Below are 72,089 nucleotides of genomic sequence, written 5' to 3' on the forward strand. Positions count from 1 at the left end.
GTATTACCTATTTTTATTTGCTACTGCTGACCGCCCAAACTTCAACGTTCTTGATTTCCATGTTTTATGATTTATGTTCTTAGTAGATAATCATTTCAAAAGTTCTCAACCAATACCTTCCATATGTCAGGCTTGATGATAAGGAGCATGATGATAAAGAGTCAGATCACCTTGTGTTTAAATTCTGACTCTCCCAATGTATAGGAGTGTCTTCAGGGAAATTCCTGATTGACTTTAAATTTCAATTTTATCATCTGTATAAAAGGACAAAAGATATAATACTGAAAGATGAGCCCCCCAGGTCAGGATGTGTGCAATATGCTACTGGGGAAGAAGAGCGGAGGACAACTACAAATAGTTTCAGAAAGAATGAAATGGCTGGACCTAAATGGAAGTGCTGCACTCAATATGCCAGCAAATTTGCAAAACTCAGCAGTGGCCACAGGACTGGGAAATAGATGAGGAAACAGTGGAAACAGTGTCAGACTTTATTTTTTTGGGCTCCAAAGTCACTGCAAATGGTGACTGCAGCCATGAAATTAAAAGATGCTTACTCCTTGGAAGGAAAGTTATGACCAACCTAGATAGTATATTTAAAAGCAGAGACATTTACTTTGCCAACAAAGGTCCGTCCGGTCAAGGCTATGGTTTTTCCAGTGGTCATGTGTGGATGTGAGAGTTGGACTGTGAAGAAAGCTGAGCACCGAAGCATTGATGCTTTTGAACTGTGGTGTTGGAGAAGACTCCTGAGGGTCCCTTGGGCTGCAAGGAGATCCAACCAGTCCATTCTAGAGGAGATCAGCCCTGGATGTTCTTTGGAAGGAATGATGCTAAAGCTCAAACTCCTGTACTTTGGCCACCTCATTTGAAGAGTTGACTCTTTGGAAAAGACTCTGATGCTAGGAGGGATTAGGGGCAGGAGGAGAAGGGGACGACAGAGGATGAGATTGCTGGATGGCATCTGATGGACGATGGACATGAGTTTGAGTGAACTCCGGGAGGAGTTGGACAGGATGGACAGGGAGGCCTGGCGTGCTGCGATTCATGGAGTCACTAAGAGTCGGACATGACTGAGTGACTGAACTGAACTAAACTGAAATGAACTGAATTGGAAATGATGCTCAGTTGTGGATGTGTCTGGTAATGAAAATAAATTCCATTGCTGTAAATTGGAATAGTAGTAGTACTACATAGGAACCTGGAATATTAGGCCCATGAATCAAGGTACATTGGACGTGGTTAAGTAGGAGATGGGAAAAGTGAACATCAACATCTCAGGAATCAGGGAACTAAAATGGATGGGAATTTTTGAATTTTATGACCATTATATATATTACTTTAGGCAAGAATCCTATGAAAGAAATGAAGTAGCCCTCATAATCAACAAAAGAGTCTGAAATGCAGTACTTGGGTGTAACCTCAAAAATGACAGTGATCTCAGTTCATTTCCAAAGCAAACCATTCAATATCACAGTAATTCAAGCCTATTCCCCAACTACTGATGCGAAATAAACTGAAGTTGATCAGTTGTGTGAAGACCTACAAGACCTAGAACTAATGCAAAAAAAAAAAAAAAAATCATCATAGGGGATTGGAATGCAAAAGTAGGAAGTCAAGAAATATCTGGAGTAACAAAGAAGTTTTGCCTTGGAGTAAAAAATGAGGCAGAGCAAAGGCTAACAGAATTCTGCCAAGAGAATGCACTGTTTATAGCAAACACCTCTTTTCAACAACACAAGGGGTGACTTTACACATGGACATCACCAGATGGTCAATATCGAAATCAGATAGATTTTATTGCTTGCAGCTGGAGGTGGAGAACCTCTGTACAGTCAGGAAAAACAAGACCTGAAGTTGAATGTGGCTCATATCATCAGATCCTTGTAGCAAAATTCAAACTTAAACTAAAAAACTTGGGGAAAACAGCTTAAATAAAATGCACTATGAATATAGAGTGGAGATGATATATAGGTTTAAGGGATTATATCTAGCAAATAGAGTGCCTGAAGAACTATGGACAGAGGTTCATAATATTGTACAGGAGGCAGTAAATAAAGCCATCTCAAAGAAAAGAAATGCAAGAATGCAAAGTGGTTGTCTGAGGAGTCTTTACAAATAGTTGAGGAAAGAAGAGAAGTAAAAAGCAAGGGAGAAAGGAAAAGGTACACCCAACTAAATGCAGAATTCCAGAGACTAGCAAGGAGAGACAAGGAGGCCTTCTTCAAAGAACAATACAAATAAATAGAGGAAAACAACAGAAGGGGAAAGACTAGAGATCTCTTCAAGAAAATTGGAAATATCAAGGGAACATTTCACCCATACACAAGCACAATAAAATACAGAAACATTCTAAACCTTACAGAAACAGAAGAGCTGGTAGGAATACACAAAACTGTACAAAAAGAGATCTTAGTGACTCAGATAACCATGATGATGTAGTCACTCAACCAGAACCACACATTCTGGAGTGTGAAGTCAAGTGGGCCTTAGGAAGCATGGCTGCCGATAAAGTTAGTGGAGGTGATAGATTACCAGTAGAACCATTTAAAATCCTAAAACATGGTGCTATTAAAGTGCTTCACTCAATATTTCAGCAAATTTGGAAAACCCAGCAGTGGCTACAGGGCTAGAAAAGGTCAATCTTCATCCCCATTCCCAAGAAAGTGAAAGTGAAGTCACTCAGTCATGTCCGACTCTTTGCAGTCCCATGGACTGTATGTAGCCCACCAGGCTCCTCGGTCCATGGGATTTTCCAAGGCATGAATACTGAAGTGGGTTGCCATTTCCTTCTCCAGGGGATCTTCCTGACCCAGGGATCAAACCCAGGTCTCCTACATTGTAGGAAGACGCTTTACCATCCAAGCTACCAGGGAAGCCAAGAAGGGTAGTTATAAAGAATGTTCAAACTACTGGACAATTGCACTCATTTCCCACACTAGTAAGATTATGCTCAAAATCCTTCAAGCTAGGCTTCAGCATTATGTGAAACAAGAACTTCCAGATATACAAGCTGGGTTTAAAAAAGGCAGCGGAACCAGAGTTCAAATTGCCAAAATTCACTGGATCATAGAAAAAGCACATGAATTTCAGAAAAACATCTATCTCTGTTTCATTTACTACATTAAAGCCTTTGATGGTGTGGATCATAACAAACTGTGGAAAATTGTTAAAGAGATGGGAATACCAGACCATCTTGCCTGTTTCCTGAGAAACCTGTATATGGGTCAAGAAGCAACAGTTATAACGTTATATGGAACAACTGACTCGCTCAAAAATGGAAAGGACTACAACAAAGCTGTTTACTGTCATCCTGTTTATTTAGTTTATACGCAGAGCACATCATGCGAAATGCCAGGCTGGATGAGTTACAAGCTTGAATTAAGATTTCTGGGAGAAATATCAACAACCTCAGAAATGCAGATGATACCATTTTAATGAAAGAAACTGAAGAGGAACTAAATAGCTTCTTGATGAGGATCAAAGAGGACAGTGAAAAAGCTGGCTTAAAACTCAATATTATTGAAAAAAAAAGCTAAGATCATTGCATCCGGTCCCCTCACTCCCTGGCAAATAGAAAGGGAAAAGGTGGACAGATTTCCTCTTTGTTGGCTCTAAAATCACTGAGAAATGTGACTACAGCCATGAAATTAGATGACTGCTTCTTGGCAGGAAAGCTATGACAAACCTAGACAGTGTGTTAAAAAGCAAAGACAAAGATGGACACAACTTTTGCTAACAAAAGTCCATATAGTTAAGGCTATGTTTTCTCCAGTATGTATGGATGTGAGAGTTGGGCCATAAAGTATCAGCACGCTGAAGAACTGATACTTTTGAAATGAGGTACTGGAGAAGACTCTTGACAGTCCATGGGACAGCAAGTAAATCAAACCAGTCAATCATAAAGGAAATCGATACTGATTATTCATTGAAAGGACTGATGCTGAAGCTGAAGCTCCAATACTTTGGCCACCTGATGCAAGCAGTCGACTCATTGGAAAAGAACCTGATGCTGGAAAAGATTGGAGGCAGAAGGAGAAGGGGGTGACACAGGATGAGATAATTGGGTGATATCACTGATTCAATGGACATGAACTTGGGAAAACTCCAGGAGATTGTGAGGGACAGGAAAGCCTGGCATGTTACAGTTAATGGGGTTGCAAAAAGTTGGACACGACTTGGTGACTGAACAACTACCCTTGATGTTGTAAGGAACTTTTTAAAACATACCCTGCTTCTTCACGTCTTTGCTGGAATACTGTTTAGAATGCCATCCTGAACTGGACAAATGTAGTTTAGTGCAAGATTTTGTATTTGAACTAAATCTTAGCTTTGACCACAGTTTAGCAATCCTATTTTACATACCTCATCTTCTCAAAGATTTATGTTCCTCATGAGCATAGAATCTTTTCCCCCTTAAATTCCATTTCCTTACCTCATCCTTTAAGCTGATGACTTCAAGTTTTTCTTTATTAAGTACATAGAAAACTGAATCTTATCTTCCCTATCTTCATCTAAAAATGTTATTTATGTTTATAATTTTCACTCCTTCCTTTTCACTCCTTCCTCTTTAATCTGTGTACATTATTTTTCTTGAGCCCCAATAATCTTCCTACACTTATTCCCTGATTCTTTATCCAGATCAATATTTCCTTTCCCCTTAGCTCCTTCTTTATATTCTGCTTTATGAAAGCACATATTTTCCTATTTCAAATAATCTGTTTGATTTTTGCCACTGTTGTTAATTACTGCTCTATTTGTCATATTTTAGCTGCCAAGCATCTTTGATTGAGCTATTTGTACACAACACCTTTCTTTCATTGCTATTGACTATTTCTAAATCTAGTTTCCTTTTCCTGTTTTTCAAGGAAGTGGCCTTCCCTCTAGCCAAAGCTAACGTTCAGGTGTTTCATACTTTTATTTATTATTTTCTTAGTATCTGAATAGATAATGGAGACATACATGCCAAAAATCAAAACATTGTAAAAATAAATATGTAAAGAGTTCTGGTTCCCCAACTCTATTCACATCCACTGTGTTTTACCATCCTCACACACGAAATAGGACATTATTTTCTTCCATCTTTTTTGAGGTATACTTAACAGTTAATATTATATATATTTAAAGTTAATAACATGTACACATTATGAACTATTAACCACAATCATTCTAATTAACATACAATCAAATCACATGGTTATCTTTTGTGTGTACCTGTGCATCCAATGATAAAATTTAGAAACAACCCTCTTAGCAGATTTCAAGTGTACAATATTAATTATTGTCACATTGTTGGACATTAGATATCTAGAACTTATTCATCTTACAAAACTGAAACTTTGTACAACATGAATGTTACCCCACTTCTTCCTCCTTTGGTGAGCATTATTCTACTCTCTGTTTCAGTGAATTTAACTAATTTAGATACAATATATAAGTGAGATCATGTTGTATTTGTATTTCTGTGTATGACTTGTTTCACTTAACATAATGTCCTCTAGATTTATCCATGTTTTCATAAATGGCAGAATTTACTTATTTTTAAGGCTGAATAATATTCCATTATATATATTCATCCACTTACTGAAATTTAGATTATTTCTCTCACTTGGCTATATTGAAAATGCTGAAATTGACATGGAAATGCAGGTGCAAGCATATCTTGAAGATTCTGATTTCATTTCCTTTGGTCTTATACATAGATTGATGAATTATAAGGGACTTATATTTTTAATGTTTTGAGAAACTTTCCTTTTCATGTTTGATTTTTCTGACTTTTAATATGCTTTTAAATTTGGATTTCTAGTATAACTCACCTGTGAAGTCATCTGTCCTAGGCTTTTCTTCATTGGGAAGGTTTTGGTTGCTGATTGAATCCTTATTTGTTTATTGGTCAGTTCAGGATTTGTATTTATTCTTGATTCAATTATTGCAGATTCTATGTTTCTAGGAATTCATAAATTTATTTTCAGTTATCCAACCTGTTGGTATATAATTGTTCATGGTGATCTGAATGAACCTTTTTATTTCTGAGGTATTAAATATATCATTTATCATGAGTCTATATTTTACCTTTAAAAAAACAAACTAAGTTTTGATACTTTTTAATTTTAAATCTCTATTTGATTTATCATTGCTATAATTTTTAGTATTTCTTTATTTCTGCTAACTTGGCATTCAACTTATTAATTTTTAGGTTCTTCAGATGAACAATTACATTGTTGCAGTTCAGTTCAGTCACTCAGTTGTGTCCAACAGTTTGTAACATCATGAATCACAGCACGCCAGGCCTCCCTGTCCATCACCAACTCCCGGAGTTCACTCAGACTCACGTCCATCGAGACAGTGATGCCATCCAGCCATCTCATTCTCTGTTATCCCCTTCTCCTCCTGCCCCCAATCCCTCCCAGCATCAGAGTCTTTTCGAATGAGTCAACTCTTCACATCAGGTGGCCAAAGTACTGGAGTTTCAGCTTTAGCATCATTTCTTCCAAAGAAATCCCAGGGCTGATCTCCTTCAGAATGGACTGGTTGGATCTCCTTGCAGTCCAAGGGACTCTCAAGAGTCTTTTTCAACACCACAGTTCAAAAGCATCAATTCTTTGGTGCTCAGCCTTCTTCACAGTCCAAATCTCACATCCATACATGACCACTGGAAAAACCACAGCCTTGACTAGACGGACCTTAGTCAGCAAAGTAATGTCTCTGCTTTTGAATATGCTATCTAGGTTGGTCATAACTTTTCTTCCAAGGAGTAAGCGTCTTTTAATTTCATGGCTGCAGTCACCATTTGCAGTGATTTCAGAGCCCCCTAAAATAAAGTCTGACACTGTTTCCACTGTTTCCCCATCTATTTCCCATGAAGTGATGGGACCGGATTCCATGATCTTCATTTTCTGAATGTTGAGCTTTAGGCCAACTTTTTCACTCTCCTCTTTCACATTCACCAAGAGACTTTTTTGTTCCTATTCACTTTCTTCCATAAAGGTGGTGTCATCTGCCTACTGAGGTTATTGATATTTCTCCCGACAATCTTGATTCGAGCTTGTGTTTCTTCCAGTCCCGCATTTCTCATGATATACTCTGCATATCAGTTAAATAAGCAGAGTGACAATATACAGCCTTGACGTACTCCTTTTCCTATTTGGAACCAGTCTGTTGTTGCATGTCCAGTTCTAACTGTTGCTTCCTGACTTGCATATAGGTTTCTCAGGAGGCAGGTCAGGTGGTCTGGTATTCCCATCTCTTTCAGAATTTTCCACAGTTGATTGTGATCCACACAGTCAAAGGCTTTGGCATAATCAATAAAGCAGAAATAGATGTTTTTCTGGAACTCTCTTGCTTTTTCCATGATCCAGCAGATGACGGCAATTTGATCTCTGGTTCCTCTGCCTTTTCTAAAACCAGCTGGAACATCTGGAAGTTCACGGTTCATGTATTGCTGAAGCCTGGATTGGAGAATTTTGAGCATTACTTGACTAGCATGTGAGATGAGTGCAATTGTCCAGTAGTTTGGTCATTCTTTGGCATTGCCTTTCTTTGGGATTGGAATGAAAACTGACTTTTTCCAATCCTGTGACCACTGCTAAGTTTTCCAAATTTGCTGGAATATTGAGTGTAACTCTTTCACAGCATCATCTCTCAGGATTTGAAACAGCTCAACTGGAATTCCATCACCTCCACTAGCTTCGTTCATAGTGATGCTTTCTAAGGCCCACTTGACTTCACATTCCAGGATGTCTGGCTCTACGTGAGTGAACACACCATCGTGATTATCTGGGTCATGAAGATCTTTTTTGTACAGTTCTTCTGAGTATTCTTGCCACCTCTTCTTAATATCTTCTGCTTCTGTTAGGTCCAGACCATTTCTGTCCTTTATCGAGCCCATCTTTGCATGAAATATTCCCTTGGTATTGCTAATTTTCTTGAAGAGATCTCTAGTCTTTCCCATTCAGTTCTTTTCCTCTATTTCTTTGCATTGATCGCTGAGGAAGACTTTCTTATCTCTTCTTGCTATTCTTTGGAACTCTGCATTCAGATGCTTATATTTTCCTTTTCTTCTTTGCTTTTTGCTTCTCTTCTTTTCGCAGCTATTTGTAAGGCCTCCCCAGACAGCCATTTTGCTTTTTTGCAATTCTTTTCCATGGGGATGGTCTTGATCCCTGTCTCCTGTACAATGTCACGAACCTCCTTCCATAGTTCATCAGGCACTCTGTCTATCAGATCTAGGCCCTTAAATCTATTTCTCACTTCCACTGTATAATCATAAGGTGTTTGATTTAGGTCATACCTGAATGGTCTAGTGGTTTTCCCTGCTTTCTTCAATTTAAGTCTGAATTTGGTAATAAGGAGTTCATGATCTGAGCCACAGTCAGCTCCTGGTCTTTTTTTTTTTGTTGACTGTATAGAGCTTCTCTATCTTTGGCTGCAAAGAATATAATCAGTCTGATTTCGGTGTTGACCATCTGGTGATGTGCATGTGTAGGGTATTCTCTTGTGTTGTTGGAAGAGGGTGTTTGCTATGACCAGTGCATTTTCTTGGCAAAACTCTATTAGTCTTTACCCTGCTTCATTCCACATTCCAAGGCCAAATTTGTCTGTTACTCCAGCTGTTTCTTGACTTCCTACTTTTGCATTCCAGTCCCCTGTAATGTGGATAAGGCAACGGCACCCTAGTGCCGGCACCCTAGATCACTCTAGTACTCTTGCCTGGAAAATCCCATGGATGGAGGAGCCTGGTAGGCTGCAGTCCATGGGGTCGCTAACAGTTGGACACGACTTAGTGGCTTCCCTTTCACTTTTCACTTCATGCACTGGAAAAGGAAATGGCAACCCACTCTAATATTCTTGCCTGGAGAATCCCAGAGACGGGGGAGCCTGGTGGGCTGCAGTCTATGGGGTCGCACACAGTCAGACACGACTGAAGCGACTTAGCAGCAGTGCCAGTAGCCCCTATAATGAAAAGGACATCTTTTTTTTGTGTTAGTTCTAAAAAGTCTTGTAGGTATTCATAGAACCTTTCAACTTTAAGTTCTTCAGCATTACTGGTTGGGGGATAGACTTGGATTACCATGATATTGAATGGTTTGCCTTGGAGACGAACAGAGATCATTCTGTCGTTTTTGAGATTGCATCCAAGTACTGCATTTTGGACTCTTTTGTTGACCATGATGGCTACTCCATTTCTTCTAAGGGATTCCTGCCCACAGTAATAGATATAATGGTCATCTGAGTTAAATTCACCCATTCCAGTCCATTTTAGTTTGCTGATTCCTAGAGTGTCGATGTTCACTTTTGCCATCTCCTGTTTGACCACTTCCAATTTGCCTTGATTCATGGACCTGACATTCCAGGTTCCTATGCTATATTGCTCTTTACAGCATCGGACCTTGCTTCTATCACCAGTCACATCCACAGCTGGGTATTGTTTTTGCTTTGGCTCCATCCCTTCATTCTTTCTGGAGTTATTTCTCCACTGATCTCCAGTAGCATATTGGGCACCTACTGACCTGGGGAGTTCCTCTTTCAGTATCCTATTATTTTGCCTTTTCATACTGTTAGGGCTGCTCCAGCAAAGCACAGCCACTGTTCCTTACCTTGGCAGGGGTATCTCCTCACCGCCGCCTTTCCTGACCTTCAACGTGGGATGGCTCCTCTAGGCCCTCCTGTGCCCATGAAGGCATTGCCCTTGGACGTGGGGTTGCTCCTCCCAGCGGCTGCCCCTGGCCTCGGGAGCAGGGTGGCTCCTCCCTGCAGCCACCCCTGGCCTCCGGAGCAGGGTGGCTCCTCCCGGCTGCTGCCCCTGACCTCAGACGCAGGGAAACTCCTCTTGGCCTTTCCTGTGGCGTGGCAGCCTGGCACTCTTGGCCGCTGCCCCTACCCTCGGACGTGGGGTAACTCCTCTTGGCCACTGCCCTTCGGGCATGGGGTCCTCCCGGCTTCTGCCCCTGACCTCGGACGTGGGGAAGCTCATCTCCATCGCACTTAGTGCACTGGTCGCAGCCACTTACGCTTAGTGCCATTACATTCTTTACTTGAGATCTTTCTTCTTTCTCAATGTAGGTATTTATTGCTACAAACATCTGTCTCACTACTTCTTTTATTACACACCATAAGTTTCTGTATGTTATGTTTTTGTTTTCATTTGTCTCAAAACAGGTCTTAATTCCCTTTTGATTTCTTCTCTGATGCAATGTTATTTCTATGTATTTGTGCATTTTTAAAGTTTCTGGCTGTTATCGACGTCTAGTTTATTCCAGTGTGGTCAGAAAAGATACTTGGAATGATTTTGGTGTTCTTAAATCTGTTCAGACTCTTTTGTGGCCTAACATTTGATTTTTCCTGAAGAATGTTCTGTGTGTGTTTGAGAAGAATGAGTATTTTGCTATTGGTGGTAATTTCTTCTTTTAGGTATGCAAATGAAAGGGCTCTGTCTGTCCGACTTTTTGAGACACCATGAACTATACAGTCCATGGAATTGTACAGGTCAGAATACTGGAGTAGGTAGACTTTCCGTTCTCCAAGGTATCTTCCCAACCCAGGGATCAAACCAGGATCTCCTGAATTGCAGACAGATTCTTTACCAGCTGACATATCAGGGAATCCAAAGAGTACCTATGCTGTTAGGTATATTTGATCTACAGTGTTCTTCAAGCCAGTTGGGATTTAAAAATTGATTTTCAGTCTAAATGTTCCATTATTTTAAGTGCAATATTTGATATATCCTTCTCTTACTGTTCAATAAAGTTCAGTCACTCAGTCGTGTCCGACTCTTTGGGACCTCATGAATTGCAGCAGACCAGGCCTCCCTGTCCATCACCAATTCCAGGAGTTCACCCAAACTCTTGTCCATCGAGTCGGTGATACCATCCAGCCAACTCATCCTCTGTCGTCCCCTTCTCCTCCTGCCCCCAATCCTTCCCAGCATTAGAGTCTTTTCCATTGAGACAACTTCGCATGAGATGGCCAAAGTATTGGAGTTTCAGCTTTGGCATCAGTCCTTCCAATGAACACCCAGGACTGATTTCCTTTAGAATGGACTGGATGGATCTCCTTGCAGTCCAAAGGACTCTCAAGAGTCTTCTCCAACACCACAGTTCAAAAGCATCAATTCTTCGACACTCAGGTTTCTTCACAGTCCAACTTTCACATCCATACATAACCACTAGAAAAACCATTGCCTTGACTAGATGGGCCTTTGTTGGCAAAGTAATATCTCTGCTTTTGAATATGCTATCTAGGTTGGTCATAAATTTTCTTCCAAGGAGTAAGCGTCTTTTAATTTCATGGCTGCAATCACCATCTGCAGTGATTTGCCCCCCCCCCCCAAAAAATAAAGGCTGACACTGTTTCCACTGTTTCCCCATCTACTTCCCATGAAATGATGGGACCAGATGCCATGATCTTCATTTTCTGAATGTTGAGCTTTAAGCCAACTTTTTTGCTCTCCTATTTCAATTTCATCAAGAGGCTTTTTAGTTCCTCTTCACTTTCTGCCATAAGGGTGGTGTCATCTGCATATCTGAGATTTTTTATATTTCTCCTGGCAATCTTGATTCCAGCTTGTGCTTCTTCCAGCCCAGCATTTCTCATGATGTACTCTGCATATCAGTTAAATAAGCAGGGTGACAATATACAGCCTTGATGTACTCCTTTTCCTATTTGGAACCAGTCTGTTGTTCCATGTCCAGTTCTAACTGTTGCTTCCTGACCTGCATACAGATTTCTCAAGAGGCAGGTTAGGTGGTCTGTTATTCCCATCTCTTTTAAGATTTTCCACAGTTTATTGTGATCCACACAGTGAAAGGCTTTGGTACAGTCAATAAAGCAGAAATAGATGTTTTTCTGGAACTCTCTTCCTTTTTCCATGATCCAGCAGATGACGGCAATATGATCTCTGGTTCCTCTGCCATTTCTAAAACTAGATTGAACATCTGGTATTTCATGGTTCATGTATTGCTGAAGCCTGGCTTGGAAAATTTTGAGCATTACTTTACTAGCGTGTGATATGAGGGCAATTGTGTGGTAGTTTCAGCATTCTTTGGCATTGCCTTTCTTTGGGATTGGAATGAAAACTGACCTTTTCCAGTCCTGTGTCCTCTGCTGAGTTTTTCACATTTGCTGGCATATTGAGTGCAGCACTTTGACAGCATCATCTTTCATGATTTGAAACAGCTCAACTGGAATTCTATCACCTCCACTAGCTTTGTTTGTAGTGATACTTTCTAAAGCCCACTTGACTTCACATTCCAGGATATCTGGATCTAGGTGAGTGATCACACCATCGTGATTATCTTGTTCATGAATATCTTTTTTTGTACAGTTCTTCTGTGTATTCCTGCCACTTCTTCTTAATATCTTCTGCTTTTGTTAGGTCCATACCATTTCTGTCCTTTATCGAGCCCATCTTTGCATGAAATGTACCCTTGGCATCTCTAATTTTCCTTAAGTGGTCTTTAGTCTTTCCCATTCTGTTGTTTTCCTCTATTTCTTTGCATTGATCGCTGAGGAAGGCTTTCTTACCCCTCATTGCTATTCTTTGGAACTCTGGTTTCAGATGCTTATATCTTTCCTTTTGTCCTTTTTTTTTTTTTTTTTTCTTCTCTTCTTTTCACAGCTATTTGTAAAGCCTCCCCAGAAAGCCATTTTGATTTTTGCATTTCTTTTCCATGGGAATGGTCTTGATCCCTGTCTCCTGTACAATGTCAGGAACCTCATTCCATAGTTCTTCAGGCACTCTATCTATCAGATCTAGGCCCTTAAATCTGTTTCTCACTTCCACTGTATAGTCATAAGCAATTTGATTTAGGTCATACCTGATTGGTCTAGTGGTTTTCTCTACTTTCTTCAATTTCAGTATGAATTTGTCAATAAGGTGTTCCTGATCTGAGCCAGTCAGCTCCCAGTCTTGTTTTTCCTGACTGTATAGCACTTCTCTATCTTTGGCTGCAAAGAATATAATCAATCTGATTTTGGGGTTGACCATCTGATGATGTCCATGTGTAGAGTCTTCTCTTGTGTTATTGGAAGAGGTTGTTTGCTATGACCAGTGAGTTCTCTTGGCAAAACTCTTTTATTCTTTGCTCTGCTTTATTCTGTATTCAAAGGCCAAATTTGCCTATTACCCTAGGTGTTTCTTGACTTCTGACTTTTGCATTCCAGTCCCCTATAATGAAAAGGACATCTGTTTTGGGTGTTAGTTCTAAAAGGTCTTGTAGGTCTTCACAGAACAGTTCAACTTCAGCTTCTTCAGCGTTACTGGTTGGGGCATAGACTTGGATTACTGTGATATTGAATGATTTGCCTTGGAGACGAACAGAGATCATTCTGTCGTTTTTGAGATTGCATCCAAGTACTGCATTTTGCACTCTTTTGTTGACCATGATGGCTACTCCATTTCTTCTAAGGGATTCCTGCCCACAGTAATAGATATAATGGTCATCTGAGTTAAATTCACCCATTCCAGTCCATTTTAGTTTGCTGATTCCTAGAGTGTCGATGTTCACTTTTGCCATCTCCTGTTTGACCACTTCCAATTTGCCTAGATTCATGGACCTGACATTCCAGGTTCCTATGCTATATTGCTCTTTACAACATTGGACCTTGCTTCTATCACCAGTCACATCCACAGCTGGGTATTGTTTTTGCTTTGGCTCCATCCCTTCATTCTTTCTGGAGTTATTTCTCCACTGACCTCTAGCAGCATATTGGGCACCTACTGACCTGGGGAGTTCCTCTTTCAGTATCCTATCATTTTTCCTTTTCATACTGTTCATGGGGTTCTCAAGGCAAGAATACTGAAATGGTTTGCCATTCCCTTCTCCATTGGACCACATTCTGTCAGACCTCTCCAATATGACCCACCCATCTTGGAGGCCCCACAAGTCATGGCTTAGTTTCATTGAGTTAGAAGGCTGTGGTCCGTGTGATTAGATTGACTAGTTTTCTGTGATTATGGTTTTTGCGTATGCCCTCTGATGCCTCTTTTTTTTTATAGATCTTTTTTAAAATATAACTTTATTTCTTTAATTAGAGGTTAATTACTTTACAATATTGTAGTGGTTTTGCCATGCATTGATATGGATCTGCCACATGTGTACATATGTTCCCCATCCTGAATTCCCCCTTCCACTTCCCTCCCCATCCCATACCTCTGGATCATCCCAGTACACCAGCCCCGAGAACCCTGTCTCATGCATCGAAGGTGGACTGGAGCTCCATTCCAAATATGATAATATACATGTTTCAATGTTATTCTCCCATATCATCCCACCCTCACCCACTCCCACAGAGTCCAAAAGACTATACTATACATATGTGTCTCTTTTGCTGTCTTGCATACAGTATTATCATTAATATGTTACTAAATTCCATATATATCCGTTAGTATACTGTACTAGTGTTTTTCTTTCTGGCTTATTTCACTCTGTATAATCGGCTCCAGTTTCATCCACCTCGTTAGAACTATTTCAAATGTATTCTTTTTAACAGCTGAGTAATATTCCTTTGTGTATATGTACCAAAGCTCTCTTATCCATTCATCTGCTGATGGACATCTAGGTTGCTTCCATGTCCTGGCTATTATAAAGTGTGCTGCGATGAACATTAGGGTACAAGTGTCTCTTTCAATTCTGGTTTCCTCGGTGTGTATGCCCAGCAGTGGGATTTCTGTGTCATAAGGCAGTTCTACTTCCAGTTTTTTAAGGAATCTTTACACTGTTCTCCATACTGGCTCTATTTATTTGCATTCCCACCAATAGTGAAAGAGGATTCCCTTTTCTCCAACCCTCTCCAGCATTTACTCGTTGTAGACTTTTGGATAGCAGCCATTCAGACTGGTGTGAAATGGCACCTAATTGTGAGTTTGATTTGTATTTCTCTGATAATGAGTGATGTTGAGCATCTTTTCATGTGTTTGTTAGCGACCTGTATGTCTTCTTTGGAGAAATGTCTGTTTAGTTTTTTGGCCCATTTTTTATTGGGTCGTTTATTTTTCTGAAATTGAGCTGCAGGAGTTGCCTGTATATTTTTGAGATTAATGCTTTGTCTGTTGCTTCATTTGCTATTATTTTCTCCCATTCTGAAGTCTGTCTTCTCACCTTACTTACAGTTTCTTTCGTTGTGCAAAATCTTTTAAGTTTAATTAGGTCCCATTTGTTTATTTTTGCTTTTATTTCCATTACTCTTGAAGGTGGATCATAGAGGATTCTGCTGTGATTTATTTCTGAGAGTGTTTTGCCTATGTTTTCTTCCAGGAGTTTTATAATTTCTGATCTTATGTTTACATCTTTAATCAATTTTGAGTTTGTTTTTGTGTACGGTGTTAGAAAGTGTTCTTGCTTCATTCTTTCACAGTTGTTGACCAGTTTTCCCAGCACCACTTGTTAAAGAGATTGTCTTTTCTCCACTTCCTCCTTTGTCAAAGATAAGGTGTCCATAGGTGCATGGATTTATCTCTGGTCTTTCTATTTTTTTTCCATTGATTGATATCTCTGTCTTTGTGCCAGTACCAAACTGTCCTGATGAATGTAGCTTTCTAGTAGATCCTGAAGGTTGATTCCCTCCTGTTTCATTCTTTTTTTTATCAAGATTGCTTTGCTATTCCAGGTTTTTTTGTATTTCCATACAAATTGTGAAATTGTAGTTCTGTCAATAATATCATTGGCAGTTTGATAGGGATTGCATTGAATCTATAGATTGCTTTGGATAGTATACTCATTTTCATTATAATGATTCTTCCAATCCATGAACATGGTATATTTCTCCATCTATTTGTGTCCTCTTTTATTTCTTTCATCAGTGTTTTATAGTTTTCTATATAGGAATCTTCTGTTGCTTTAGGTAGACATACTCCCAAGTAATCTATCCTTTTCGTTGCAATGGTGGAATGAATTGATTCCTTAATTTCTTTCTTTTTTTGCATTGTTAGTGCATAGGAATGCAAGGGATTTATGTGTGTTGATTTTTATCCTACAACTTTATTATATTAATTGATGACCTCTAGTAATTTCTGGTGGAGTCTTTAGGGTTTTCTATGTAAAGGATCATATTATCTGAAAACAGTGAGTTTTATTTCTTCTTTTCCAATCTGTATTCATTTTGTTTCTTTTTCTGCTCTGATTGCTGTAGCAAAAACTTCCAAAACTATGTAAAACAGTAGTGGTGAGAGTGTGCACCCTTGTCTTGTTCCTGACTTTAGGGGAAATGCTTTCAATTTTTCACCATTGAGGATAATGTTTGCTGTGGGTTTATAATACATGACTTTTATTATGTTGAGGTAGGTTCCTTCTATGCCTGCTTTCTGGAGGGTTTTTTGTTTTTTTTTTTTTTTTATCATAAATGGATGTTGAATTTGGCAAAGGTTTTCTCAGCACCTATTAAGATAATCATATGGTTTTTATCTTTCAATTTGTTAATGTGGACTATCACATTGATTGATTTGCAAATATTGAAGAATCCTTGCATCCCTGGGATAAAGCCCACTTGGTCATGATGTGTGATCTTTTTAATATGTTGTTGGATTCTGTTTGCTAGAATTTTGTTAAGGATTGTTGCATCTATGTTCATCTGTGTTACTGGCCTGTAGTTTTCTTTTTTTGTGGCATTGTTGTCAGGTTTTGGTATTAGGGTGATGTTGGCCTCATAGAATGGGTTTGAAATTTTACCTTCCTCTGTCATTTTCTGGAAGAGTTAGAGGAGGATAGGTGTTAGCTCTTCTCTAAATTTTTGGTAGAATTCAGCTGTGAAGCCATCTGTTCCTGGGCTTTTGTTTGCTGGAAGATTTCTGATTACAGCTTCAATTTCTGTGCTTGTGATGGGTCTGCTAAGATTTTCTATTTCTTCCTGCTTCAGTTTTGGAAAGTTGTATTTTTCTAAGAATTTGTCCATTTCTTCCAAGTTGTCCATTCTGTTCACATATAATTGCTGATAGTAGTCTCTTATGATCCTTTGTATTTCATGTTGTCTGTTGTGATTTCTCCATTTTCATTTCTAATTTTGTTGATTTGATTATTCTCCCTTTGTTTCTTGTCATGTTTGGATAATAGTTTTTCTATTTTATTTATCTTATCAAAAAAACAGATTTTAGCTTTGTTGATCTTTGCTATGTTCTTTTTAGCATTTATTTCTGCCCTAGTTTTCAAGATTTCTTTCCTTCTAATAACCCCAGGATTCTTCAATTCTTCCTTTTCTAGTTGCTTTAGGTGTAGAGTTAGGTTCTTTATTTGACTTCTTTCTTGTTTCTTGAGGTAAGCCTGTATTTCTATGAACCTTCCCCTCAGCACTGTTTTTACAGTGTCCCATAGGTTTTGTCATGAACTTCCAGATGTTCAAGCTGGTTTTAGAAAAGGCAGAGGAACCGGAGATCAAATTGCCAACATCTGCTGGATCATGGAAAAAGCCAAAGAGTTCCAGAAAAACATCTATTTCTTCTTTATTGACTGTGCCAAAGCCTTTGACTGTGTGGATCACAATAAACTGTGGACAATTCTGAAAGAGATGGGAATACCAGGCCACATAACCTGCCTCTTGAGAAATCTGTATGCAGGTCAGGAAGCAACACTTAGAACTGGACATGGAACAACAGACTGGATCCAAATAGGAAAAGGAGTACATCAAGGCTGTATATTGTCACCCTGCTTATTTAACTTATATGCAGAGTATATAATGAGAAATGCTGGACTGGAAGAAACACAAGCTGGAATCAAGATTGCCGGGACAAATATCAATCACCTCAGATAGGCAGATGACACCACCCTTATGGCAGAAAGTGAAGAGGAGCTAAAAACCCTCTTGATGAACGTGAAAGAGGAGAATGAAAAAGTTGGCTTAAAGCTCAACATTCAGAAAACGAAGATCATGGCATCTGGTCCCATCACTTCATGGGAAATAGATGGGGAAACATTGGAAACAGTGTCAGACTTTATTTTGCGGGGCTCGAAAGTCACTGCAGATTGTGACTGCAGCCATGAAATTAAAAGACGCTTACTCCTTGGAAGAAAAGTTATGACCAACCTAGATAGTATATTCAAAAGCAGAGACATTACTTTACCGACTAAGGTCTGTCTAGTCAAGGCTATGGTTTTTACTGTGGTTGTGTATGGATGTGAGAGTTGGACTGTGAAGAAGACTGTGAGCTGAAGAATTGATGTTTTTGAACTGTGGTGTTGGAAAAGACTCTTGAGAGTCCCTTGGACTGCAAGGAGATCCAACCAGTCCATTCTGAAGATCAACCCTGGGATTTCTTTGCAAGGACTGATGCTAAAGCTGAAACTCCAGTACTTTGGCCACCTCATGTGAAGCGTTGACTCATTGGAAAAGACTCTGATGCTGGGAGGGACTGGGGGCAGGAGGAGAAGGGGACAACTGATGATGAGATGGGTGGATGGCATCACTGACTCGATGGACGTGAGTCTGAGTGAACTCCTTGAGTTGGTGATGGCATGCTTTTATTCATGGGGTTGCAAAGAGTTGGACATGACTGAGCGACTGAACTGAACTGAACTACACCAGGCACCACTGAAATCCTTGAAAAGAAACTGAGCTACACCCTAGCACAATCTTACAATGCCCTCAGGCAGGGGGCCCACCACCCCCATTGGAATAGGAGTAACTGGCACGTCAGGGGTTAATATTATTGCACTGGTGGAACTGAGGTCCGGTCTTGAGCTACCTGCGCTTGATTGGCATGGCTTGTTGTCTCTGTTTAGCAAGACATTGCTGGCTAAAATGTTCCATGTGTCTATAAGAGAAACATTTTTTATTCATAGAATCCTTTTTATTACGATTATTTTTCTTTCTTTTTTCTTTTTCTTTCTCTCTCTCTCTCTCTTTTTTTTTTTTTTGCTTGGATGAGGCCCCCCTGAGGGGGGTTTCTGCAAGGAGTAGGCTCTGCATATTGTGTATGCCTCTGCTTTAAAAGCTCCTTTGTTTAAAAAAATTCTCTTTATCTTTTTGAGCCTTAGGCAATGTTCTGGGAGGCTTTGGAGGCAAGGTGGGGAATTCCTGGGCCCTGGGGAGGCACAGTGGAGGTGGCGGTCATTGCCTTAAATCAGATATATTTTTAAAGGTTTGCATAGAGGGGGAGGGGGCTTCCCAGGGCGCCTGGCTGCAGCGTCCTGTAAGCCCTCCTCTTCTTCGGAAGGTAGAACACAGTCTTCCTCCTTTTCTTCATCAATGGCAGAAAATATGATCTGCATAGAAGGTGGAGACCCACCACCATCCACCACTATAGCCTTTCCCATAAGCTATCTAACAGTTTCATGACAGAGGTCCAGAACATTTCTAATCATATCCCACAGAGCAAAAGCATTTACAGGAACATTTTCTGGCCCATGTAAAGTAAAATAAGTTTTAGCTGTTTTTCTACCTCCACCCAAGTATCTAAATTAACAGTGCCTTCTTCTGAAAACCAAGGACATTGTTCTTATACACATTTAAAAAAGGATTGAACACTAGCCTTTTTAACTTTAATTCTTCTTTTGTTTAACAGTTGTAAAATTACTTCTATAAAGAGTTGTCATTCTTTTAACTCATTGTTACCTGTGTCAGAGATTTTTATAGAGAAAGAAAGATTTCTGTCTTGTAAAGAAGGTTTTGTTTCAACCTTTGTAAGGAGGGGTTTCTTTTCAACCCTTAGAAAGCCGGCTTCTTTCAACCTTTAAAACACTTCCCACTCCTACTCACCCTACCCATTTTATGCAGGGTGTCCTAGGCACACTGAGTGGGGTCCTATTCATCCCCAAAACTGAGCATTTCTGAGACCTACCTTTGAATAGCTTGTTCCAGGCACCACTTGCTGGGGTCCAGACCTGGTGGATGCAGGGTAATTCGATGAGGTGATGGAGTTGGTGATTAGGAAATAATTATTTAATTAGAGATATGAAGGGAGATTAGGGAAGACTAGTGTATTGAGAGAGAGGAGACAAAATAGAGGAGAAAAAGAGGCTGTATTCCTTGGTTTACATAGAAAGCCAATAAAGCCCCAAGACAAGGGACTTGCACCGTCTATGCAAGGCCACAGGTGCCCACTTGAATAGCAGAGGGTGCCCCACCTTGGGCTCCCTCTCTCGTGGATCTTAGAAGCCCAGGCAATAAGTATACATGGTGAGCCTCTATGCTCCAGACGGGAATCAGCCAGAAAATAGAGTAAGAAAGAAAAGAAGACACAGGGGCAGCCAGATTTCCAAGAAACTGGTCCGTCTCTTTATTTTCCAGGAAAGCTTTTATACTTTAAGTTGTACATAGAAATCAATGGATAATACAAATTCATGCAGGGTCAGCAGTCCTGATCCTTCTCGAGACCAGGCTTTCTCTCTGCATATCTAGCTGTATACACAGGTCTTAGGTGATTTACATCATCTTCTCGCCAGGAGGCCTATTAACATTTCATGGCCCTTTTCTGATAAGGGTCCATCAACCAGAAAACTTATTTTCCCTAAAAGTGTTGTTCTTACTAAAGTCTGGTGCCACTCTCAGAAAGCACTGATTAAGGTTACATTCTTACATAGCAAGGAAACAACAAGTTATAACAAGGAAAGAGGAGTACAGTGATTTATAACAAAGAGAAAATTCATTAACTCAAAAGTCTAGTATTGCTAACATCAAAAATACTATATTCTTTTTTCTACATCCCAATTACATTGATTAATATCCTCCCAGGTGCCTAAAAGATGAAGGATATGGAGACCTGGCGGCAGTCATTAACTCAACAATGAAACCCTTGACTAATATAATTCTTAGCTCTTTAAAAAGGCTCTATATCTTTAAGATGTTTTAAGCTTCATGCCTCTCACGGTTGGGGGGCTGTAAACAATCACATGCATAGTTGTAAACATCCGGGTAAACCTGTCAGGCAAGTTAGCCATCAGAGGGGTCTGAGCTGACACATTCCTTTTATATGCAGGAAACTGTTAACTGGAGCTCTAAGTTAACTTTTTCCAGAGAAAGGTAGTCGGGGATAGCCCCCTGTTAGTGTCAGAGGAGTTGGTGAAAGTCACAAAATAATAAGACAGACAGATTCTGATTTGAGGGTAGATGCTTGAGAAGTTCCAAGGGGGCCCCATGAGGCTTGATCCCGCCTTTACATGTCAGGCCCCTTCCTCATGACCTTTGCTATGGGCAGGATTCCCCATGCTGGCTCCCGGCAGAGGACAGCCAAAGAGACACAACTGTAAAGAACAGAATTTTGGACTATGTGGGAGAAGGTGAGGGTGGGATGATTTGACAGAATAGCTTTAAAAATGCATATTACCATACATAAAATAGATGACCAGTCTAAGTTCGATGAATGAAGCAGGGCACTCAAAACTCTTTCTCTGGAACAACACAGAGGGATCAGGAAGGGAGGGATGTGGAAGGGGGATTCTGGGTGGGAGGACACATGTGCACCCGTGGCTGATTCGTGTCAATGTATAGCAAAAAACTAAAACAATGCTGTGTTTAGCCTCTAATTAAAATAAGTAAATTAATTTTTTTTTAAGAAGTATGGACCTGGCAAACTGTTCAAGATCTCCATATCGTAAATGAGGCTGTAGTTCCCTGTATCCCACAGTTCACAACTCTTATGTAATCTTAGGAGAAATCCTGTCCAATGTAGAATGGTTACTGTCCTGGAAATTAAGGATGTATTATTTTGCATACCACTGGCTGAGGAATCCCCAAACCTTTTTTGCCTTCAAATGGAAGGCTCCAGGAGAAAAACACCAACAAATGATCTGGACAGTTTTGCCTCATGGATTTAGGGATAGTGCCCACTTTTTTGGACAGTCCCTTATCCAGGATCTCCTAGATATGGACATGAGACTTAATGGGAAAATATTTCAGTATTTAGATGACCTACTAATCTACTCCACAGATGAGGCAGCAGGTTACACTAAAACAGGCCTTGATCCAGGCACCTGGTTTGAGGTTGCCAAATTTAGAGAAAGCATCCCATCCATATGTCCATGAGAAGGAAGATATAACCTTGGGAATGTTAACTCAAATGTTGGGACCTGAACCCCAGCCAGTGGCTTACTCATCCAAGCAGCTAGACCCAGTTCCCAAGGTTGGCCTCCCTGTCTTCGAAACTTTGAAGCCATTACAATCCTGATAGAAGATGCCTTAAAAATCTGTCTTGGAGGCAAGCCAACTATTTTTACCAGCCACCAAGTGAAAATCTCCTGAATGGGAGAGGCCACTTCTGGATGTCTGATCAAGGATCCTCAGATATCAAGTAGTGCTGATGGAAAATCTTGGACTGGCTATATCTCCTTGGGAGGTTCTTAACCCAGCTACCCTCCTGCCTACCCCTGATAGCTTTCTTCCCTTCCACTCTTGTCTAAAAACTGTAAATCTTTGAATAAAGCCTCAAGATTGATTTTCAGAGGATCCCCTGATCAAGCCTGAGGAAATTTGCTACACTGACAGGAGCAGCTCTGTCTTAGATGGAAAAAGGAAAGCAGGATATGCCGTGGTCTTCAATTTTGAGACCATAGAGGCTAAACCTTTACCACCAGGAACTTCAGCCCAATTCAGTTCAGTTCAGTCATTCAGTCATATCCAAATCTGTAACCCCACGGACTTCAGCACACCAGGCTTCCTTGTCCATCACCAACTTCAGAAGTTTGCTTAAACTCATGTCCATCGAGTCAGCGATGCCATCCAACCATCTCATCCTCTGACATCCCCTTCTCCTCCTGCCTTCAATCTTTCCCAGCATGAGGGTCTTTTCCAGTGAGTCAGTTCTTCTCATCAGGTTAGCAAAGTATTGGAGTTTCAGCTTCAACATAAGTTTTCCCAATGAATATTCAGGACCAATTTCCTTTATGATTTACTGGTTTGATCTCTTTGCAGTCCAAGGGACTCTCAAAAGTCTTCTCCAACACCACAGTTCAAAATCATCAATACTTTGGTGCTCAGCTTTCTTTATATTCCAATTCTCACATCCATACATGCTCACTGGAAAAACCATATCTTTGACTAGACAGACCTTTGCCCAATTGTCTGAGCTCATAGCTCTGACCCAAGTTTTAGAGCTGGGAAAAAGAAAAAGAGTGGCTATTTACATTGACTTTGAGTATGCTTTTCTGTTGATAAACACACACACTGCTACTTGGAAAGAGAGGGTCCACCTGGCTGCCTGAGGGTCCCCAGTCAAATAGGGTGACTAAATTTTTAGGCTCCTGGAAGCAGTTCATCTGCCCATTGGAGTTTCAGTTTCCCATTGCAGGTGCATCAAAAAGAAAGTACAGAGGTTGCATGAGGAAACCAGGCTGCCAATCAGGCAACTAAGAAAGCAGCATTACAAAACAGTGACCTAATAGGGGTTGCCACTCTAGTTCCACAATTTACCTTGCCAGAAACTCTTTCATATACTGAAGATGAGACCCTTAAAGTGAACAATGAGGGCTCTCAACAAGATAGCATTGGGTAGTTCCAAAAGAAGGGATTCTTAGTTTTGCCCAAGAACCTCCAATGGAAATTGGTCAGCTCCTTGCATGCCACCACTCATTTAGGGGAATAAGACCTCCAGAGATTACTCAAAAGATCCTACAGAGGAATAAGCTTCCTAATGAGCATAAGGCAAGAGGGCTCCTGTTGGGAGCCACGTTAGGCATTACTGAAAAAATGGATGCATGGCCCCAACCCCCTCTCTTTTTCCCACAGGCACAGACCCGGGATGAAAGAGTTAGGCCCTGTGATTCTGACTGTTCTATTCTTCTCCTCAGCTGACTTGACTGAAAAGGAATATTAAAGTGCTTATTGTTCTTGAGAGGAGCATGAGAAGGCACAAAGCCTTCTGCAGGTGTGCTCAGAGAATAATTAATAAAGTTAATCATTGACATTTCTTCAAGGACTTTTACAAAAGAGTGTTCCAAGATGAGCACATAGGCCTCAGCTTGAAGCCATGGGAGGGGTTGCTATCTGAAGACTATTTGTGAGGAAAATGTTTATGGAAAAGGAGTTTACTGAATTTAAGGCTTAGAAATCATTAAAATAGTTAGAAGTTAAAGATTTAAGGAATGTTGTAATGTTAGCATATTTTACTATAGCTTATAGAGGTCAGGAAGCAACAGTTAGAACTGGACATGGAACAACAGACTGGTTCCAAATAGGAAAAGGAGTACGTCAAGGCTGTATATTGTCACCCTGCTTATTTAACTGATATGCAGAGTACATCATGAGAAACGCTGGACTGGAAGAAACACAAGCTGGAATCAAGATTGCCGGGACAAGTACCAATCACCTCAGATATGCAGATGACACCACCTTTATGGCAGAAAGTGAAGAGGAACTAAAAAGCCTGTTGATGAAAGTGAAAGTGGAGAGTGAAAAAGTTGGCCTAAAGCTCAACATTCAGAAAACGAAGATCATGGCTTCCAGTCCCATCACTTCATGGGAAATAGATGGGGAAACAGTGGAAACAGTGTCAGACTTTATTTTTTTGGTCTCCAAAATCACTGCAGATGGTGATTGCAGCCATGAAATTAAAAGACGCTTACTCCTTGGAAGGAAAGTTATGACCAACCTAGATAGCATATTCAAAAGCAGAGACATTACTTTGCCGACTAAGGTCCATCTGGTCAAGGCTATGTTTTTTCCAGTGGTCAAGTATGGATGTGAGAGTTGGACTGTGAAGAAGGCTGAGCGCCAAAGAATTGATGCTTTTGAACTGTGGTGTTGGAGAAGACTCTTGAGAGTCCCTTGGACTGCAAGGAGATCCAACCAGTCCATTCTGAAGGAGATCAGCCCTGGGATTTCTTTGGAAGGAATGACGCTAAAGCTGAAGCTCCAGTCCTTTGGCCACCTCATGCGAAGAGTTGACTCATTGGAAAAGACTCTGAAGCTGGGAGGGATTGGGGGCAGGAGGAGAAGGTGATGACAGAGGATGAGATGGGTGGATGGCATCACTGACTCGATGGACGTGAGTCTGAGTGAACTCCGGGTGTTGGTGATGGACAGGGAGGCCTGGCGTGCTGTGATTCATGGGGTTGCAAAGAGTTGGACATGACTGAGCGACTGAACTGACCCACTGAGTGATAGAGTTTAGGAATTTTAGAGATACTAATAGCTAGAAGCCTTTTTAAGAGATAGTGAGCTCAGGGTGTTAGGGACAAACAGGATTTAGAAAGATATGAAATAAACTGAGGAATGTACCATGAGTTACAATGTAATCACAAGTTAACTATAGTACACCTAAGAGAAAGTAGATAATAGATGGTAAAGCTGAGTCCGAGAGAATCGCTGAAGCAGGAACTCTGACTGAAGGGTAACAATGATTTATGGAGATAATAAATCTGGGTGAGGGCGAACTGAAATGTCAAACCTCTGACCTATAGCTTTTGTAAAAGTATAAAAGAAAATCTTAAACTTGAAATAAATGCGCAGTCCAAGAAAATTGAGAGGCTGCTTCATTACTCGCTGAAACCATTCCTCCCTTCAGGTTGAATCCCTGGATGCTGGAGCTGGACTCCGGCAGGTTCCTCCTGTCTTACTTGCTAATTAAACAATCCCAAAGGAGCTCAAAAACCCCAGCTGGCCCAGCCCATCCAGAAGTGAGGGACTTACCAAGGGAAAGACTGGCAGATAGACTTTATCCAGATGCTTCTCAAGGATATAAGGATATTGGTCATGATAGATACCTTCACTGATTGGATTGAAGTCTTTCCCACTTGGACAGAAAAGGCTGAGAAGGTGATGAGAAAGATACTCCATGAAATTATTCCAAGATTTGGCCTGCCTTGGTCACTACAAAGTGACAATGGGATATCTTTTACTTCTAGAGTCACCCAAGGGGTTACTAAAGAATTGGGGGTTACCTATTACTTCCACTGGGCCTGGAGACCTCTGTCTTCAGGAGTAGTAGAAAGAGCCAATCAATTCTTAAAATCATCAATAAAAAAGATAATCTAGGAGACTTCCCCCAGATGGAAGGAGACTTTACCAATAGCCCTCCTCTGCACTCACACTTCTCCAAAAGAACAGGTTGATTTTAGCCTTTATGGGATGTTTTATGGGGACCTTTTGTTTATGTTATGACCTCTTTCTAGACCCCGAGACTCAAACCCTTTGATCTTACACTGTGGCCACTGGGCAGTTCCAAGAAGAAATGCACTTTTGGGGTGTCAACCCAGAAGCAAAGGATTCTGAGGGACTGCCACTATGGGCTCCAGGAACTCAAATCCTAACTAAGGTTTGGAAAGATGGGTCACCAAAGGCCACATGGAAGGGCCTCTATCCCTTAATACTTCCCACCCAGACAGCCGTCAATGTACCAGGTCATGACTCCTGGATTCATTAATCTTGAGTCCAATGATAGAAGGAAACTGAGGAAGACACCCAATACACTTTAAAGCCTCTGAGAGACCTTCAGTATCTATTCAGGACTACAGGTAAGTGTCATTTTGATGAACATTCAAAAAGTTAAGCCACTGGGGATAAGCTTTCTTGGAATGGTTCTTGCATTCAACCTCAGCTACATTGTTGTCCCTCTTGGTTTATGTTAGTCAGGGAGATCCTCTTTATGTCTGTTATCAGTTCCCATAAGACCATACTCAGGACATCACAATGTGGTTCCTGTAGCTTCTGTGCCTCACTGGCTTGAGTTACTCATATACACCTTTTAAGTCCAGCCATCACAGACATCACAGACACATGCAATAAGACTAGGTGCTGGCTACAGCTGACTTATATCAATAGATCAGGGCTGATCACCAAAAACTTATTCAAAAGTAATTAAATCCCAGACAAGGTTACCACAGTAGCATTCTGGTTTCTGTCAATCAATAATACACTCCTATGGTGGTTCTGGCCTATAATTCTGTTCTCTCCCTCTTTCCTCAGCTTACTCTTTTGGTTTATTTCTTCTCAGGACAACAAGATATAGGCTCAAGTTCTGATACAATATGGATACCAACCCCTGACCACTCTGATGACTTCTTCATACAGCTCCCTCTTAGATAGACATCAGCAGCACTTACCAATCCCCCTTGTTGACAGCTAGCAAGTGATGGACACCCAAGGCTCCTTGTCATCTCAACTCAGCAGGAAATAGCCAGAATGAAGGACACACATTTCCCCAATGAATTTGGGTCCTTTCATTTGAAGAGAGAATGTTAGGTTAGGAAGTTAGGCATGAGCAATGAGGGGTGGCCTGGATGAAAGGGATACAAGCTGATCTCTAAACTCCATTCCAGACACACCAAGGAGAGCTCAAAGATATGCTACAGAATAACCACAGAGACTTTTCAATTCCTGCATATGTGCCCTAGGCACACAGTCAATACAAAGTAACTGCAGGGCTTTCTCCAAGTAACTTTAGGCAGTTTGGAGACGCATTTCATTTCAGTTCAGTCACTAAATCGGGTCTGACTCTTTGCAGTCCCATGGACTGCAGTACATAAGGCCTCCCTGTCCATCATCAACTCCCAGACTTTATTCAAACTCTTGTCCATTGAGTCTGTGATGGCATTCAACCATCTCATCCTCTGTCATCCCCTTCTCCTAGGAAGGGCTAATGGATATTCTACATCTAATTTTAGCAGACTAAATTACAGAAACACATAAACAGCACAGCTTGCTGTTATATATTCACAAATATCAATTGGCCTTGAGCATATTCCCATTTGCATTCCTTCTCATTGATTGGTGTTAGGTACAAGCCCTACATTCCTCACACCATAATCAAAAGGAGGTGAATGGAAGTATGAAAGGGGAAGCCAAGAAGGGTCAAGAATAAGGATAAGGAGGACTTCTTTAGGTTTAGATTTCTCCCATGTCTTGGGAGTTTCTGTCTAATAAAAGATCTTTCTGCTTGAGCTGAACTGAGTAGTAAGTTATCTCTTATTCTACACCCTTTAGTCTATTGCTCCAAATCTTTATGAGACAGGAACCTAGGAAGAAAAACAAACCAAACAGGGAGGGAACATAGCCCCACCTATCAACAGAAAATTGGAATAAATATTTACTGAGCATGGCACCACCCATCAGAGCAAGATCCAGATTCCTCCATAGCCAGTCCTTCCCATCAGGAAGCTTCCACAAGCCTCTTATCCTTATACATCAGAAGGCAGACAGATTGAAAACCACAATTACAGAAAACTAACCAAATTGATCACTGGGATCACAGGCTTGTCTAAATACATGAAACTATGAACTATGCCATGTAGAGCCACCCAAGATGAACGGGTCAAGGTGAAGAGTCTGACAAAATGTGCACCACTGTAGAAGGGAATGACAAACCACTTCAGTATTCTTGGCTTGAGAACCCCATGACAGTATGAAAAGACAAAAATATATAACACTGAAAGACGAAAGCCCCAGGCTGGTAGGTGCTAAATATGCTACTGGAGAAGATTGGAGAAATAGCTCCAGAAAGAATGAGGAGACAGAGACAAAGCAAAAACAATGCCAAGTTGTGGATGTGACTAGTCATGGAGGTAAAGTTTGATATTGTAAAGAACAATATTGCATAGGAACTTGGAATATTAGGTCCAAGAATCAAGGTAAATTGGAAGTGGTCTAACATGTGATGGCAAGAGTGAACATTGACATTTTAGGAATAAGTGGACTAAAATGGACTGGGATAGGCGAATTTAATTCAGATGACCATTGTATCTACTACTTGGAAGTATCTACCCTTAGAAGAAATGAAGTAGCCCTTATAGTCAACAAGAGAGTCTGAATTGCAGTACTTGGGTGCAACCTCAAAAATGACAGAATGATTTCTGTTCGTTTCCAAGACAAACAATTCAATATCACAGTAATCCAAGTCTATGCCTCAACCAGTAATGCTGAAGAAGCTGCAGTTTGAACGATTCTATGAAGATTTACAGGACCTTCTAGAACTAACACACACACACACACACAAAACCACACACACACAAAAACGTGCTTTTGATCATAGGGGTTTGGAATGCAAAAGTAGGAAGTCAAGAGATACCTAGATTAACAGGCAAATTTGACCTTCAAGTACAAAATGAAGCAGGACAAAGGTTAATAGAGTTTTCCCAAGAGAATGCACTGGTCATAGCAAACACCTCCTTTCAATGACCCAAGAGACAACACTACAAATGGACATCACCAGATGATCCAAACCAAAATCAGATTGATTATACTCTTTGCTGCTGAAGAAGGAGAAGCTTTATACAGTCAGCAAAAACAAGACTGGGAGCTGACTATGGCTCAGTTCATGAACTCCTTCTTGAAAAATTCAGACTTAAATTGAAGAAAGTATGGAAAACCACTAGACCATTCAGGTATTACCTATATCAAATCCCTTACAATTATACAGTGGAGGTAACAAAGAAATTATAGGGTTTTAATATGATAGAGTGCCTGAAGAACTATGGAAGGAGGTTGATAACACTGTACAAGAGGCAGAAATGAAAACCATCCCCATGAAACAGAAACACAAAAAGGCAAAATGAATGTCTGAGGAGGACTTACAAATAGCTGAGAAAGTAGAGAAGTGAAATACAAAGGAGAAAAGCAAAGATATATCCATCTGAATGCAGAGTTCCAAAGAATAAAAAGGAGAGAGAAGAAAGCCTTTTCAAGTGATCAAGGCAAATGCATAGAGGAAAACAATTGAATGGGAAAGACTGGAGATCTCTTCAAGAAAATTAGAGATGCCAAGGAAACATTTCATGCAAACATGGGCACAATAAAGAACAGACATGGTATGGACCTAATAGAAGCAGAGGATATTAAGAAGAGGTGGCTGGAACACAAGGCATAACTATACAAACAAACAAACAAAAAACAAACAAAAAACTCAATGACCCAGATAATGATGATGGTGTGATCACTCACCTAGACCCAGACATCCTGGAGTGTGAAGTCAAGTGGGTCTTAGGAAGCACCACTATGAACAAACTAGTGGAGGTGATATTCCAGGTGAGCTATTTCAAATCCTAAAAGATGATACTGTTACTGTATTGCACTCAATATGCCAGCAAACTTAGAAAACTCAGCATTGACCACAGGACTGGAAAAGGTCAATTTTCATTCCAATCCCAAAGAAAGGCAGTGCCAAAGCTCGTTCATGCTACTACAAAATTGCTCTCCTTTTGCATGAGAGGTAAGTAATGCTCAAAATTCCCCAAGCTAGGCTTCAAGAGTACGTGAAACAATAACTTCCAGAAGTTCTAGCTGAACTTAGAAAAGGTAGATGGACCAGAGATCGAATTGCCAACATCCATTGGATCATAGAAAAAGCAGGAGAATTCCAGAAAAACGTCTGCTTCATTGACTACGCTAAAGCTTTTGACTGTGTGAAGTGAAGTCAAGTCAAGTCAAGTCGCTCAGTCATGTCCGACTCTTTGTGACCCCATGGATTGTAGCTCACCAGGCTCCTTGGTCCGTGGGACTTTCCAGGCATGAATACTGGAGTGGGTTTTCTTTTCCTTCTTCAGGGGATCTTCCTGACCCAGGGATCGAACCCGGGTCTCCTGCATTGTAGGCAGACGCTTTACTCTCTGAGCTACCAGGGAAGCCCAAGTTTTGACTGTGTGGATCACAACAAACTGTGGAAAATTCTTAAAGAGATGGGAAAACAAGACCACCTTACTTGTCTCCTGAGAAATCTGTGTGCAAGTCGAGAAGCAACAGCTAGAACCAGACAAGGAACAGTGGACTGGTTCCAAATTGGGAAAGGAGTACACCAAGACTATATCATCGCCCTAGTTATTTAATTTATATGCAGAGTACATCATGCAAATGCCGAATGAAGCACAGGCCAGAATCAGGATTGCCAGGAGAAATATAAATAACCTCAGATATGCAGATAACATCAGATAAGTGAAGAGGAATGAAAGATCCTCTTGAAGAAAGTGAAAGAGGAGAGTGTAAAAGCTGGCTTAAGACTCAACATTCAGAAAACGAAGATCACAGCATCTGGTCCCATCACTTCATGGCAAATAGATGGGGAAAACATGGAAACAGTGGCAGATTTAACATTTTTGGGGCTCCAAAATCAGTGCAGATGGTTACCACAGCCATGAAATTAAAAGACGCTTGTTCCTTGGAAAAAGAGCTATGATAAACCTAGACAGCATATTAAAAGTTGAGTCATTACTTTGCTGACAAACATCCTTACAACCAAATCTATGGTTTTTTCTTGTAGCCATGTGTAGATATGAGAATTGGACCATAAAGAAAGATGAGTGCTGAAGAATTGATGCTTTTGAACTATAGTGTTGAAAAGACACCTGAGAGAGCCCGTTGGACTACAAGGAGATCAAACCAGTCAATCCTGAAAGAATCAGTCCTGAATATTCATTGGAAAAACTGATGCTGAAGCTACAATACTTTGGACACCTGATGCAAAGAACTGACTCATTAGAAAAGACCCTGATGCTGGGAAAGATTGAAGGCAGAATGCACAGGAAATGACAGAGGATGAGATGGTTGGATGGCATCACTGATTCGATGAACATGAGTTTGAGCAAGCTCTTGGAGTTGGTGATGGACAGGGAAGCTGGGTGTGTTGCTGCAGTGTATGTGGGTGCAAAAAGTTGGACACAACTGAGTGACTTAACTAGGCTAAATCAACACGTCAATGTCTTGGTTATCGTAAATAGTGCCACAGTGAACATTGGGGTGCATGTGTCTTTTAGAATTGTGATTTTCTCAAGGTATATGCTCAGTAGTGGGATTGTTCGGTCATATGTTATATTTATTCCTAGTTTTGTAAGGAATCTCCATACTGTAATCCATTGTACCTCTTGCATATCCCCACCAACAGAGCAGGAGGGTTCCCTTTTCTCCACATCCTCTCTAGCATTTATTGTTTTTAGATATTTTGATGATGGTCATTCTAATTGTTGTGAGGTGATACCTAATTGTAGCTTTATTTGCATTTCTCTAATAATGAGCAGTTTTGGGCACATTTTATATTTATTTCATATGGCTTCTTTTGAAAAATGTCTATTTAGGTCTTCTGCCCATTTTTGGGGTTATTTGTTTTTCTGATGTTGAGTTTAGATGCTGCTTAAAAGACCTCACTTGCAATTACTTTTTTCATTGTGAGAGATGCCTTTCAATCTTGTTTATAGTTTCCTTTCCTTTGCAAAAGGTTTAAGTATAATTAGGTCAAATTTCTTTTTAATTTTCGTTTTTATTTCCATTAATGTAGGAAGTGGGTCACAGAGCATCTTGCTGTGATTTATGTCAGAGTGCACTGCCTATATTTTCCTGTAGGAGCATTATGAGTTCTGACCTTACATTTAAGTCTTAATCCATTTTGAGTTTATTTCTTGTATGATGTTGTGAAATGTTCTCATTTCATTCTTTTACATGTAACTGTCTAGTTTTTCCAGCACAATTTATTGAATATACTATTTTTTTCCATGTTATATTTTTTCCTTCTTTGTCAAAGATGAGGTGTCCATAGGTGTGTGGGTTTATCTCTGGGATTTCTACCTTTTTCCATTCGTTTATTTATTTATTTATTTATTTTGTGCCAGTACCATATTTTCTTGATGACTGTAGCTTTGTTATAAAGGCTGAAACCAGGAAGGCTGATTCCTCAAGCTCCATTCTTCTTTCTCAAGATTGCTTCGGTTATTTGAGATCTTTCGCGTTTCCATACAAATTGTGAATTTTTTTTTTTCTAGTTCCGTGAAAAATACCATTGGTAGTTTGATAAGAATTGAATTGAATATTTAGGTCTCTTTATGTAAAATAGTCATTTTTACAATATTGATTCTTCTAACCCAAGAAAATAGTGTATCACTCCATCTATCTGTGTCTTAATTTATTTCTTTCATCAGTGTCTTATGCTTTTCTCTCTGCAGATCTTTTATCTCTTTAGGGAGATTTATTCCTTGGTAGTTCAGATGGAAAAGAATCTGCCTGGAATGCAGGAAACCTGAGTTCAGTTCCTGGGTCGGGAAGATCTCCTGGAGAAGGAAATGGCAACCCACTCCAATATTCTTGCTTGGAGAATTCCGTGGACAGAGGAGACTGGTGGGATACAGTCAGTGTGGTCACAAAGAGTTGGACACATCTAAGCAACTAATACACATTCCTAGGTAGTTTATTTAGTTGTTGATGTTCCAATGGTGGATGGGATTGATTCCTTAATTCTCCTTTCTGATTTTTTTCATTGCTCCTGTACAGGAATGCAAGGGATTTCTGTGTATTCATTTTATATCCTGAGAATTTACTAAATTCAGTGATTAGTAGTTTTTTGGTCACATTTTTAGGGTTTTGTACATATAGTATCATGTCATCTCCAACCGTGAGAGGTTTGCTTCTTTTCCATTATGGATTTCTGTCATTTCTTTCACTTCATAATTGCTGTGGCTAGGACTTCCAAAACTATATTGAGTTATAGTGGTGAGAATGTGCACCCTTGTCTTGTTCGTAATCTTAGAAGAAATGCTTTCAGTTGTTCAACATTGAGAATAATGATTGCTGTGGGTTTGTCATATATGGCCTATATTATGTTGCTGTAGGTTCCTTCTGTGCTGATTTTCTAGGGACTTTTATCATAAATGATTGTTGAATTTTACTGAAAGCTTTCTCTACATTTATTGATATGATTACATGATTTTTATCTCTCAACTGGTTAATAAGTTGCATCACATTGACTGATTTGTGTATATTGAAGAATCCTTGCATCCCTTAAATAAAGCACACTTGATCTGATATATGATCATTTTAACATGTTGTTGCTTTCTATTTGCTAGAGTTTTGTTGAGGATTTTTCCTCTCCATTCATCAGTGATATTGGTCTGTAATTTTCTTTTTTCGTGGCAATTTTGTCTGGTTGTGGCTTCAGCGTGAGGATGGCCTCATGGAATGAGTTGGAGAGTTTTCCTCTCTCTGCAATTTTTGAAACAGTTGGAGCAGGATAAATGTTAGCTCTTCCCTGAACTTTTGATGTAATTTGCCTGTGAAGCCACCTGGCCCCAACTTTCGTTTGAAGATTTTTGATTATTGTTTCAAATTCAGTGCTTGTTAATAGGCCTGTTCATATTTTCCTTTTTAACATAAGTTTATTTATTTTAATTGGAGGCTAATTACTTTACAATATTGTATTGGTTTTGCCATACATCAACATGAATCCACCACAGGTATACACGTATTCCACTTATTGTTGGTTCAGGTCTGGAAGGTTGTACTTTTCTAAAAATTTGTCCATTCCTTCCAGGTTGTTCATTTTATTTGCGTATAGTTGTTCATAGTAGTCTCTTATGATCCTTGTGTTTCTATGTTTCCTTTCGTAACTTCTCCTTTTTCATTTCTTATTTTATAGTCTTCTCCCATTTTTTTCTTGATAAGTCTGACTAAGGGCTTGTCAATTTTGCTTATTTTCTCAAAGAAGCAGCTTTTCATTTTACTTATCTTTGCTACTGTTTGTTTCATATCTTTTTCATTTATTTCTGTTCTGATCTTTGTGATTGTTTCTATTAACTTTAGAGTTTTTTGTTCCTCTTTATCTAATTGCTTTCGGTGTAAGGTTAGGCTGTTTGGTATTTTTTTTTGTTCTTGAAGTAGGCTTATATTGCTATAAATTTCTTTCTTAGAACTGATTTTATAGATCCCATAGACTTTGAGTTGTCATGTTTTCATTGTCAATTGTTTCTAGGTGTCTTTTTTACTTCCCCTTTGATTTCTTCAGTGTTATTTTGGCTATTTAGATGCATATTGTTTAGCCTTCATGTGTTTGAGTTGTTTTTTTTACAGTTTTTCCCCTGTGCTTAATACCTAATCTTATAGCATTGTGGTCAGAAAATATGCTTGATGCAATTTCAATTTTCTTAAATTTACCAAGGCTTGATTTGTCATCCAAGATGTAATTTAATCTGGAGAATGTTCCATATGCTCTTGAGAAATATGTGTATTCTGCCAATTTGGGATGGAATGTTCTCTAGGTATTAATTAGGTCTTACTGTCTAATGTGTTATTTAATGATCATGCTTCCTTATTAGTTTTCTGTTCAGATAATCTCTCCATTGCTATGAGTTGGCTGTTAGAGTCCCCCAGTATTATTAGGTTACTTTTGATTTCTCCTTTTATAGTTTTTAGCATCTACCTTATGTATTGAGGTACTCCTAGGTTGTGTACATATATATTTATAATGCTATATATTCTTGGATTGATTACTTGATCATTATGTAGTATCCTTCTTTGTCTCTTGTAGCAGTCTTCATTTTTAAGTCTATTTGTTCTAATGTGAGTATAGCTACTCCTCCTTTGTTTGATATCAATTTGTATAGACTACTTTTTTCCAGCGCCTTTCATTGAGTCTGTATGTGTCCCTAGATCTGAATTTGATCTCTTGATCAAAAAGCAAGAGAGTTCCAGAAAAACATCTATTTCTGCTTTATTGATTATGCCAAAGCCTTTGCCTTTGTTGATCACAATAAACTGTGGACAATTCTGAAAGAGATGGGAATACCAGACCACCTGGCCTGCCTCTTGAGAAATCTGTATGCAGGTCAGGAAGCAACAGTTAGAACTGGACATGGAACAGCAGACTGGTTCCAAATAGGAAAAGGAGTATGTCAAGGCTGTATATCGTCACCCTGCTTATTTAAATTATATGCAGAGTACATCATGAGAAACGCTGGCCTGAAAGAAGCACAAGCTGAAATCAAGATTGCCGGAAGAAATACCAATAACCTCAGATACGCAGATGACACCACCCTTATGGCAGAAAGTGAAGAGGAACTAAAATGCCTCTTGATGAAAGTGAAAGAGGAGAGTGAAAAAGTTGGATTAAAGCTCAACGTTCAGAAAGTGAAGATCATGGCATCTGGTCCTTCATGGGAAATAGATGGGGAAACAGTGGAAACAGTGTCAGACTTTATTTTGGGGGGCTCAAAAATCACTGCAGATAGTGCTTGCAGCCATGAAATTAAAAGACGCTTACTCCTTGGAAGGAAAGTTATGACCAACCTAGATAGCATATTCAAAAGCAGAGACATTACTTTGCCAACAAAGGTCTGACTAGTCAAGGCTATGTTTTTTCTGGTGGTCATGTATGAATGTGAGAGTTGGACTGTGAAGAAAGTTGAGCACCGAAGAATTGATGCTTTTGAACTGTGGTGTTGGAGAAGACTCTTGAGAGTCCCTTGGACTGCAAGGAGATCCAACCAGTCCATTCTGAAGGAAATCACTCCTGGGTGTTCTTTGAAAGGACTGATGTTGAAGCTGAAACTCCAGTACTTTGGCCACCTCATTTGAAGAATTGACTCATTGGAAAGGACTCTGATGCTGAGAGAGATTGGGGGCAGGAGGAGAAGGGGACGACAGAGGATGAGATGGCTGGATGGCATCACCAACTCAATGGATGTGAGTTTGTGTGAACTCCGGGATTTGGTGATGGACAGGGAGGCCTGGTGTGCTGCAATTCATGGGGTCGCAAAGAGTTGGACACGACTGAGTGAATGAACTGAATTGAACTGAAAGTAATTATTGGCATATTTTCTCCTACTGGCATTTTCTTAATTGTTTTGAGTTTGTTTTTGTAGGTCTTTTACTTCTCTTGTGTTTCCTGCCTATTTAGGTCCCTTTAACATTTGTTCTAAAGTTCTTTTGGTGGTTCTAAATTCTTTTAACTTCTGCTTTTCTTCTTTTTTTTTTTCCTTAAAAAAGCTGCTTTATTGATTTCAGTGTCAAATTTATAAAGTTAACAAGTCTTGAACTATTCAAAACTATGATTCACATTATTAACAATGACAATTACATGTGTACAGTTAATACTGCACTCATACTGTACACAAATAAAATTAAATAATCAAGGGATTTTGAGTTTAAGATTAAAAACCATAATGCCTTGAAATGAATAGCATGATTACAAACAGGTATTATCTAAAAATACATATGTATATACTTTACAACACCTCCCTTTCTCTCTTCATTCCAAAACCTCATTTACATCATTAACAATTTGTTTATAGTTTTAAAAATGCTTTTGTGATCTTCACATTTAACTGATTTAAAATGAATGCATCTTTAAAATTTTTAATGGTGAATTAACATCAATGCAAGTGTATTTAATACTGACCAATGTCTGTAACGTCAAAAAGCAAAATAAAGCTATCTTCTTAAATATGTATAAATATTTAAATATCAAAAACCTCCATCAGTAGTTGAAATGGAGCATATTTAATGGTTGTATTGAAAAGCAAAAGCAGGCGATTCATGCCAGGGAAGATTTAAAAATGAGACTTTTCAAACAAACACTGCCTATGGGATAGCCTCATACTTCGATAATTTAAACCTAATTTTACTTATATAATAGAACTATTAAAAAAATCACACCCACAAGTAAAAAATTGGTAATTTGTTTACAAAGTGCAATATCTCAGTACAGCAAATTCATCTCAAACAAAGAAACAGAGTATGTGTGGCTTCTTGGCCTTTAAAACTACCCCCAGTTTCTGTTTAGATGGCTAAACATTTAGTTGTGATATGTAGCACAAGAAGCCTGTGTAATGAAGTTTGGGTACCTAAATGCCTGCTATTAATTAATTCCAACATGAGACCTGGAAAGTCAGTATCTGATTGATGAGGTACAGATTATGTGAATAAAATTCATGACCTGGTACCAGTCAGTAATCCCAACACAAACTATTGCTTTGTAATGAGTTCTGTCTGGATTGCATATCTTTCAATAACTGAAGATTTTTCCTGCTTTTTTCTCCAGGTCTCGGTTTGGGAAAGTCCTTCTTATTTGTGGTCCCTGTGGTTGCAGAACGGCTGCTGCTGTTTCCTTCCTCATCAAGAGTCTTTTTGGTGGCTTTTAATTCCTTCTTCTGCTTCTCCAACTTTTGTTTCTCCAGCTGGGCTTGATATTTTCGAACTTTAGTTATTTGATTGGCTTTTGCCCCCATCCTTCCCACTAATGCCTCCAGTTCACACTCTAGGTTGTCTTTCAGTTCAACAGTCGGTGATTCTTGGATAAGTTTTGCAAGCTGCTGGTGATCAAAGCTCATTTGCCCAAATTCATCTTATAAAGTCTGTAGGACTTCAGACAGCTCTTCATTAACACTGCTAGAGGAGACAGGTGTTGCTGACTTCCTGCTCTTCCCATTTCGTGAAGACACTTGTTTTGCCAAAGGAATACTGCTGACTACTTGATCGTTACACAAGACTTTACTGTGTTGCTTCATTAGATGCAAGACATGCTGAACATTGGCTACCACCGCATGGCTGGGGCTGGTGGACTTTCCAGCAACAAATGTCATATCACCCAAGCATAATCGATAGTGTGGCTGTACAGCAAAATAGTTCCTAGAAGCCTTCTTTTCTGGTGGTTTTGACTTCTTTTTTAAAATTCTTTTTGTATTGGGAACACATGAAGTTGCCTTATCTTCATAGATAAGTCTATTTACTTCTAGACCAGTCTGCAACTGGGCTGCCTTAGCTTGCATTTGTTTCCTTTCTTGTTCTTCCTGACGGAGTTTTGCTTCCAACTCTTGCATTTTTTTTTTTTCTGCAAGGGCGTGCATTGTGGTAAGCTTGTTATACTCCTGTTCAAGAAGGTCCAATTTTTCAAGTTGGTTTTGAACATGCATTTGATCATGTTGTCGTTCTCTTTCCAGGGAGACCTGTTTCTCTAATACAGATGTCCTCTCCATTTCTGCATGCTTTATCATGTTCTGCATGTATTCCAATTATTTTTCTAAAAGATTACATTTATTTTCTGCAGCTAACAACTGAGATGTCAGTTCTTGATTGTGCTTTGATTCCTCATTCTTTGAATTCTCCCTTTCTTGTATCTGTTCATCCAATACTTTCTTATATTCAATTGTTTCTTTAGACAAGATTTTCACACTTTCTTCTGCCTGAATCCTTTCAAGTTCTAAACGTCAAATTTTATCTTGAAGATTCTTCAGAGCAGAAAATATAGCTCTGCTGTTGCTTTCCGGATAGGCAAATGTAGGCTTATTTGGGGAGCGTCACAGATCACTGTTAAGGAAAGGCTTATCGGGTGGATATACTACATATGGAGATGAGGAATGGCGAACCATACTTCCATCAGACTTTGATGGTTCTGCTAAGATGTCCGAGAACTGAGAAGCCGACGTCTCAGAGACCGATGCTGCCGCCATCTTCCAGCCCGCCCAGGGGAGCTCCGCAGCCCCGGTACGCTCCAGGTTCGCGTGGCTGTTCTTCAAGATTCGTGAGCCGCCCGACAGGGGCGACCCTGAGCCGAACCCCTGATGGAAGGGGCTAGGGTGCTGGTGCCGGGTCTGGAAACCCCTGCCACACACCCCCGGCGGGACGCCCATGCTCGGAGCCTAACTTCTGCTTTTCTGTAAAGCTTTTGATTTCTCCATCAATTTTGAATAAAATCCTTTCTGGGTAGAGTAATCTTGGTTATAGCTTTTTTTTTTTTTTTTTTTTCCTTTCAGTACTTTAAACGTGTCCTGCCATTCCTTTCTGGCCTACGGATTTTCTGCTGAAAGATCAGCTGTTGATCATATATGGTTTCCCTTGTATGTTACTTGTCCCTTTTCCCTTGCTGCTTTTAACATTTTTCCTTTATGTTTAATCTCTGTTAGCTTGACTAGTATGTGCCCTGACGTGTTTCTCCTTGAGTTTACCCTATATGGGACTCTCTGTGTTCTTTGACCTGCTTGATTGTTTCCTTTCCTATATTGGGGGAGGTTTTGACTGTAATCTTTTCAAAAATTATCTCAGACTTTTTCTTTTTCTCTTTTTCCTCTGGGACCCCTATAATTCAAAGGTTGGTGCTTTTAATATTGTCCCAGAAGTCTCTGAGGCTATCTTCAGTTGATTCATTCCTTTTTCCTCTAATCAGCTCTTCAGCAGTAATTTCCAACATCTATCTTTCAGCTCATTTGTCTATTTTTTGCTTGAGTTATTCTACTATTAGTTCCTTCTAAACTTTTTAATTTCAGTAATTGTGTTATTCATCACTGTTTGTTTATTCTCTATCAAGGTCCTTGTTAACTGTGTTAATTGATTCTTTCACTTTCTGCATTCTATTTTTGAAATTTTCAACATCTTTACAGTTATTACTCTACATTTTATTTTTCAGGTGGTTTCCCTATTTCCTCCTCATTTCTTTGGTCTTGTAAGTTTAGTTTATACCTTGATCCGTCATTTGCAGTATATTTCTTTGTCTTCTTTTTTCCCCCCTAAATTGTTTCATTTGAGGCCTTCTTTTCCCAGACTTTAGGGTCCTATTTCTTCTTCCTTTTTGTTTCTGTCCTCAGTGGTTAAGGTTGGTGCAGTGATTTGTGCTGGTTTCATGTTGGGGGTGAATTGTGACTGCATTCTAGTGTAAGGAAGTGACTTTATGTTTTCCTTTCTGATGGGCAAGACTATGTATTGCTGTTTGTTCAGTCACTCAGTCTTGTCTGCCTCTTTGTGACCCCATGTACTGCAGCACATTAGGCTTTTCTGTCCTTCACCATCTCCCAGAACTTGCTCAAACTCATATCCATTGAATCAGGGATGCCATCCAACAATCACACTCTTTGTTGTCCCCTTATTTTCCTGCCTTCAATCTTTTCTAGCATTAGGATCTTTGCCAATGAGTTGGTTCTTTACATCAGGTGCCAAAGTATTGGAGCTTCAGCATCAGTCTTTCCAATGAATATTCAGGCTTGATTTCCTTAAAGATTGACTGGTGTGATCTCTCAAGAGTCTCCTCCAGCACCAGAATTCAAAGACATCAGTGCATCAGTGCTCGTTGCTTTTTTTTTAATTGTTAGCTCTCACATTCATACATGACTACTGGAAAAACTATAGCTTTGACTATACTGACCTTTGCAGACAAAGTAATGTCCCTGCTTTTTAATATGCTATCTAGATTTGTCATTGTTCTTCATGCAAGGAGCGAGTGTCATTTAATTTCATGGCTTCAGTCACCATCCACAGTGATTTTGGAGCCCAAGAAAATAAAGTCTGTCTCTGTATCCATTGTTTCCTCATCTATATGCCATGAAGTGATGGGACTGGAAGCTATATGATCTTTGGTTTTTTTAAACTATTTATTTATTTAATTAATTAATTTTTTCATTTCAGATTTTTTTTATTTACTTATTTTTTAAAATTTATTATTATTTTTTTTACTTTAAAATACTGTATTGGTTTTGCCATACATCAACATGAATCTGCCACGGGTGTACATAAGTTCCCACTTCAGAACCCCCCTCCCACCTCCCTCCCCAACCATCCCTCTGGGTTATCCCAATGCACCAGCCCCAAGCATCCTGTATCCTGTATCGAACATAGACTGGTGATTCGTTTCTTATATGATATTATACATGTTTCAGTGCCATTCTTCCAAATCATCCTTCCCTCTCCCTCTCCCTCAGAGTCCAAAAGTCTGTTCTATACATCTGCATCTCTTTTGCTGTCTAACATACAGGGTTATCATTACCATCTTTCTAAATTCCATATATATGTGTTAGTATACTGTATTGGTGTTTTTCTTTCTGGCTTACTTCACTCTGTATAATCGGCTCCAGTTTCATTCATCCCATTAGAACTGATTCAAATGTATTCTTTTTAATGGCTGAGTAATACTCCATTGTGTATATGTACTACAGCTTTCTTATCCATTCATCTGGTGATGGACATCTAGGTTGCTTCCATGTCCTGGCTATTATAAACAGTGCTGTGATGAACATTGGGGTACACGTGTCTCTTTCAATTCTAGTTTCCTCGGTGTGTATGCCCAGCAGCGGGATTGCTGGGTCATAAGGCAGTTCTATTTGCAATTTTTTAAGGAATCTCCACATTGTTCTCCATAGTGGCTGTACTAGTTTGCATTCCCACCAACAGTGTAAGAGGGTTCCCTTTTCTCCACACCCTCTCCAGTATTTATTGCTTGTAGACTTTTGGATCGCAGCCATTCTGACTGGTGTGAAGTGGTACCTCATTGTGGTTTTGGTTTGCATTTCTCTGATAATGAGTGATGTTGAGCATCTTCTCATGTGTTTGTTAGCCATCCGTATGTCTTCTTTGGACAAATGTCTATTTAGTTCTTTGGGCCAGTTTTTGATTGGGTCATTTATTTTCTGGAATTGAACTGCATGAGTTGCTTGTATATTTTTGAGATTAGTTGTTTGTCAGTTGCTTCATTTGCTATTATTTTCTCCCATTCAGAAGGCTGTCTTTTCACCTTGCTTATAGTTTTCTTTGTTGTGCAGAAGCTTTTAAGTTTAATTAGGTCCCATTTGTTTATTTTTGCTTTTATTTCCAATATTTTGGGAGGTGGGTCATAGAGTATCCTGCTGTGATTTATGTCGGAGAGTATTTTGCCTATGTTCTCCTCTAGGAGATTTATATTTTCTGGTCTTATGTTTAGATTTTTAATCCATTTTGAGTTTATTTTTGTGTATGTTGTTAGAAAGTGTTCTAGTTTCATTCTTTTACAAGTGGTTGACCAGTTTTCCCAGAATCACTTGTTAAAGAGACTGTCTTTAATCCATTGTATATTCTTGCCTCCTTTGTCAAAGATAAGTAAACCAGTTTTTTCACTCTCTTCTTTCACCTTCATCAAGAGGCTCTTTAATTCCTCTTCACTTTCTGCCACAATGGTGGTATCATCTGCATATCTGAGGTTATTGATATTTCTCCCAGCAATTTTGATTCCAACTTGTGCTTCATCAGGCCATCATTTCACATAATGTACTCTGCATGTAAGTTAATAAGCAGGCTGTCAATATACAGCCTTGATGTACTCTATTTCCAATATTGAATCAGTCCATTCTTCTATGTCCATTTCTAGCTGTTTCTTTTTGACCTACATACAGGTTTTGCATGAAGAAGGGGAGGTGGTCTGATATTTCCGTCTCTTTAAGAATTTTCTGCAGTTTGTGGTGACACAGTCAAAGGCGTTTGCATAGGCAATGAAGCAGAACTAGATGTTTTTAACATAGTCAATAAAGCAAAAGTAGATGTTTTAAAATTTTTTTCTAGCTTTTTCTATTACCCAATAGATGTTGGCAACTTGATCGCTGATTCTGCTGCATTTTCCAAATCCAAGTTGTACATCTGAAAGATCACCATTCACATACTGTTGAATCCTAACTTGAAGGATTTTTAGTGTTATTTTGTTGTCATGTGAAATGAGTGCAATTGTATGGTAGTTTGAGCATTCCTTGGCATTGCTCTTCTTTCAGATTGGAGTGAAAACTGACCTTTTCTAGACCTAGGCCACTGCTGAATTTTCCATATTTGCTCACCTATTGAGTACAGCACTTTAACAGCATTATCTTTTAAGATTTGAAATAGCTCAACTGGAATTCCATCACCTCCATTACCTTTGTTCGTAGTGATGCTTCCTAGGGCCCACTTGGCTTCACAATCCATGATGTCTGGCTCTAGGTGAGTGATAATGCCATCATGATTATCCAGGCCATTGAGTTCTTTTTATATAGTTCTTCTGTGTATTCTTGCCAGAAGGTGTGTGAAGTGGTATCTTGGAGTGTGTTATTATCCTGTTTTTTGATGATTGGCTTTGCATTTTTGTCTTGTTTGTAGTTTGGGTGAGGTGTTCTTCAGTGGGTGTTGCCAGCAGTTTGGTGATACCAAGTGATTCCAGGCTTTGTATACAGGTGTAGCACTTCGTGGGATTTTTCACTAATGGCCCCTGAGATTAGGCATTTTTTGGCAGTCTAGAATACTGGTCTCAGCACTCCCAGGTGAATGGCTCAGGCCTGACCCCTGGTCAGGAGACCGAGACTCCACAAGTCATTTGTTATGGGACTACAGGGGATTAAAACAAACATACCAAGCCAAAAAATAACAACACTACAAGAAACAAAAAACAAACCCTGACAAATCGTAAATACAAGATCAGATAGATAATTACAGAAACAATGGGACATATATACACACTTAAACACACACAAATATAACAAAAATATTCCAAACAAAAGAAAGTACAAGAGACTGACTTGTTGAGCAAAGCAAACAAAAAATGATATTGACCAATTAAAAACAGAGGTAAGTAAAATTTAAACCAGAAATCTGATCCAAAGCAGAGTGCCAACTGGGAAATAAAGTAAAGAAAACAAAAATTAGCAAATATGGTGAAAAAATAAAGGACAAAAGAAAATAATAAGAAGAAAAGAAAGCAAAAAGAAAAAAGAATAGAAAAAAAGGGGGAAAAACAGAAAAGTTAAATAGAAGTTTGTAAAAAAAGATTTACATATATTGAGGAATAATTACAGCAGGAAAAGAACAATAAGAAAAACAGTAAAACAGACAAAATAAAAAAGAAAAGAAAAAGAAAAAAAAAATTAAAAAAATAAAAGGAAAAATTCACAGTTCCACCAAAGGCCAATGTTGAGGTAGAAGTGTGATTTTTTTTTAAAGGTAAAAGTTGTCAATGTAGTAGTTCTTAGTTTTGTGGTCTTCCCTCCATGGGTGGGGTTGTACTAGTACTCTAGAGTCTACCCTCTGTGGGCAGGGTTGAACTAGTATCCTGTGATGCTTTCCTGGTTGTGTCTGTGTTCCAATGAATGAAGCTGGATCTTGTCTCTCTGAAAGGCAGTGCCATGTCCAGTAGTAGGTTTGGCGGCGTCTACTGCTTTGGTACAGCTTTGGGGAGCCTGTCTACTAGTTTACATATTTGTGTTTCTTTTTTGTTAGAGGATTGGCATAGGGTATCTGGGTACTCGTGTTTGCTGGCCTTTGGGTGGGCTTGATTTTGTTGTTGAGATGGAGGCCTTTGGAAAGGCTCTGTCTATTAATGTTCCCTGGGGTCAGGAGTTCTCTGATTATTCAATGTCTTGGGCTTGGGTCTCTCAACTAAGGGGTTCAGGCTCAATGCCTATTGAAGCTCCAAGATCTCACAAGCCACATAGCACAAAAGAAAATTCCCCATACTCTTGGTGAAGGCAACACTTGGAAGCCCAGAACACCAAGTGAGGCTTACACCAAAGTCCTCTAATATTTCTAGGACGGTCTCGGGACTTATTTTGGGCAGCATGGGTCAAATTAGTCTCAGATCTTGCCTTATTCCAGCTTGTAGTTTCTTCTAATGTTGATAGTTGCCCCTAGAACCCACAGTCTGTTACCAAGCTGGACATCAGATGTCAAAGACCAAGGCTCATTAAGGCTCACTTGCTCTCTTGGACTGGAGATAAAGGAGGATATGGCAGCCACATACATGTTGTACCAGGGAATGCCCATGTCAATAGTGATCTGTTGGATGTTGTTACTGTCTGAGGTAGGTCATGAGTTCTGCCAAAGGGAAAGGTTCTAGTTTCTGGGCCCTAGAAATACCTCCCAGAAAGGTGTGGACAATAATATGTGCCTGCTCACAGCCTGGTGGTAGTTACAACCTCTTGGATTGGGACTTCATTGGTCGTGTTTTGTCTGTTGCCTCTGGCACCCCACCCAGCTTTGGCAGTGGTAGTCATGTCTATTTCTGCAGCCATGTCAAAGTAGCCCTCTTGTCACATCCTCATGGTCTCCAGCCCCCTATCTCTCCCTGGGATATTTTCCAGAGCCTACATCCCCTTGAACCACCTTCTGCTGCAGGCTGAAGCTTGCTAGCCACTTTTCTCAGTTCCCTGTTCCTCCTTCTGGGCCAAACTGAGGTTGCTTTTCTTGGCTCCAGTTTCCTGCCCTATTCTCATTAGAGAATTTTGTGGTGCTTTTCTCAGCTCCCTGCCCCCTTAGGAAAATCTTTTACAATGGCTTGCAGTGCAGCTTTAGTCCAGGGAATATTAAAAAAAAAATCAAAGGATCTTCAGAACACTTAATTTTATTTTTATTTATTTATTTTTTTAATTTTTATTTTTACTTTATTTTACTTTACAATACTGTATTGGTTTTGCCATACATTGACATGAATCTGCCACGGGTGTACATGAGTTCCCAATCCTGAACCTCCCTCCCACCTCCCACCCCATATCATCTCTCTGGATCATCCCCATGCACCAGCTCCAAGCACTTAATTTTAAAGGGGCAGATTTTGATAGCTTCAAAGAAAAGTGGGGCAGGGACAGTTTCGGGGAAAAGGGAAGTTGGCAGGAAAATTTGTATGGGAGAACTGAGGGTATAGAGGTGGTATAGGCAGCAGAAAAAGGAAGGAGGAAAGTGGCGTCTGAGGCAGGGACTGAGCATAAGAAGCCAGAGAAGAGAAGCATAAGGCCTTATCTTTTCTTTCCTTAAACCTTTGTTTGCCTCTGTTAATCTTAAAATCTTATTTTGCAGAGAGGCAAATTTATGTTCCTGATAATATTTGGAAGCTTCAAGATATCAAAGAAAATAAGTGTGTTCCATTAACTTTTGGAAACTTTACAGCTAGCTTTGTCCATATTGACTAAAAAAGATATACAACTTAAGAGTTTTGAATTAAGATTTCTTTGGGGTAAAATGAGGACTGTAGCCAGGAGACAATACCCCAAACAGTTCTGAGAGACTGCTCCAAATAAATAGTGGGGGAAGTTCAATATATAAGATTTTGTTAAAAAGGGAGTTCAATGCAATCAATCATTTACTTTATAAGAAGTTTCCTACTTTCACAAGGAGTTGATATCACCATTTATTTAGTGTCTTCATAGATATGAAAAGTTGCAAAGATTAGGATCATGAAATCAGTTCCTGAAAATATCTAACTATCTAAAGCCCTGTTCCACCAGATTCCCTGTAGCACAGGGTACCACACTCCACTCTGAAATCCCTCAGAGGGATGTTGAAGATAAACAGCTGCAGCAGCAGAGGGTTGAACCTCTGCAGAGGCAGATGGCAAATACCCTTGTTGTTGTTCAGTCATTAGCAAATGCTCTTGGCAAGTGCCAGTTCATAGTTGACAGGAACCCATAATGATTATAAATTTGACCATGTTTTGGGAGGCATTTCATGACCTTTTTGTCCCACATTGTTAGGAAGGCTCATTCCTAGTACCAGAGAGGGTTTTGCTGATAGGTAAATTGATGTATTATTACTGGACTAGGTCTTAATTGTCAAAAGTCCCTGGACACCTGTTTTCTAGTTATGATTCAGGAAAATATTCCCTCTCATTATTGCCAAATTCAGATTTAAATTTAAGAAAGTAGGGAAATCAACTAGGCCATTAAGGTGTGACCTATATCATATCCCTTATGATTATACAGTGGAAATGACAAATACATTCAAGGGATTAGATCTGATAGGCAGAGTGCCTGAATGGACAGGGGTTCATGACCTTGTACAAGAGGTGGTGATCAAAAGCATCCCCAAGAAAAAGAAATGCAAAAAGGCAAAATGGCTGTCGGAGGAGGCATAAAAATAGCTGAGAAAAGAACAGAAGCCAAAGGCAAAGGAGAAAAGAAAGATATATAACTGAATGCAAAGTTTCAAAGAATAGCAAGGAGAGATAAAACAGCCTTTCTAAGTGAACATTGCAAAGAAATAGAGAAAAACAATAGAATGGGAAAAACTAGAGATCTCTTCAAGAAAATTAGAGATACCAAGGGAACATTTCATGCAAAGATGGGCACAATAAAGAAAAGAAATATTATGGACCTAACAGAAGCAAAAAATATTGAGAAGAGGCATCAAGAACACACAGAAGAACTATGCAAAAGAGATCTTAATAATCCAGATAACCATGATGGTGTGATCACTCACCTAGAGCCAGGCAACTTGGAATATGAGGTCAAGTGGGCCTTAGGAAGCATAACTACAAACAAAGCTAGTGTGAATGATGTAATTTCAGCTGATCTATTTCAAATTCTAAAAGACAATGCTGTTAAAGTGCTGTGCTCAATATGCCAGCAAATATGGAAAACTCAGCAGTGGCCACAGGACTGTAAATAATCAGTTTTCATTACAGTTCCAAAGAAGGGCAATACCAAAGAATGTTCAATCTACTGCTATGTTTTTTTCAGTGATCACATACAGATGTGAGAGTTGAACCATAAAGAAAGCTGAGCACCAAATAATTGATGCTTTTGAATTGTGGTGTTGGGGAAGACTCTTCAGAGTCCCTTGGACTGCAAAGAGATCAGACCAGTCAATCCTAAAGGAAATCAAACATTCAGTGGAAGGCCTGATGCTGAAGTTAAAGCTTCAGAACTTTGTCCACTTGATGCAAACAACTGATTCATTAGAAAAGACCCCGATGCTTGGAAAGACTGAAGGCAGGAAGAGAAGAAGATGACAGAGGATAGATAAGATGTTTGGATGGCATTACTGACTCAATGAAAATGAGTTTGAGCTGCTGGGGTCCAGCCCCGGTGGATCCAGGGTAATTCGAAGGGGAGACAGTGTAGGCGAGGAAAACTTATTTATTTAGAAATATAAAGAGAGATTAGTAAGAAATAGTGTAGTAGGGAAAATCAGTGGAGAAAAGAGGCTGATTAACTTGGTTTACGGGGAAAGCTAATAAAATTCCAGACAAGGAACTTGCATCATCTATGTTAGGCCACCAGCGCCCATTTGAATAGCGGAGGGTGCCCCGCCTTGGGCTCCCTCTCTCATGGAGCTTAGAAGCCGGGGCAAGTAGACATGGCGAGCCTCCCTGCTCCATATGGGAATTCAGTCTGAAAATAGAGTAAAGAAGACACGGGGGAAACCAGTCTTTCCAGTGACTGGCCCCTCTTCTATTGTCTGGAAAGGCCTTTTATACTTTTGATTTTACATAGAAATCAATGGATAATACAAAATTATGCAGTGTCAACAGTCCTGACTCTTATCAAGACCAGGCTTTCTCTCTGCATACCTAGTTGTATACATAAGTCTTATGTGATTTACATCATCTTCTGGCCAGAGGGCCAATTAACATTTTACAGCCCTTTTCTGATAAGGGTAATAGTGTTGTCCTTCCCAAAGTCTGGTGCCACTCTCAGAAAGCACTAAATAAACTTACATTCTTACATAGCAAAGACAGAACAATTTATAACAAGAAAGTGGAGTATAGTGATTTATAACAAAGAGAAAATTCATTAACTCAAAAGTCTAGTATTGCTAACATCAAAACCACTATATTCCTATTTCTGCATCCTTATTACATTGATTAATATCCTCCCAAGTGCCTAAAAGATAAAGGATATGGAGGCCTGGCGGCAAACATTAACTCAACAAACTCTTCACCAAACTAATTCTTAACTCTAAAAGGCTCTATATCTTTAAGATGATTTAAGCTTCGTGCCTCTCACTGTTGGGGGCTGTAAACAATCAACAAGTCATAAAGTCCGGGCAGACCGGCCAGATAAGTTAGAAAGCCATCAAAGGGGTTTAAGCCGAGACATTATTTTTATATGCAGGAGACTGTTAACTGGAGCCCTAAGTTAATTCCTTTTAGAGGCAGAAGAGTGGAAAGCACAGTAGAATAAGGCAGGCAGACTCTAGTTTTGGGGGGTAGATGTTCAGGAAAACCCAGGGGGAACCCCCTGAAGCCTGACTTGCCTTGCCCATCAGGCCTCTCCGCATGACCTTGTCATGGGTGGGATCTCCCGTGCTGGATCCTGGTACTGAGCAAACTCTGGGATATAGTGAAGGACAGGGAAGCCTGGTGTGCTGCAGTTCATGGGGTTGCAGAGTTGAATGAGACTTAGTGACTGAACATCAACAACAACTTAATATGTTCAAGGAATTCAGTTAGGTCTATGTAGAATATAAAGATGCAGAAGGCATAACTTTTCACCTTGAGACTTTTAACATCTTAAAAGGAAGTTAAAGCAAGGGCAGAAATATTTATACCTCTTCACAACATGAAGTTGTGTTAAAACCCAACATTCAGAAACCTAAGATCATGGCATACAGTCCCATCACTTCATGGCAAATAGGTGGGTAAATAATGGAAACAATGACAAACTATATTTTTCTGGGCTCCAAAATCACTGCAGATGGTGACTGCAGCCAGAAATTAAAAGACACTTACTTCTTGGAAGAAAAGTTATGACCAATGTAGAGAGCATATTAAAAAGGAGAGACATTAGTTTGCCAACAAAGGTCCATCTATTCAAAACTAGGATTTTTCCAGTAGTCATGCATAGATGTGAGAATTGGACTATAAAAAGAGCTGAGTACCAAAGAATTTATGCTTCTGAACTGTGGTGTTGGAGGAGACTCTTGAGAGTCCTTTAGACAGCAAGGAGTTCCAACCAGTACATCCTGAAGGAACTCAGTCCTGAATATTCATTGAAAGGACTGATGCTGAAGCTAAAACTCCAATAATTTGGCCACCTGAATCAAAGATCTGACCCATTTGAAAATACCCTGATGTTTGGAAAGATTGAGGGCAGGAGGAGAAGGGGATGACTGAGGATGAGATGGTTGGATGGCATCACCAGCTAAATGGACATGAGTTTGAGTAAACTCCTGGAGTTGGTGATGGACAGGGAAGCCTGGTGTGCTGCAGTCCATGGGGTCACAAAGAGTCAGACATTACTGAGTAACTGAACTGAACTGATAATATGAAGAGAGCCAAGGGAAGGTACAAAGTAATATGATTTATTCAGCTGAGGAAATTAAATACAAACTGTGTATGCAAGGATGGGAATATAATCATAGATGAGGTGCAGTTTGATATGTGCTTTTAAAAGTTGAGTTGGTGGAGTCTTTAGGGTTTTCTATGTAGAGGATCATGTCATCTGCAAACAGTGAGAGTTTTACTTCTTCTTTTCCAATTTGGATTCCTTTTATTTCTTTTTCTGCTCTGATTGCTGTGGCCAAAACTTCCAGAACTACGTTGAATAGTAGCAGTGAAAGTGGGCACCCTTGTCTTGTTCCTGACTTTAGGGGAAATGCTTTCGATTTTTCACCATTGAGGATAATGTTTGCTGTGGGTTTGTCATATATAGCTTTTATCATGTTGAGGTATGTTCCTTCTATGCCTGCTTTCTGGAGAGTTTTTATCATAAATGGATGTTCAATTTTGTCAAAGGCTTTCTCTGCATCTATTGAGATAATCATATGGCTTTTATTTTTCAATTTGTTAATGTGGTGAATTACATTGATTGATTTGCAGATATTGAAGAATCCTTGCATCCCTGGGATAAAGCCCACTTGGTCATGGTGTATGATCTTTTTATTGTGTTGTTGGATTCTGATTGCTAGAATTTTGTTGAGGATTTTTGCATCTATGTTCATCAGTGATCTTGGCCTGTACTTTTCTTTTTTTGTAGCATCTTTTCAGGTTTTGGTATTAGGGTGATGGTGACCTCATAGAATGAGTTTGGAAGTTTACCTCCCTCTGCAATTTTCTGGAAGAGTTTGAGTAGGATAGGTGTTAGCTCTTCTCGAAATTTTTGGTAGAATTCAGCTGTGAAGCCGTCTGGACCTGAGCTTCTGTTTTCTGGAAGATTTCTGATTACAGTTTCAATTTCCGTGCTTGTGATGTGTCTGTTAAGATTTTCTATTTCTTCCTGGTTCAGTTTTGGAAAGTTGTACTTTTCTAAGAATTTGTCCATTTCTTCCACGTAGTCCATTTTATTGGCATATAATTGCTGATAGTAGTCTCTTATGATCCTTTGTATTTCTGCGTTGTCTGTTGTGATCTCTCCATTTGTATTTCTAATGTTATTGATTTGATTTTTCTCTCTTTGTTTCTTGATGAGTCTGGCTAATGATTTGTCAATCTTATTTATCCTTTCAAAGAATCAGCTTTTGGCTTTGTTGATTTTTGCTATGGTCTCTTGTTTCTTTTGCAAAGACTCCACCAGAAAATTATTAGAGATAATCAATGAATATAGTAAAGTTGCAAGATATAAAATCAACACACAGAAATCCCTTGCATTCCTATACACTAATAATGAGAAAGTAGAAAAAGAAATTAAGGAAACAATTCCATTCACCATTGCAACGAAAAGAATAAAATACTTAGGAATATATCTACCTAAAGAAACTAAAGACCTATATATAGAAAACTATAAAACACTGATGAAAGAAATCAAAGAGGATACTAATAGATGGACAAATATACCATGTTCATGGATTATAAGAATCAATATAGTGAAAATGTGTATACTCCCCAAAGCAATCTACAGATTCAGTGCAATACCTATCAAGCTACCAGCAGTATTTTTCACAGAACTAGAACAAATAATTTCAAGATTTGTATGGAAATACAAAAAACCTCGAATAGCCAAAGCAATCCTGAGAAAGAAGAATGGAACTGGAGGAATCAACTTGCCTGACTTCAGGCTCTACTACAAAGCCACAGGCATCAAGACAGTATGGTTCTGGCACAAAGACAGAAATATAGATCAATGGAACAAAATAGAAAGCCCAGAGATAAATCCACACATCTATGGACACCTTATCTTCGACAAAGGAGGCAAGAATATACAACGGAGAAAAGACAATCTCTTTAACCAGTGGTGCTGGGAAAACTGGTCAACCACTTGTAAAAGAATGAAACTAAAACACTTTCTAACATCACACACAAAAATAAACTCAAAATGGATTAAAGATCTAAATGTAAGACCAGAAACTATAAAACTCCTAGAGGAGAACATAGGCAAAACACTCTCAGACATAAATCACAGCAGGATCCTCTATGATCCACCTCCCAGAATACTGGAAATAAAAGTAATAATAAACAAATGGGATCTAATTAAAATTAAAAGCTTCTGCACAACAGAGGAACTATAAGCAAGGTGAAAAGACAGCCTTCTGAATGGGAGAAAATAATAGCAAATGAAGCAACTGACAAACAACTAATCTCAAGAATACACAAGCAACTTATGCAGCTCAAGTCCAGAAAAATAAATGACCCAATCAAAAAATGGGCCAAAGAACTAAATAGACATTTGTTCAAAGAAGACATACGGATGGCTAACAAACACATGAGAAGATGCTCAACATCACTCATTATCAGAGAAAGGCAAATCAAAACCACAATAAGGTACCATTTCACATCAGTCAGAATGGCTGCAATCCAAAAGTCTACAAGCAATAAATGCTGGAAAGGGTGTGGAGAAAAGGGAACCCTCTTACACTGTTGGTGGGAATGCAAACTAGTACAGCCACTATGGAGGACAGTGTGGAGATTCCTGAAAAAATTGCAAATAGAACTGCCTTATGACCCAGCAATCCCACTGCTGGGCATACACACCGAGGAAACCAGAATCGAAAGAGACACATGTACCAAAATGTTCATTGCAGCACTGTTTATAATAGCCAGGACACGGAAACAACTTAGATGTCCATCAGCAGATGAATGGATAAGAAAGCTGTGGTAAATATACACAATGGAGTATTACTCAGCCATTAAAAAGAATACATTTGAATCAGTTCTAATGGGATGAATGAAACTGGAGCCGATTATACAGAGTGAAGTAAGCCTGAAAGAAAAACACCAATACAGTATACTAACACATATATATGGAATTTAGAAAGATGGTAATGATAACCCTGTATGTGAGACAGCAAAAGAGACACAGATGTATAGAACGGACTTTTGGACTATGAGGGAGAGGAAGAGGGTGGGATGATTTGGGAGAATGGCACTGAAACACGTATACTATCATGTAAGAAACGAATCACCAGTCTATGTTCGATACAGGATACAGGATGCTTGGGGCTGGTGCACGGGGATGATCCAGATAGATGATATGGGGTGGGAGGTGGAAGGTGGGTTCAGGATTGGGAACTCATGTACACCCATGGCAGATTCATTTCAATGTATAGCAAAGCCAATACAGTATTGTAAAGTAAAATAAAGTAAAAAGATTTAAAAAAAATTAAAAGTTGAGTTGAATATTAATAGGTATAAATGACAAGGAAAGGAACTGTAAAGATAGAAGATTACTAAACAAAGGCATGGAGACAGAAAAAATAAAGGTTGCACTTAGTGAATTGGGAGTTATTTATTTAAGTTTGAACATTGGACATTTGCATCAAAGCTGAGAAATAATTGTAGAAAGAAACACTGAGGCTAAATTTTTGAAAACTCTAAATGTCAAGCTGAGCAGTTTGGACTTAATTGTAACAGTACTGGTAATGTTTATGAACAGTATCTTACTTATACCTGTACATTTAAGAAGATGTCCCTTTTAGTTTTATATAGCATAGTTTGGTTTGGGAGACAATTGAACATGGAGAGAAGTTGCAATATTCCAGGGGTGATAAACAATCAGGCCTTGAACTATTACAGTAGCAGAAATAATGGAATTATTCTTTGCAGAGATAAAATCTTTGGATCTTGGCAAATGATTCCATGTCAGAAATGAGTGAGAGGGAGGTGTGATATGACTCTGTTGCTTTGTACTAAGGAGAATGGTGGTGCCATGATTAAGAATACAAATAAAAAGGCCTGTTTTCTTTGTTTGGTACTTATCATATCTTCACGTTCAACTAGTTTCTTAATAAATAGAGAAACCACATAGGATAGTGATAAGGACCCTAGACTAGACTCTGAAGTTAGATGGTCTGGGTTTAAATCCTGGTTCCATGGCTTCTAATTTTGAGATCCTGGGAAAGCTGTGTGAACTCGCCAAGGTCAAGTTTCTTCAGGCTGAAGAATGAGATTGTTGATGATCATAGTACTTATGTCAGAATGTGGCTATGAGAATTAATTTATAATTCACCAATTGCTCATGATATTAATTAATATTTAAATAATCATTTTAAGAAAACAACATTGAAGAAGTATATTTATGTGCTGCATTTGAACCAATAACATGGATATGTGTTCATATAGCAAGATACTTGGGAGACACTAAAAATCAGCTCTTTCCTGCATAATGGGGACTAGCAAACACAATATACACACTAAAGATTATTTTGAAGAAAAAATTTAAAGAGGAAAATAAAGAGCTATAAACAAATGATTTTAATGCTTAGCCATCAGTGTTGTCCTTGAAACTCCTAAAACTCAAACTCTTTCTCCTTTACAGAATCTTATAAGCACTTACTGACCACTTTGCATATTAAAAAGTCAGCAACAGATTTTTTCTACCCTGACACTGAACTTCAAAAAATGTGAAGTGCAAGGATTAACAAACTTAAACATCTTAAGAGTCATGAAATGGACTGTTTCCACTTCCATCTGGCTTTTATCAATTGTGATTCAGTTACAGAAGGACTGTTACACAATCAAAACACACAGTCTCCCTAGTCAGATAATTCAATTTTACAAATGAATTACTTATGTGCCTATAAGTAAACACATTTCAATGCATGAAGATATTGACTGCTGTCAATGAGATAATCAAATCCAGGGAAAAGTCTATCTGTTTAAACCCTTTAAACTCAATAAGGACCCATATTTCTGAACTATGATAAATTCAATCAAGACTATTTCACTCTTACAGAAATGGCAAGTTAACAAAACTTTTTTTAACAAAGAGATACAAGGTCAAAAGAACAGACATCAAAAGAAAACCATTTATTTTGTTAGAGAACGTTAGTCACACACACAAAAATATACTGCTATTTTGTACCACTTCAATGTCTGGGAAACCCACAAACATGCCAAAAGAAGGTGAATATTTCCCAAACAGGTGACTATGATCTCTGAAAGACAGCACAGAGTAAAGAAAACGACTTTGGAGTCTCAAAAACCTGGATGTTATCCCTGACTCTGCTACTTACCAGCTCTGTGACCTTGAGGGTATCAGTTCAGTTCAGTCACTCAGTCATGTCCGACTCTTTGGGACCCCATGAATCGCAGCATGCCAGGCTTCCCTGTCCATCACCAACTCCCAGAGTTCACTCAGATTCACATCCATCGAGTCCGTGATGCCATCCAGCCATCTCATCCTCTGTCGTCCCCTTCTCCTCCTGCTCCCAATCCCTCCCAGCATCAGAGTCTTTTCCAATGAGTCAAATCTTCGCATGAGGTGGCCAAAGTACTGCAGCTTCATCTTTAGCATCATTCCTTCCAAAGAAATCCCAGGACTGACCTCCTTCAGAATGGACTGGTTGGATCTCCTTGCAGTCCAAGAGACTCTCAAGAGTCTTCTCCAACACCACAGTTCAAAAGCATCAATTCTTCGGCGCTTAACCTTCTTCACAGTCCAACTCTGACATCCATACATGACCACAAGAAAAAACATAGCCTTGACTAGATGGACCTTAGTCAGCAAAGTAATGTCTGTTTTTGAATATGCTATCTAGGTTGGTCATAACTTTTCTTGCAAGGAGTAAGCGTCTTTTAATTTCATGGCTGCAGTCACCATCTGCAGTGATTTTGGAGCCCAAAAGAAATAAGGCCTGACACTGTTTCTACTGATTCCCCATCTATTTCCCATGAAGTGATGCGACCAGATGCCATGATCTTCGTTTTCTGAATGTTGAGCTTTAGACCAACTTTTTCACTCTCCACTTTCACGTTCATCAAGAGGCTTTTTAGTTCCTCTTCACTTAAGACCTTGAGCAATTTATTTTCTCCTGGTCTTTGATTTATATATATTAAAAACTTTACAAATTTAGGCCACATGAAAGGTAGAAAACATCCAAAGAATAATAAGTCTTTAAATCTGTAATTTGCTATAGAATTTAGCACAAATAATTTAACTTCTTGGCTTTTCTCTGTGTTCTGTGGTAGGGCAAATGTTGATGAATGTTCACAGCTGTATATATACAAAAATATTAGTTAATGTAAGTTAACACACAAAATCATACCTTAAATTTATAATTTTCATATCCCCAAGAACTTCTACATGGATTAAATTATGTAATTCATACAAAAAGCCTGTGATGTTGACAATGTGGTATTGTATCTCTATTTGATAGATGAAAAAACATCTTGGAGTGATTACTTCATGCTTACCCAAATTCATACATCTAAGATAATAATTCAGATCTTTAAGTGCTTTGTTGTAACAAAGTGACACATCTTAAATTCCATTTTTTTTCTAAAACTCCACACAGCTTGTATTCATGACATTGCATGAAATTATTATTTTTATTCTTCCAAGTCATAAAAATATATTGAAATCACTAGACAATATTTTAAACAAATACAAACTATTAACGTGTTTTCAAATCTTGTGAAAATTTTAAATTAATTGTAGAAGCAATCCACCCTCATTGTTTAATGGTAGTCAAATAATTCAAATGTCAAATGGTATAAAGATATATTTAAAATTAGCTATAGCACTCCAGCAAACATATATGTTATTAGTTAATAATGCAAATATTCTACATATGTTTCAGTATCTGTTATCTTTCTATGCTTTAGTAGACCCTAATTCCTGGTAATCAATGATTAATTTAAAATGTAATTATTCTAAGCTATGAGTTATAAACATGGTAATAGAATATGTTACCTTACATAATGTAAACCTTGATAGTGCTTTGAAAGAGTTTGGTTTTAACTTTCTGTAAGCAAGATTTTATGATTACAACTATTGTAAATAAGGCTAGACTGTGTATCTGAGGAGGCCTACATTCTTAGCTTTGTGTTGCCTCTAACTATTTGCCTGATTATGAATAAATAACTTCTCTTAACTCTTTATTTCCTCATTGGTGAAATGAAGGAGGTTGTTTTAGCCCTCAAATTAAATGAGTTTGTAAGATACTGCTGCTGCTAAGTCACTTCAATCATGTCCAACTCTTTGTGACCCCATGGACTGTAGCCTGCCAGGTTCCTCTGTCCATGGAATTCTTCATGTAAGAATACTGGAAAGAATTGTCATGGCCACCTCCAGAGGATCTTCCTAGCCCAGGGATTGAACCAGAGTTTCTTAAGTCTCCTGCATTGAGAGGCAGGTTCTTTACCACTAGCGCCACCTGGGAAACCTCTCTGTAAGATGCTAGTCAGATACTGTTTCGTAAAAATGTATCTATTAAACCAATATTTCCACATTAGCTGAAGTTTCACAAATGTTTTAAGTTACAATTCATAAAAATTATTTGAAATTTTAAGGAATGATATATAACTTTCCAGATAATTGAGTTATGAGGTAACAAGGCTATCTAAAAAGTTTCATTTTAATCCTTTTTGTGAAAAATTGTCATTCTATATCTATCCTAGCTGAACTCTCTTTAATTTCAGATACAAACGAGTGACCTTAGTTGTAAATACCTATTAAAGAAAATATCGCAAAACAGGCACATTCTAAATTATACTGACCATAATTGGGCCCCTCTTAGAGAGAAGATACAAGGCAGTTAACAAACATTGTTTTATATCTAGGAAGATGTAATAAGGGGGATGATTGGTATGTAATGGAGCAAGAGTAAACAGGCTGAAGCAATTCACTACACTTGCTGGTTGGTTTCTATGACCTCCAATTCAAGAGAAAGAACTATTGTGGGAATGGAGTAAAAATCTGAAAAAGGAGTTTATATCATTTATTCATCTAGTTTCTTTGATTCTCCATACTTCATACCTTTAGAATAAAAATAAAAGGGAAAACTGGAGTAAAGTATGGGGGAAAGAGGTAAACATTTGCTCATTTAAATAAAAGATTTGAGGATGACTAAAGGGAAGAAGCTGAAGTTTAAAGGTTCTATGAAGACCTCCAAGACCTTTTAGAATTAAAATCCAAAAAAGATGTTCTTTTAACTTTAGGGGACAGGAATGCAAAAGTAGAAAGTCAAGAAACACCTGGGGTAACAGGTAAATTTGGCCATGGAACATGGAATGAAGCAGGGCAAAGGCTAATAGAGTTTTGCCAAGAGAACGCCCTGGTCATAGCAAACACCCTCTTCCAACAACACAAGAGAAGACTCTACACAACATCACCAGATGGTCAACACCAAAATCAGATTGATTATATTCTTTGCAGCCAAATATGGAGAAGCTCTATACAGTCAACAAAAACAAGACGAGGAGCTGACTGTGGCTCAGATCATGAACTCTTTATTACCAAATTCAGACTTAAATTGAAGAAAGTAGGGAAGACCACTAGACCATTCAGGTATGACCTAAATCAAATTTCTTGTGATTATACAGTGGAAGTGAGAAATAGATTTAAGTGACTAGATTTGATAGAGTGCCTGATGAACTATGGGCAGAAGTTCATGACATTGTACAGGAGACAGGGATCAGAACATCCCCATGGAAAAGAAATGCAAAAAAGCAAAATGGCTGACAGTGGAGGCCTTGCAAATAGCTGTGAAAAGAAGAGAGGTGAAAATCAAAGGAGAAAAGGAAAGATATAAGCATCTGAATGCAGAGTTCCAAATAATAGCAAGAAGAGATAAGAAAGTCTTCCTCAGCAATCAATGCAAAGAAATAGAGGAGAAGAAGAAAATGTGAAAGACTCAAGATCTCTTCAAGAAAATTAGAAATAACGGGAACATTTTATGCTCAGAAGGGAACAATAAAGGATAGAAATGGTATGGACCTAACAGAAGCAGACGATATTAAGAAGAGGTGGCAAGAATACACAGAAGAACTGTACAACAAAGATCTTCACGACCCAGATAATCACAATGGTGTGATCACTCACCTAGAGCCAGACATTCTGGAATGTGAAGTCAAGTGGGCCCTAGAAAGCATGAATATGAACAAAGCTAGTGGAGGTGATGGAATTCCAGTTGAGCTATTTCAAATCCTGGAAGATGATGCTGTGAAAGTGCTGCACTCAATATGTCAGCTAATTTGGAAAAAGCAGTGGCCACAGGACTGGAAAAGGTCAGATTTCATTCCAATCCTAAAGAAAGGCAATGGCAAAAAATGCTCAAACGACCACACAATTACACTCATCTCACACACTAGTAAAGTAATGCTCAAAATTCTCCAAGACAGGCTTCAGTAATATGTGAACAGTGAACTTCCAGATGTTCAAACTGGTTTTAGAAAAGGCAGAGGAAGCAGAGATCAAATTGGCAACATCCGCTGGATTGTTGCAAAAGGAAAAGAGTTCCAGAAAAACATCTACTTCTGCTTTATCGACTATGCCAAAACCTTTGACTGTGTGGATCACAATAAACTGGAAAATTCTGAAAGAGATGGGAATACCAGACCACCTAACCTGCCTCTTGAGAAACCTGTATGCAGGTCAGGAAGCAACAGTTAGAACTGGACATGGAACAACAGACTGCTTCCAAATAGGGAAAGGAGTACATCAAGGCTGTATATTGTCACCCTGCTTATTTAAATTATATGCAGAGTACAGTATATGAAAAACCCTGTTCTGGAAGAAGCACAAGCTGGAATCAAGATTGCTGGGAGAAATATCAATAACCTCAGATATGCAGATGACACCACCCTTATCGCAGAAAGTGAAGAACTAAAGAGCCTCTTGATGAAAGTGAAAGAGGAGAGTGAAAAAGTTGGCTTAAAGCTCAACATTCAGAAAACGAAGATCATGGCCTCTTGTCCCATTACTTCATAGGAAATAAATGGGGAAACAGTGGAAACAGTGTCAGACTTTATTTTTTTGGTCTCCAAAATCACTGCAGATAGTGCTTGCAGCCATGAAATTAAAAGACGCTTACTCCTTGGAAGGAAATTTATGACCAACCTAGATAGCATATTCAAAAGCAGAGACATTACTTTGCCAACAAAGGTCTGTCTAGTCAAGGCTATGTTTTTTTTCCCATGGTCATGTATGGATGTGAAAGTTAGACTGTGAAGAAGGCAGAGCACTGAAGAATTGATGCTTTTGAACTGTGGTGTTCGAGAATACTCTTGAGAGTTCCTTGGACTGAAAGGAGATCCAACCATTCCATTCTAAAGGAGATCATTCCTGGATGTTCTTTGGAAGGACTGATGCTAAAGCTGAAACTCCAATCCTTTGGCCACCTCATGCGAAGTCTTGACTCATGGAAAAGACTCTGGTGCTGGGAGGGTTTGGGGACAGAAGGAGAAGGGGATGACAGAGGATGAGATGGCTGGTTGGCATCACCAACTAGATGGACATGATTTTGATTGAACTCCAGAAGTTGGCGATGCACAGGGAGGCCTGGCATGCTGGCATTCATGGGGTCGCAAAGAGTCAGACACGACTGAGCAACTGAACTAAACTGAACTGAAAGGGAAAATAGGGCTTCCCTGGACCCTCAACTGGTAAAGAATCCACCTGAAATGAAGAAGACCCCATTTCTGTTCCTGGGTTGGGAAGAACCCCTGGAGAAGGGATAGGCTACCCATTCCAGTATTCTGGCTTGGAGAATTCCATGGACAGAGGAGCCTGGCAGGCTACAGTCCATGCAGTTGCAAAGACATGACTGAGGGACTGTCACTTTCAAAGGGAAGATACATGAAAAATAATTGGACTTGAATAAACTAGCTTAGTATCAGAATGATCTAGGTTTGAATCCTGGCTTAGCAATTTACTGTCTGTGAAACCTTGTGCAGACTGTCATTCTAAAATCTGATTCTATCATCAGTATAATGGTCATATTTATAGTACAGGAACTCTAGTAAGAATTATATGAGACAATGACAAAATGTGTTTAGCACAGTGCCTGGCACATACTAAGAATTCAATAAATGTTAGCTATAATGGCAGAGATATTTAATGCTCACTTGACATCCATACACTTTACATTTCCCAGTCTTTGTAGCTGGGTGAGACTGTGTCATATTACAAGTTCTGTCCCATAAGTTACAAGTGGAGCTAATGTCTGTCACTTCTGGATCAAAACCTTGAAAGGTGGATGTTAATTATTCAAGTTTTCCTGCTTCTCTGTCCCTTTGACCAAGTGGACGATATGTTCCACATGGTTTAGTTACAAGATGGTAGTGCCTCTGCTAGTCTGGTCACTGAATTAACTAAAGAAGAAGAAGAATCTTATGAATATACATGTTAGAAATGTACCATGAGAGAGATATAAACTTCTGTTGTTTTAAGCTGCTGAAATTCAGGGTTGCTGTTGGGCAGCAGAACATAGCCTATCCTGACGGATTTAGTTATACCACCCATGGTGGCATTATCACTGATCAAGGCTGGGCTGATGATACAGTGAAAAGTACAAAGGGATAGACATGACCAAAAATAGGTTTCAGACTTGTTTCATTAACAAAGTGACTGGATAAAGCAATTAAACTGCTTTATGGCTTAATTCATACACTTTTCAAGTGGAGATACTAATAGTCTTGCTAGAAAGATTGATTGCTGTTCAGCTGGACAGTTCAGTTGTTCAGTCATGTCCAACTCTTTACGACCCCATGAACTGCACCACGCCAGGCTTCCCTGTCCATCACCAACTCATGGAGCTTGCTCAAACTCATGGCCATTTAGTCGGTGATGCCATCCAACCATCTCATCCTCTGTCGCTCACTTCTCCTCCGGCCTTCAATCTTTCCAAGCATCATTGTCTTTTCCAGTGAGTCAGTTCTTCGCATCAGGTGGCCAAAGTTTTGGAGTTTCAGCTTCAGCATCATTCCTTCCAGTGAATATTCAGGATTGAGTCCCTTTAGGATTAACTGGTTTGATCTCCTTGATGTCCAAGGGACTCTCAAGATTGTTGTTAAAATAGCATATAGGTAATACATGAAATTGTGAGGTAAAACAAAGGAATATTATTGCTTTCTAGCCTGAGGGAGGTAACTGTTTACATGAGCTCTTAGAGGAAGTTAAAGGAAAATAGCTCTATAGTGTGTGTGTGTGTGTGTGTGTGTGTGTGTGTGTGTATCAGTTCAGATCAGTTCAGTCACTCAGTAATGTCCGACTCTTTGTGACCCCATGAACCGCAGCACACCAGGCCTCCCTGTCCATCACCAACTCCCAGAGTATATCCAAACCCATGTCCATTGAGTCAAGGATGCCATCCAACCATCTCATCCTCTGTCGTCCCCTTCTCCTCCTGCCCTCAATCTTTCCCAGCATCAGGGTCTTTTCAAATGAGTCAGCTCTTCGCATTAGGTGGCCAAAGTATTGGAGTTTCAGCTTCAACATCAGTCCTTCCAATGAATACCCAAGACCAATCTCCTTTAGGATGGACTGATTAGATCTCCTTGCAGTCCAAGGGTCTCTCAAGAGTCTTCTCCAACACCACAGTTCAAAAGCATCAATTCTTTGGCACTCAGCTTTCTTTATAGTCCAACTCTCATATCCATACATGACTAATGGAAGAATCGTAGCTTTGAGTAGACAGACCTCTGTTGACAAAGTAATGTCTATGCTTTTTAATATGCTGTCTAGTTTGGTTATAACTTTCCTTCCAACGAGTAAGTGTCTTTTAATTTCATCGCTGCAGTCACCATCTGGAGTGATTTAGGAGCCCAGAAACAAAGTCAGCCACTGTTTCCCCATCTATTTCCCATGAAATGATGGGACCAGAAGCCATGATCTTAGTTTTCTGAATGTTGAGCTTTAAGCCAACTTTTTCACTCTCCTCTTTCACTTTCAACAAGAAGCTCTTTAGTTCTTCACTTTCTGCCATAAGGGTGGTGGCATCTGCATACCTGAGGTTATTGATATTTCTCCTGGCAATCTTGATTCCAGCTCGTGTTTCATCCAGCTCAGCATTTCTCATGATGTACTCTGCATGTAAGATAAATAAGCAGGGTGACAATATTCTTCCTTGACATACTCCTTCTCCTATTTGAAACCAGTGTGTTTTTTCCATTTCCATTTCTAACTGTTGCTTCTTGACCCACATACAGGTTTCTCAAGAGGTAGGTCAGGTTGTCTGGTATTCCCATCTCTTTCAGAATTTTCCACAGTTCATTTTGATCCACACAGTGAAAGGCTTTGGCATAGTCAATAAAGCAGAAACATATGTCTTTTTTTTTTTTGCCTTTTTTTTTTTTTCTGGAACTCTCACTGTTTTGATGATCCAGTGGATGTTGGCAATTTGACCTCTGCTTCCTCTGCCTTTTCTAAAACCAGCTGGAACATCTGGAAGTTCATGGTTCACGTACTGCTGAAGCCCAGCTTGGAGAATTTTGAACATTACTTTACTAGTGTGTGAGATGTGTGCAATTGTGTGATAGTTTGAGCATTCTTTGGCATTGCCTTTCTTTGGGATTGGAATGAAAACTGACCTTTTCCAGTCCTGTGGCCACTGCTGAGTTTTCCAAATTTGTTGGCGTATTGAGTGCAGCACCTTCACAGCATCATCTTCCAGGATTTGAAATAGCTCAACTGGAATTCCATCACCTCCACTAGCTTTGTTCATAGTGATGCTTTCTAAGGCCCACTTGACTTCACATTCCAGGATGTCTGGCTCTAGGTGAGTGATCACACCATAGTGATTATCTGAGTCATGAAGATATTTTTTGTACCATTCTTCTGTTTATTCTTGCCACCTGTTCTTAATATCTTCTGCTTCTGTTATAGCCGCCATATATGATAAACCCACAGCAAACATTATCCTCAATGGTGAAAATTTGAAATCACTTTCCCTAAAGTCAGGAACAAGACAAGGGTGCCCAATCTCACCTCTACTTTTCAACATAGTTTTGAAGTGTTAGCCACAGCAATAAGAGAAGAAATAGGGAAAAAAAAAAAAAAAGGAATCCAGATTTGAAAAGAAGAATTGAAGCTATCATTGTTTGCAGATGACATGATCCTATACATAGAAAACCCTAAAGACTCCACCAGAAAATTACCAGAGCTAAGCAATGAATATAGTAAATTTGCAGGATATAAAATTAACACACAGAATTCCCTTGCTTTCCTATACACTAATAATGAGAAAACAGAAACAAAAATTAAGAAAATAATTTAATTCACCATTGCAACGAAAAGAATAAAATACTTAGGAATATATCTACCTAAAGAAACAAAAGACCTATATATAGAAAACTATAAAACACTGATAAAAGAAATCAAAGAGGACACTAATAGATGGAGAAATATACCATGTTCATGGATTGGAATAATCAATATAATGAAAATAAGTATACTCCCCAAAGCAATCTATAGATCCAATGTAATCCCTATCAAGCTACCAATGGTATTTTTCACCGACCTAGAACAAATAATTTCACAATTTGTATGGAAATATAAAAACTTGAATAGCCAAAGCAATCTTGAGAAAGAAGAATGGAACTGGAGGAATCAACCTGCCTGACTTCAGGCTCTACTACAAAGTTACAGTTACAAAGACAGAAATATAGATCAATAGAAGAAAATAGAAAACCCAGAGATAAATCCACGCACCTATGGATACCTTATCTTTGACAAAGGAGGCAAGAATATACAATGGATTAAAGACAATCTCTTTAACAAGTGGTGCTGGGAAAACTGGTCAACCACTTGTAAAAGAATGAAACTAAAGCACTTTCTAACACCATATAGAAAAATAAACTCAAAATGGAATACATATCTAAACATAAGACCAGAAACTATAAAACTCTTAGAGGAAAACATAGGCAAAATACTCTCTGACATAAATCACAGCAGGATCCTCCATGACTCACCTCCCAGAGTAATGGAAAGAAAAACAAAAATTTTAAAAATGGGACCTAAATATACTTGAAAGCTTTTGCACAATGAAGGAAAGTATAAGCAAGGTGAAAGAGGCTTCAGAATGGGAGAAAACAATAGAAAAAGAAGCAACTGATAAAGAATTAATCTGAAAAATATACAAGCAACTCCTGCAGCTCAATTCCAGAAAAATAAACGACCCAACCAAAAAAAGGGCCAAAGAACTAAACAGAAATTTCTCCAAAAAAGACATACAGATGGCTAACAAACACATGAAAAGATGCTCAACATCAGAGAAATGCAAATCAAAACCACGATGAGGTACCATCTTACACCAATCAGAATGGCTGCCATCAAAAAGTCTACAAACAATAAATGCTGGAGAGGGTGTGGAGAAAAGGAAACCCTCTTACATTGTTGTTCAGAATGCAAACTAGTACAGCCACTATGGAGAACAGTGTGGAGATTCCTTCAAAAACTGGCAATAGAACTGCCATAGAACCCAGCAATCCCAATGTGGGGCATATACACCAAGGAAACCAGGATTGAAAAAGACATGTGTATCCCAATGTTCATTGCAGGACTGTTTACAATAGCCAGGACATGGAAGCAACCTAGATGTTCATAGGCAGATGAATGGATAAGAAATCCGTGGTATGTATACACAATGGAATATTACTCAGTCTTTAAAAATAATGCATTTGAATCAGTTCTAATGCAGTGGATGAAACTAGAGCCTATTACACAGAGTGAAGTAAGTCAGAATGAAAAACACCAATACAGTATACAAATGCATATATAGCAAATTTAGAAAGATGGTAACGATAACCCTATATGAGAGACAGCAAAAGAGACACTGATGTACAGAATAGTCTTTTGGACTTTGTGGGAGAAGGCAAGGGTATGATGATTTAATAGAATAGCATTGAAACATGTATATTATCATATGTGAAACAGATCGCCAGTCCAGTTTTGATGCATGAGACAGGGTGCTCAAGGCTGGTGCACTGGGATGACCCTGAGGAATGGGATGGGGAGGGAGGTGGGAGGGGGTTTCAGGATGGGGAAAACATGTACATCCGTGGCTGATTCATGTCAATGTATCACAACACCCACTACAGTATTGTAAAGTAATTAGCCTCCAATTAAAAAAATAAATTTATACAAAAAAGAATACTTTCAAATTATGAAAGAATATGAAGTTGATGTGGAGAAGGAAATGGCAACCCACTCGAGTACTCTTGCCTGGAAAATCCCAAGAATGGAGGAGCCTGGTAGGCTGCAGTCCATGGGGTCTTGAAAAGTTGGACATGACTGAGCAACTTCACTTTACTTTTCACTTTCGTGCATTGGAGAAGGAAATGGCAACCCACTCCAGTGTTCTTGCTTAGAGAATCCCAGGGATGGGAGAGCCTGGTGGGCTGCCGTCTATGGAGTCACACAGAGTCGGACATGACTGAAGCGACTTAGCAGCAGCAGCAACATGAAGTTGATAGCAACTGCAATATATTCAAACAGTATTATAGTGCCTATACACCATATACCAAATATTTACAATGTAAGAAGTTAATATTTATATTTATTAATTAAACTTGATGAGGGTAGTGTAGAGCCCCTGATTTTTAGAAAGAACGTGGTGGGAAATGGTATAATTAGTACTGAAATAGAAAATTTCCCTGTCATTCATGCCAGATGCCAAAATTAAAGAATATAATGCAAAACACACCTTTGAACCATGGCAGAATAATTTTAAATAATTCCAGATGTTACAAATGTTTAATTTCTTTATTTCCATTGCCCCATAAAGCATTATGAGACATTTATAATCAAATAAAATTAATTCAGTTCATTTCAGGATCAAGGACTGCAATAGATTAATATTTTTTTCTGCATGGAAATAATGGTTAAATACTTCGTTAACATGTTAAGACATTTGAAGCTACATTTACTTATTATGTAAATTGCTTATTATGTAAAGACGATTGTCATGATAAAAAGTTACATGTAATACAATCTTTGCAAATTCTTCCTAATTCTTATGTTTGAAATTATTAAGTAGATCAAATAAACACACCAGATTCTTAATGATGAATATAGAGTATGCCTTTTAAAAAGTAAACAGTGAGTCTCATATGACCCTCCAGGTTCATTTTTTTCTTTTTATTGGTACTGGGAGGTGACAGACATTCCTTACAAACATCATGGTTTTGGAAAATAGTTTGCATATCTTGACACTTTATTTTAGAGAGGAGCTGAATTAAGTTGCTGCCAACATTCCACTAAATTTCACCTTTAAAAGTCTTTTTTGATGTCTCCACTATTTCAGTTTAAATTTCCTGGAAAATCCTAGAATAAGTACTATGGCACCCCACTCCAGTACTCTTGCCTGGGTCGCTAAGAGTCGGACACGACTGAGTGACTTCACTTTCACTTTTCACTTTCATGCATTGGAGAAGGAAATGGCAACCCAGTGCAGTGTTCTTGCCTGGAGAATGCCAGGGATGGGGGAGCCTGGTGGACTGCCATCTCTGGGGTCGCACAGAGTTGGACACAACTGAAGCAACTTAGCAGCAGCAGCAGCATGCATTCCCTCAAGAAGAGTGCCCTATAATCATCCCTTACAAAGTTCAGGAGGTCTTATTTTCATTGGGAAGTGCTTTAATCAAGATTAACTTTTTCCAGTTTTCAGTAATCGGAGCTCTTCCTGAGTTCCCTTCAAACCTCCTTTAGGATGAAATTATCAAATTTCCATGACAATTAAATGAAAAAAATTTGAGTGTGTGGATCATTCTGTATAAGAGTTCAAAAGTACAAGTGAAATTAATTAAAGAAAAAAAAAGTGCAGGATTTAGCTGAAAGCCATAGGCTCACAAAATTAGGCTCTCTTTTTTTGTGAAAGAGTTTTGCTTTCTCACCAGATGTGTTTCTCTGGCCCTGTTTTATCTGTAGCTCTAATAAGACAAAATTGACTCTGATCAAAATTCTGTAAAAATTATGTAAATTCCTTAAAAAGAAAACAGCAGCATAAGATTATTTTTTCAGTTATACAGAAAAATTTATACCATGCAGAATCAACTGCTAACTTGGGAGGCTTTTATTAAGTTGTATCCCCAACAAGTTGTTTTCCAACAATTGTTTGAAAAAAATATGAATTTTATATAATAAGATAATTATATAAGTACATGTATGCTTCTTCCTTGAGACAGGAAAAGAACTTACATCTTCTAAGTAGTATTTAACAGCATTAATTGTTCTCTTCTTGAATAACCACTTACTAAAGGTCCTTGAGACAGGAAAAAACTTACATCTTCTAAGTAGTATTTAACAGAATTAACTGTTCTCTTCTTGAATAACTATTTACTAAAGTCTTCCTTAGTGACTCAGATGGTAAAGAGTCTGCCCGCTCGGTGGAAGACTTGGGTTCTATCCCTGAGTTGGGAAGATCCCCTGCATTAGGGAATGGCAGCCCACTCCAGTATTCTTGCTTGGAAAATCCCATGGACAAAGGAGCCTGGCAGGCCCCAATCCATGGGGTCTCAGAGTTGGACACGACTGAGCAACTGACACACTCACTCCACTGTTCTCTTCTTGAATAACCATGTACTCCTAAGGCAAATGAATGTCCCTACCTTTCAGCAGATTGTATTTTCCTCTAGCTTGTTAGCATCTGGTAAACACTTTAAGAATATAGGGGAATACTCATGAGAGGAACAAATACAAGTTAGAGAAGACCCTGAATCAGTGTTTCTCTGTTATACCTATATCAGAATCACCTTACAATGGAGCTTGCAAAGATATTATTGATCTTACTTACATTTCAATTCAATAATTGTATATTATATGTCTGCGTCAGCTTGTCTGCAAACTAGGTGGCCCAAATAGCTTTTACTCCCCTTATATTTTCACTAATCTGTTTCCTTTTATCCCCCACAGCTCCCAGTACATGCAGGCATACCTCAGCATATAGTCTCTAGAATCTTTAGCATGCAAATAAACTCAACTGATAAAAAAGCTCTTGATTTGGCCCCTGCCTATGTCTCTAATTTAATATCTCACCATTTTCCTTCTCACTGTTTCCATTGATTCCCCATCTATTTGCCATGAAGTGATGGGACTGGATGCCATGATCTTAGCTGGTGCAGATGGTAACCACCACCATGAAATTAAAAGACGCTTGGTCCTTGGTAGAAAAGCTATGACCAACCTAGAAAGCATATTAAAAAGCAGAGACATTGCTTGGCCTACAAAGGTCCGTCTGGTCAAGGCTATGGTTTTTCCAGTCATCATATATGGACGTGAGAGCTGGATGATAAAGAAAGCTGAGTGCCAAAGAATTGATGCCTTTGAACTGTGGTGTTGGAGAAGACTTGATATTCCCTTGGACAGCAAGGAGATCTAACCAGTCAATCCTAAAAGAAATCAGTCCTGAATATTCATTGGAAGGACTGATGCTGAAACTGAAACTCCAATACTTTGGCCACCTGATGCGAAGAGCTGACTCATTGGAAAAGACCTTGATGCTGGGAAAGATTGAAGGCAGTAAAAGAAGAGGACGACAGAGGATGAGATGGTTGGATGGCATTACCGACTTGATGGACATGAATTTCAGTACACTCCAGGAGTTGGTGATGGACAGGGAAGCCTGGTATGCTGCACTCCATAGGGCCGCAAAGAGTTGGACAAGAATAAGCAACTGAATTGACTGAACTGACTTTGCTTCTCAATTTACAGTGTTCCAGTTACACCGGATTTCTTGAATTTCCTCAATTATGCTAAGGTCCTTCTTGCCTTCATGGCCTCACAGAGTTCCTATCTAACATCATTAAAAAAAAAAAAAAATTACCGTTTGAGTTAGTACTTTTTTCTCTAATTTGAAGTGTAGTTGCTTTAAAATATTGTGCTAGTTTCAGATGCAGTGCTATTTACAATAGTCAAGACATGGAAGCAACCTTAGTTAATTTTTTTAGCTCAATAAATAAAGTTGTGAAGACATTACAATGAAATACGGGGGGTTTTATTTATAATCCAATAATATGGAAGACACTTAAACATGTTGAAACACCAAATGTATTAAACAAATATTAACTAATTTAAATACATTAAAATTAAAGTAAATATATAACAAAATAAACCATAAATACAAATTCAAAAAAGGAGACATTTTGGAGAAAGTATAGAGAAAAATTTTCTTTTCCACAATATAATATAATAAATAGAACAATTAATCAGCTCTGTCCATTGACATAGAGAAATAACTCACAGAGAAGAAAATAACAGTGGTCAGTGAAAAGTGTAAAGATCATCAATTCAGTTCAGTTCAGTCACTCAGTCGTGTCCGACTCTTTGCGACCCCATGAATTGCAGCATGCCAGGCCCCCATGTCCATCACCAACTCCCGGAATTCACTCAGACTCACGTCCATCGAGACAATGATGCCATCCAGCCATCTCATCTTCGGTCGTCCCCTTCTCCTTCTGCCCCAATCCCTCCCAGCATCAGGGTCTTTTCCAATGAGTCAACACTTCGCATGCAGTGGCCAAAGTACTGGAGTTTCAGCTTTAGCATCAGTCCTTCCAAAGAAATCCCAGGGCTGATCTCCTTCAGAATGGACTGGTTGGATCTCCTTGCAGTACAAGGGACTCTCAAGAGTCTTCTCCAACACCACAGTTCAAAAGCATCAATTCTTTGGCGCTCAGCCTTCTTCACAGTCCAACTCTCACATCCATACATGACTACTGGAAAAACCATAGCCTTGACTAGATGAACCTTAGTCTGCAAAGTAATGTCTCTGCTTTTGAATATGCTATCTAATTTGGTCATAACTTTTCTTCCAAGGACTAAGCGTCTTTTAATTTCATGGCTGCAATCACCATCTGCAGTGATTTTGGAGACCAAAAAAATAAAGTCTGACACTGTTTCCACTGTTTCCCCATCTATTTCCCATGAAGTGATGGGACCGGATGCCATGATCTTCGTTTTCTGAATGTTGAGCTTTAAGCCAACTTTTTCGCTCTCCTCTTTCACTTTCATCAAGAGGCTTTTGAGTTCCTCTTCACTTTGTGCCATAAGGGTGGTGTCATCTGCATATCTGAGGTTATTGATATTTCTCCTGGCAATCTTGATTCCAGCTTGTGTTTCTTCCAGTCCAGCGTTCCTCATGATGTACTCTGCATAAAAGTTAAATAAGCAGGGTGACAATATACAGCCTTGACGTACTCCTTTTCCTATTTGGAACCAGGCTGTTGTTCCATGTCCAGTTCTAACTGTTCCTTCCTGACCTGCATACAGGTTTCTCAATAAGCAGGTCAGGTGGTCTGGTATTCCCATCTCTTTCAGAATTTTCCATAGTTTATTGTGATCCACACAGTCAAAGGTTTTGGCATAGTCAATAAAGCAGAAATAGATGTTTTTCTGGAACTCTCTTGCTTTTTCCATGACCAGCAGATGTTGGCAATTTGATCTCTGGTTCCTCTGCCTTTTCTAAAACCAGCTGGAACATCAGGGAGTTCATGGTTCACATATGGCTGAAGCCTGGCTTGGAGAATTTTGAGCATTACTTTAGTAGCATGTGAGATGAGTGCAATTGTGTGGTAGTTTGAGCATTCTTTGGCATTGCCTTTCTTTGGGATTGGAATGAAAACTGACCTTTTCCAGTCCTGTGGCCACTGCTGGGTTTTTCAAATTTGCTGGCATATTGAGTGCAGCACTTTGACAGCATCATCTTTCAGGATTTGAAATAGCTCAACTGGAATGCCATTACCTCCACTAGCTTTGTTCGTAGTGATGTTTTCTAAGGCCCACTTGACTTCACATTCGAGGATGTCTGGCTCTAGATGAGTGATCACACCTCTGTGATTATTCGGGTTGTGAAGATCTTTTTTTGTACAGTTCTTCTGTGTATCATAATCACTAGTAATTAATAACAAAGTAAAAGATAAATGAAAATTTTACCTT

At 39.1% G+C, this 72,089-nt stretch overlaps 1 pseudogene; it reads right to left on the reverse strand.

Moving 5' to 3' along the window:
- Positions 1–37,544: 37,544 nt before the first annotated feature.
- On the reverse strand, positions 37,545–39,047 carry LOC128070501 (centrosomal protein of 57 kDa-like; annotated as a pseudogene).
- Between the last annotated feature and the right edge of the window lie 33,042 nt (positions 39,048–72,089).

The sequence above is a fragment of the Budorcas taxicolor genome, chromosome X (assembly GCF_023091745.1).
Source record: "Budorcas taxicolor isolate Tak-1 chromosome X, Takin1.1, whole genome shotgun sequence".
Classification (NCBI taxonomy): domain Eukaryota; kingdom Metazoa; phylum Chordata; class Mammalia; order Artiodactyla; family Bovidae; genus Budorcas; species Budorcas taxicolor.